This window comes from Pochonia chlamydosporia, chromosome 6 (genome assembly GCF_001653235.2).
Source record: "Pochonia chlamydosporia 170 chromosome 6, whole genome shotgun sequence".
NCBI classification, from domain to species: Eukaryota; Fungi; Ascomycota; class Sordariomycetes; order Hypocreales; family Clavicipitaceae; genus Pochonia; species Pochonia chlamydosporia.
In genome coordinates, this window is record NC_035795.1 from 41,318 (window position 1) to 92,161 (window position 50,844).

Consider the following 50,844-nt stretch of genomic DNA (forward strand, 5'->3'; position numbering starts at 1 on the left):
AGAGGAACTATAGCACGTATAAGAGAGAACTCTATGCTATAGTAGAGTTCTGCCAAAGGCATAAGTACTTCTTTAAAGCAAGACAGCTATTAACTATATTTACTAACTATAAGCCCCTTATAAGTTTTATTACCTCCTTATGTTATAAGGGAATTTATGCTAGATAGGTGATAGAGATAAGGCTTCTTAACATTCAGGTGGAATACATTAAGGGAAAGAGAAATACTATAGCAGATAGGCTATCTTACATAGTATTCCCGTTATAGGACTGTAATAAGGACCTTTATATCTTAGAGTTTAGCGAGGTAAACCTTACCTCTAGTCTTTAGGTCTAGAAGGATAGAGTGGGAGGATATAAGGAGATATTAAAGAAGATAGAGAGAGCTGCCTTATAGGTTCTAGCTATAGCTCTAGGAGTTAAGTTTTAAGCATTATAGACTAGTATAGCACTAGATAATAGCGGGAGGCAGTCTAAATTAGCAGAGATATTAGATTAGAGCTCTTAACTAAGACTAATAGAGGAGGTTATAATAGTAACTAGATATAGTAAAGTAGAGGTTATTTCTGCACTTTAGCCCTACCTAGATAATAACTAGTATAGAGAAGTAGTAGAGTTTATATTAAATAAGAAGGGTATTAAGAAGCAGTATAATTAATACTAGCAGAGAAGACTAGCATCTAAAGCGGCTAAATTTAAACTTTAAGATAATATTCTATTATATAAAGGAAAATTTAGAGACTAGTATTGCCTATTATAGAGCTAGGTTAGCAAAGCATTAGAGGAGGCTCACAATTAGGCTAGACACTTTAGGCCTAACCTCACAAGACGTTAACTTACTAGAGCTATATACTAGCCTAAGATAGGGTTAAATGTGGTTAATTATATCGCAAGGTGTCTATAGTGCGCCTATTATGCACCTAATAAGCAGAAGGCCCTAGATTAACCTGTGATAGTAGATAAGCCCCTTTAGATTATTAGCATAGACTATATTAGGCTATTCCCTATATTAGAGAGAGGATTCTCTTATATATTAGTGCTAGTAGACTACTTTTCTAGGTTTATCTAGCTATACTTATGTAAATCTATGGGAGCTATAAAGGTGGCAAAGCATTTAAGAAGTTAGCTAGATATACTCTTAATCTTACTAGTAGCTTTCTACTTAGACCCTAGATTGGCATTTAGGTTAGATAAACTTGTAATCTTACTAGTAGAATACTTAGTAGCTATAACTATTGCCCCCTTATAGTTACATCAGAGCGTGGGCATAATAGAGGTAATAAATAGAGTCTTTTAGATAGTATTAAATAAGGCGGTTAATCTAAGGGAGACCTAGTGCTAGTTAGTACCCTAGGTAGCATGTATTATAAACAATTAATATATTAGGAACATGGGATTCTCCCTAAGGGAGGTTCTCTATAGACTAGACTAGTTAAGCCTAATCCTATTAAATAACTTAATAGTTAATCCTGCTAGACAGGTAGTAGCTCTCTAGGATAGGATATTAGTGTAGCTATTAAGCTAGGAAACTAGAGCTAATCTAGTAACATGCTAGGTAGCATCCTTATAATAATAATATGCTAAGGTAGAGAAGGATTATTAGGCGCTAGTAGAGGCTAGGCAAGCTTGGCATAATCTAAGGCAGACTAGACTATTTGCCCTAGAGAACCTAGTAATAGTAGTGTAAGAAGGCAAACCCCTAAAACTAAAAGCTAGGTGGTTAGGACTATTTATAGTGTTATACTAAGCTGGGAGAGCATTATATAGACTAGAAAATATAGATAGGTTCTCTCTCCGGTTAAATGCGGCAAATCTAGACTTCTATAAGGACACATTAAAACTATTTAGGCCTAGGAAAGGGTACCTAAGAATAGAGAATAAGAAGGTAATATTAGGACAATAGAAGTTAAGGAGGAAGTAGATAGTATTAGTAAAGACAAAGCAAGAGGTTAGGAGTAGGGCATTATTATTCTTTGTTTTTAGTGTGTATAGTTATTAGGTGCTATTTGCACTTAAGTGTGAGAACTTTCCATTTGCTTCTATTTTTTTTTTCTTTCTACTATTATATTTTCTTTAGTGTAAGCACTATAACTTTTATTTTCCCGTGTCTTTATCTTATTCTTCCCGTGTCTCTATATTATAGAAATTAACTACTTGGCCTTCTTGGTACATATTTCTCCCTTAGGTAAAGAGGTTAGGCGACCTTAATATTGCAATTAGCTCCTAGTTATTACCCACGGCTACTAAGGCTGCTGCTTGTTAATAATAAGTAATAATAATACCCCTATGCCTTCTAAGGCTGTAAACTTTACAATAAACTTTAAGAAGACAGATAGGATAGCTATCCTCCTAAGGGTTAGGTACCAGAGGGAAATAGAGAAACTAATAGCCCTTAAGATTAGGAGACTAAGCTTAGAGGATATTAACGGGAAAATAGATCTATTGCTAGGCTTAAGTGTTATGCAAGAGAGTAATCCTTGCTTGGTAGATAGGCTTGTAAGCCCTCCTTAGCTCTAGCCTAGGTGTTAGAACCCACCTAATAAAGACTAGGTAAAGGGAGGAGACTAGATAACCGTTAGAGCACTAAATTAGGCTCTACATTATAGTATCACGCAAAGCTTGCTTAGAGGTAAAAAACTGGTTTTAGGCGAGTAGAAGAAGTTAATTTAACCCTAGGTAGTACAAACACAAGGTAGGGTACTCTATTTAGGCCTAAAGGCGGTTATTATGAGCGTTAATCTAGTTACTATAGACTTAGTAATAATAGCCTACTTGTATTAGCTAAAGACTACTATACTAGAGAAACTCACATTAGATAAGCCTAAGGGCTATAAACTTTACATACTAGTCTCTAGGGGTTAGGCGGGCTAGAGGACTGTGTTCTTCTCTAATGTGCTTGTGGAGAGCAACCTAGCATTCTTAAAGAAAATGCTAGCATTTATAACTAGAGATTAAAAATATACATCTAAGGAGTTTTTAACTATAGCTGCTAGGACTAGGTATTAGAATTGTGACTTATTTGGCAGAGAGGCATATACTATAGTACAGGCTATTAAGAAAGGATAGCTCTTTATTCTAATAGTACTATACCTAGCTTTACCTACTCTATCCTATAGTGCTTAAGATCTAGATGTAGGAAGACTCTATCTCCCGCTTAAGTGCTTATAGTTCCCCCAATTAACTAGCTAGACTAGAGGTGCTAAAGGATACATCTTAAGCTAGAATTACTTCCTAATGCTTCTCCCTTTAGTGTTCTTATAGGCTAAGGTGCCTTCTATCTTGCTAAATAAGCTTAAAAAGCTAGTAAAGGTATAGAAGCGTAATGCCTTTTATGAGAATCTATCTCTAATAGGCTTTGCGTGGTACTTTAACCTGGTAGATAACTTAGCCTAGTATATTAAACCTGGCACTTTAAAAAGCTTTATGCCTCCTAAGGTCTTGCTAGAGGAATTTCTAATATACCTAGGACTATACTTTAGGGAGACTACTAAGCTCTAGTTTTCTGAGTTTATACACCTATTTTAGGTTATTAGGGCGTAGGCTAATATAGACGTAGAGAGGAGTAGAGAATTTAAAGTGGTAATAGATAAGCTTAATCTTAAGGATATTAAGAGAGCTATAAAAGGCATTACCATATTGCTAGGGACTATATTCCTAGGACTAGAAAGGTTGCTATTCTTTCCCTAGATGCTAGGTAACTCTTCTATCTCTATGCTATTTAAGGACCTAGGCTAATTTAGGCCTACTAAGTTTGTGTTAGGTCTTCTCATAATAGGCACTTAAAGGCAGTATAGCCTACCACCTAGACGTTCTCTAGACTAGGTAGAAATCCTAGTTAAATACCCCTAGAAGATAGCTAGAAAACAGATTATCCTAGCTAGTAGGTATTATAAATAAAGAATAGACCCAAGCAACTATATGCCAACTATAGTGTTTAGGAGAGGTCCTATCCCTGGACTAATTTGGGCTAATCTAAGCTTAAAAAACTATCTGGCTAGAGGCAGCCCTAGTGTTAAACCTAAGATGCAGGCAGAGGAGATTGTAGAGGGGACACCCAAGCCCTCTAGCCTAGAGGAGCAGACGGCTAAAATACCTATTAATAAAGGCAAAGCTCCTATATAACTCTATAACCTGTCGGAGACTAGTTAGATAATAACTCTACTACCTTAGAATAAGCTAGGCAGCATCCTGCATAGAGTTCTAGTGGATAATAATATTAAGCAAGAGATTTAACAAGCAGAAGCATATAGGGTATATAGAGCTAATATTAGGAAACCCTTAAGCGCAAGAGAGCTAGAGATTAGAAGAGCTAAGAATAACATAGAAGTTAATAGACCTACTAGCTAGCAAGAGGGAAGAAGAGTAAGTTTTGCTCCCCTTCTAGACAAAATAGAGAGGACTAAACTGCTAACTGCTACTGCTGCTCTGCATACACTCTTGCCTGCTAGTAAACCGCTTCCTAGGCCTACATTATTAACCGCTAGCCTATTTAGGAATGTATCTAGTATATTAAGCTAGAGTCAGTCAGCTGGTAACCCGTTTTCCAGAGGATCCTTATTAGCTACTAGCCTTTTTGGGAATAGGTCTGGTACGTTAAACCAGAGTTAGTTAGCTTATAACCTATTCTCTAGGGGATTATTACTATATATAAGTTTGTTTAGACCTATATTATTAGATTAGAGCAATAATACTAAGTCTATAGCTACCCTAACTAGGACTAGCTTGTCTGCAAATAACTAAGAACCCTTAATGCAAGCAAGTAATGCCTCTATCTCTATAGGCTTCTCGCAGGGTATAGGAACGTCTTAGACTAGATCTCCTAGTATTAGGAGTTAGGACAAGAGAAAGGCTAGGATATTAGGGACTAGCTCGTTAAGGACCCTATTAACTAACTTAAAGAGACAGAGAACCTCCTCTGGAGCTATTCTAGCAGGCATAAAGATCACTAACTTAACCATAGAAGGAGCAGCTGTAAGCTAGACTGCTCACCTAAGCGTTATAATTAAGGAGCATGCACTTGCAAAGGTAAATTAAACCTTAGCAATAGGGAAGAAGCTAGGGATTATCCCGGAAGGAGTTCCTATTATTATTAGAGGACTAGATAGTATGTATTTTAAAGGGTTTCCTAGCAATTAGAAACTAGATACTATAACGCCTAATAAGGTAAAGGCTATTGTGGCGAAGACACAAGGGACCTTCTTCTAACCTCCTAGAGACCTAGTACCACCACCTAAGGAGACAATTTTGCAGTTGGGTAACCTAACTTACCTGCTAGAGAGACTAGAGCTATGCATAGGTATACTCACTTTTAAGGGATTTAAAGACTTAACTATCACCCTTTAAGGATTTTAAGAGACTATAACTTAGGGAGGCAAAGTAAGGATAAGCTTACTAAGGTGGGAAGTAATACAAACTATAGCCCTATATAAAGCCTACATTTTAGCTATAAAGGAGGTTATTAATATAGGGAGACCTATCTAGACTCTAGGCCCTCTTAAGGGATATACATTTAAATAGCTTTTAGCGGTACTTCTAGGAGTAGAGCTAAACCCTAAGCGTAAGAACGTTATCTAGAAGGGAGCACTCTAGAGCTTTATAGAGGATTAAGATAATAACCTAGCAAACGCGTGTGCTAAGATAGTTAAAGTATTTAATTAATTTAACAATATAGAAATCACCTAAAACGTCTACCATAAATTAATTAAGCCTTACCTTAAAGAGGCTAGGAAGGGAATCTTCCACGTATTGCGCTAGGTAATAGAGTTTATTAATAAGGCAGGGAAACGCACTATGCTAATATTTACATAGAAGGCAGTAGTCTAGGTAGGATAGGAATTACTAAAGAATAAGCAGGCTAAGGTATTTAGGAAGAAGTAAGTAATAGGGGATATATTACTTTGCTGTGACTTAGGGACTATAGGTAGCCTATTAATAATTGTTAATACTTCTAAGGAGTTTAGGACTATTTATTTATTCTAATTAGCTAGGGGCCTCTTATTTCCCTGTGTCTAGCTAGAGCTAGGTGTGCTCCTTCCCAAATTGGGAGGATATAGCTGTAACCTAGACTACATAACTCCTTGCCTACCACAAGGGCTTAGATAAATACATGCACTTTACACACCACAACTTTGAACCTTTCTTTTATTGTCCTTTCGGCCATTTGACTTTCTCAAACGCGGCAACTAAGGGCCTTAAGCCCCACAGACCGTACAAGGGCCGAGATCTCGGCCGGCCGGCCATGGCTTGGTGCGCTACCTACTAATGCGGGTGATGGAAAAGTGGTGGCGTGACACAACAACGAGAAAGACTATTGTTGAAATTCGTAAAGAACTTTTGACCTCAGTGTGGATAGGGAATGCATCTCCAACCACCAACAGACAGTACGTTTCGATTATTTAGATACTGTAAAAGAGTCTGGAACGGTCAGTTCCGTGAAATGAAGAAATAAAGCTTTACAGCGGCCGTTAACCTTATGTGGTGATTGACTCAAGCATAAAGCAAGGCTGCATCACAAGCAACGAGTTCTGCATCCCGTCTTTCTTGCCGTACTTTTTACAGATTCATTCATTCTTTATTCATCTTTGCATCAAAGGCATGCATCTCAAGTCTCTTCTGGTCACGGGATTTCTCCCTCAGCTGCTTTCCGCCAGCGAGATGCGTTCGCGAGGCGTTGTCTGCAGCTTTTCCACGCCTGCAAGCAACAGAGATACTTGTGAATCTTTCGCTAAGACTTGGGGCCTGGATGTAGCCAAGCTAACATCGCTGAACCCCGGTATTCAGTGCCCTGACCTTGTTGTTGGCCAAAACTACTGTGTCGTAGGCGAAGTCTCGACAGTACCAGACAGTACGACTCAGTCATCAACGTCGATCAAGACATCGTCGACGACAACGACATCGACATCGACAAAAACAATATCGTCCTCTCCATACACTCCCACACAGCCTGGCTTGACACCCGACTGTGACAAGTTTTATCTCGTCTCAGCCGGCGACCAGTGTGATGGCATTGAAGCCAAATTCAGCATCAGCTCGGCCCAATTTTATGCTTGGAACCCCTCCATCAACGCCGGTAGGTCACCATGTGTTAGCATTTTGACTATTGGATAGAATATAGTTCAAGTCGTTCTAACAAATCTATGACAGAATGTAGTAACCCGTGGCGTGGCTACTATGTTTGCGTTCATGCCCCGGGTGCTGTCGTGACACCACCCACACCGACAAAGCCGGCAAACGGGTAAGCTACCATCAGGACTAGCACATCAATCATTGATGTGAAGCATAAATACAGAAACGTTAACCCGACTCTTTATTGTTCGCAGTATCAAAACTCCCCAACCAACGCAGCCGCACATAGTCTCGTATTATAGCCGCTTCCAGTAGGTCAAGAGTGGCGACACGTGTGCCGATGTCGTTGCTCGTAGTGGAATTTCTCTGGACGACTTTCTCAAGTGGAATCCAGATGCTGGAAATAACTGTCAAGGGCTGTGGGCAAATGCTTATGCCTGCATCAACATCCTACCAGCCTTTACTCTCGGCACCTACTACCATACCGATTGCACTGGTACTATACACAATGCGGCAGCCATTCAAATGCAGACGGATGGCGCGTGTATTAACACTGATTGCCAGGCAGGGTCTGTTAAAGTCATCCCGCAAGGTGCGTGCCCAGATGGCGAGATACAAATCAGCTACTGGGAGCAACCTGGCTGCACGGGGAAGTGGTTCGGGTATAGCTACACCAGCAGAGACACATGTCACAGGATGTGGACTGATGGCTGGAAATTCAAGTCGTTGCATTTGAGATGTGCCAGCGAAAAGGACGACTGCGTGAGTAAAGGCACTTGTACTTTTGACCCGGAGCCAGCAAACAATGTATGCTAGAGTACTTGACAGATTTGTAAGTCTAACTTGGGACACGGGAGGGCACGCTGATTAGGAAAATGGTCTATGTGGAATAACTAAGATACTTTAAGGGCCCGGCAGATTATGCGGGAACAAAGCCAGTTCATTAATTGAAGAATTTCTGTCCTTCTTTCAACCATAGGCCTTCTTGAGTGAAGGAACACGATGGGCCACGCGACTTATTATAGGCTACCCCAGATTTGCGTTGGCCTGTCGGCTTCAGCCCATTATTTCACCTTCCCTTGTATTATTACTTTCTTGGCATTTACTGTTAAGGAGGTACTCGTAATTACTATTAATTTGCTTAACATCACATAAAACTTCAATTTCTGCGCGTTGCGCAGCTGCGGCGGCGGGCGATGGCGACTGCCACCTCCAGCCCGCCCTGTGAGCCGGATTGGCTCGATCTCGGCATCTACACGCCTAAGAATTTAGCTCGGGGCGCCCGCGCAGCCGTCCTTCGAGACAGTTCACCCGTAGAGGTCACCGACATTGTGTCAGCTATCACGATTTCAAGATGGGGCAAGTCGTTGCTTTTTACAATGCCGCGACGCGGCATTGTATCATCAAAGACTCCTGGTCTTAGGTTTGTATCAGACATGGTTACCTGTTACAGCTTCGCCGCTTCGGCGAAGCTGCTCACAAGATAAATAGCTACGTTCATTCCTTCCTTTCATTTGTTCTTCAGATAATTCTCATTCAATTCATCGAAGGCGCCTTTGCCAGTTCCTTCCTGTCTCTAGTCCAACTGCTTCCACTTCATTCTCCGTTCACGTGATGTGTGCCAGTAACTGTCCGATACAGAACGAGCACTGCTTCCACTAGTTACCAAGGCTGGCATCACCAAGGTTCATAAGGCAGGTTGATACGAAACGCCTCATGGCAGACTTCAAGCCACGCTTTCACCACGACGAACTGTGCATGTGCACTAGTTGTCAAAGCCATAATTTGGTTTGTAGCAACCTCCAGGTCTAACTTAATAAACAGTCTAACGGCGAACCGGGGGCGGGTATACAGTTCGATGGCCAGTGAAGCCTGTGCTTCTTGATTCCATGGGAAGATCTCTTAACCGCAGAATTCGGGCTTTGGAGAAGGTGGACAAGTGACATTTTCATGATATTTGCCTATACTGTAGGATTGATCGTCCTTGCGACTCCGAAGAGTAGATCCAAATATCACTAATTTCTACTGCACCAACGCCTCGCCCAAATCGTCCAAAAGTTGGTGACGGTTGGAGTGAATCTAATACTCGATACTCTGGCCATTACTCTGACCCTGACCCTGACCCTGACCTGGAGACCTATCGAAAGTATTCTGAACAATAAACCCTGACCCTTATACCCCACACTCTTACAAAATTGAAACCCATTTGCTTTGACTACTCGTAGGCTGATATCGTACATATCTACCGAAACTCGTTGCAGTATACTTTCCATCCAGCTTCCGGAAGGCGGCTCATAGACCGCTGGGTCGCCGGACGGGGTGAGCTAAACTGTCTATAAATCCTGTCATAGTAGTCTTCGCCCGGCTCTCCTGGCAAGTCCTCCCGTGGTAGCGCCAGCGGACTTGATCTCTAGAGGCGGTTTTCCTGCCCCAAAGTAGGCTTTCACCAAACTTTGTACAACTTGCTATGGCTATCTCTTCTACCACCATCTCTCCGCAGCTTATCCAGCGTGGGATCGGCTCAGAGTCACAACCGCAGAGTCCATTCTCAAGTGATGGAAATATCATAAGAACCCCAGATGGACTCAGCGGCCGTCTGGCAGCTAGCCTTCTCTAGTGTGTCCAATAGTATTTGCGATATGGCAATACGTATTACCATATATTGATATTACCACATGATATGATATGGTGGCCGTATGATATCGGCATCCGGGATATGACCAGATATTGCCGTATTAATACTGGAATATAGTAATTCCTATGGCTTAACAAGCACAACAGAGGTCAAATATCTGCCCCTTTAAGGCACTATAGGTTAGCCTAAAGACTTTTTTTTAGCTTGCGCTTTAAGGTTCCTTCCTAAGCAGCCCATACAGGGAACCTGTGGCAAGCGAGATTGGCTTAATTCTTAGGGGCTTATTTAAACTCCCCTCACCTTTTCTTATTTCTGTATCTATTTATATTCGCTTAGTCTGTTATTAATATGCTTACTAAGACTATTATAATATATTAACATAATATTATTATAACCTTCTAATATGCTTTTGTGGCTTAGGAGCAAGCTATTAGATAACCTTAATTTCACCATATTATGATTCTATACTGTTCTCTCCTTCTATAACCGCCTTGGCCGCTATAAAAAGGCGCTACTCTAAAGTGTGGCACTATATACTTATTAGCTACAATAAGGTTACTCTTAATGCAAAGGGGAAGTTAATATAGCGCTATAAGTACTGCGCAAAGGAGTATCTTAAGTCTAGTAAAATAACTATTATTTTAACCTATCTAAAGAACTAGCATAATATTAATATATCTTCTACCTAAGAAACCCAAACTATATTAATGCAAGCCACAATTGTTAACGCATTTAAAAAGGCCTATTAAACCACCGATTATAAACGCTGCTATCTATCCACGATTGCAACTCACAATATAGTGCCTGCTGTCCTCAAACAACTATACGTACGGTGGATCACGACCTACAGCGTCTCTTTTTGTATGGCAAAGCAAGCAGAATTTAGGGCCTTACTTTGCTTCCTAAATCTAGCAATTAACAACTAGCTGCTAAACTCTTCTTTAACTATACACAGTTAGACCTTACAGACATATAAGACCTAGAAACTTTAAGTTAAACGTAAGATCTAGTTAGCTCTCTTAAAAGTATACTTTACAGTTAATCTTTAGACTTCGCCTAATACTCTTGTGATTCTTAGCATTATTGCATACTATACATCTAAATCTAGCTAGTTAGAATACTCTATTCTAGCTTTAAGCGAACTTAATAGCAAGCACTTAGGCCTAAATATGGCAGACTATATTATGGAAATTATTGATAATAATAAAATTGCCTCTAAAGTAGGCTATTTTATGATAGATAATACAAATAATAACGGTATAATAATAAAGGCTCTTTCTACGCGTACGTACGTTATATAGCTAGCTTACGCATTATATAGCGGGGGTTTACAGACCACAATATATTTACAGCCTGTAACCCATGCTAAGTGGCCTGTAAATAGTACTTTTTAACTAGTATTAGATTGTCTATAATGCGAAATACTACTGCCTGCGCTGTAATAGCTATATTATAAACCTAGCCGCTTAGTTCTTTCTCTTTTAGACTAACAATAAATCTCTTACAGATAAGAATAATATAAGCACCTTAATAACGCCTATAGTACTTAAGATAGAGTAATAGTAACGTAGGGGCGTCTTAGGAAACTACATAATATTGTGGCATATATCTAGTAGAGCCTATAATGCTTAGCTAATTTTAGAGAGCTTAGTAGCAGCTATAACCTTAAACAGGATAACTCTACTTGCTAGAACTCTTAGTATATAATAATCTATACTGCAATAAAGCTTAAGACTATAATTAACCTCTTTTGCTACTAATATTAAGAGAATAGCAATAACCTATTATTAGAAAAGGACTAGCAAGAATTACAAAAGCTCTAGAACTTCCTATTATTCTTCTATAATGCTATAATAGGGATAGAAGGTTATAATGTAACTATTAATAGAGTATTACTAATAATAGACTTTCTTCTTAAGTAGTTTAAGAGTATAAAGGAAAAATATGCAAATAACCCGTTTATAAGTTCTTATTATAACTCTAGCTAGGCTAAGCTAGATAAGTATTACAACTTAACAAACAGATTGCCAGTCTATATTATAGCACTAGTATTATCTCTACAGTAGAAGTAGGACTATATTAATAATAATTAGCTATTAGACTAACGTGAGTGCATAGCAAGTGCGCTAATATAGCAAGTGTGCTACCTTTAAATACCTTCTTGTGAAGATTCTACAAAAAAATAACTATAATATAAGAAATTAATTAATCTTTACTATTATTCTCTTTATTAGATATTTCTATATTAATCTAATAAGTTTAAGCATTATAACTAGTCTTATTATATATACTATATTACTATCTCTTTATCTTATTCTAAGGCTTATAACCTCTAGTTTTATAATCTTCTTGCTATATTTACTCTTTTATATTATTTTAATCCTAAAGAGCTTATCTCTTAGTAATAATTATACTACTATCTTAATATAAATATATTTTTTTAGCTTTATACTACTTACTTAGTAGTATATTTACCTCTTAAAGTTAGTTAACTTTAGCCTTTAAGAGAGCTATCTTATATATTATTTTATATATACTCTTTATAAATTAATCTATAGCATCTAAAATTAATATTAGTAAGCTTTCCTAATAGTAATTAATTTATCTTTTAATATAATTAGTCTATAAAGTTATCTTAGTTAGATTATTTAGGGTCTTTAGAATCTATAGGTTTAGTAGCTTAAGTATAGCTTTAATTAATATTAAAGTTTATAGCCTTATATCTAAATATAATAAGATACTATTTTAATTAAATAGAATAAGTTTTATACCTCTAAAAGCTTCTTAGATATTTTCTTTAGTTATTATAGCCTTAAAAGTAGTATAAAATATAGGAAAGAAGTTAGCTTATATAATATATATAATATATACTCTTATAAGTCCTTTAATTTCTTTACTATATACCTTTTTTAGTAGCCTAAAATAGCTAATATCTAATAGCTAAAGAATATAAGATAAATAAGATAGTATATAAAGCATAATAATCTTATATTCTTTATAAAATACCTTAAATTTAGTTAAATAGTAACTTTTATATCTATCTAGAATAAGAAGTTAATATATACTATAAGTTTAGAGTTTAGTATACTTTTTAAAGTACTAGATCTAATTTATAGCTTTCTTATTTATAGTCTAGCTATTATAAGTTATAAAGATAACCTAATCCTTTAGTAGTATATTATCTTTATACTAGTTTCTAAGGTAAAATTACTCTATAGCTATAATAAATAGTAGGATAGCTTTATCTTAGAAATTAATAGACTAGAGTACTAAAACCTATTTTCTATTACCTAATTAAGCTAAACTTAGCTTGCTATATTTATTTAAGCTTATAATTATTATTATAATTAAGATTATACCTATTATAAAGCTAGTCTTATTAAAGTTATAGAAATTATCTTTATATATACTATATTTTATAACTATATTATATATAAGCTTAAACTAAGGCTTAATTATCTTTAGATCTTTATATAAGGCCTTCTAATAGTTATATTAATATATAAAATATATAGTAAGTTCTTTATAGTGCTTAATAAAGTTTAAAGCCTATTATAATCCTATAGAAAGTATATTATAATTAGTAAGTAGATAATTTGCTATATCTTTTATACTAGTAAGCTAAAAAGGGAAAAATTATAAATCTAAGTTAAGAATATATTAAATAATTATTAATTCTTTTAGATCTAACGTGGGTGTATAGTGAGTGCCACAGCATAGTAAATGCCACACCCTACTTAGCTTTAATAACATTTTACCTCTACTTGTAATTTATTCTATTTCTAGGCATGACGACTAAAAGCAATAAGAATCGCATTATTCTTGCCCTTTAGGCCATTAAAAGGGATCCTACTTTAAGCATACAAAGCGTTGCTAAAATCTACACTGTTAATTTTAGCACGTTAGCACGCCGAAAGCGCGGTTAATTGTCTCGACGCGATATATTGCCTCCTTGTCGGAAACTTACAAATCTAGAAGAATCCACAATTATTTAATATATTATCGATCTAGATGCGCGATTATTTCCTCTCTAGCTTAGTAGTGTGTAAGATATGGCAAATTAACTGCTCGCTAATCGCGACGCGCCTCCCGTGGGATCACAATAGGCTTTAAACTTTATTAAGCGCTACTAAGAGCTTATCACGCGTTTTACGCGTAGATATAACTATTAGAGAGCCTTATGCAAAGATCTAAAGATAATTAAGCCTTAGTTTAAGCTTATACATAATACAGTCACAAAATATAGCATATAAGATAAGGATTTCTATAACTTTAATAAGACTAGCTTTATAATAGGTATAATCTTAATTATAATAGTTATAATAAGCTTAGATAGATATAGGAGACTAACTTTAGCCTAGCTAGGTAATAGAAAATAGGTTTTAGTACTCTAGTCTATTAATTCCTAAGGTAAAGCTATCCTGCTATTTATTATAGCTATAGGGTAGTTTTACCTTAGAAACTAGTATAAAGATAGTATACTACTAAAGGATTAGGTTATCTCTATAACTTATAATAGCTAGACTATAAATAAGAAAGCTATAAATTAGATCTAGTACTTTAAAAAGTATACTAAACCCTAAACTTATAGTATATATTAACTTCTTATTCTAGATAGATATAAAAGTTACTATTTAACTAAATTTAAGGTATTTTATAAAGAATATAAGATTATTATACTTTATATACTATCTTATTTATCTTATATTCTTTAGCTATTAGATATTAGCTATTTTAGGCTACTAAAGAAAGCATATAGTAAAGAAATTAAAGGACTTATAAGAGTATATATTATATATATTATATAAGCTAACTTCTTTCCTATATTTTATACTGCTTTTAAGGCTATAATAACTAAAGAAAATATCTAAGAAGCTTTTAAAGGTATAAAACTTATTCTATTTAATTAAAATAGTATCTTATTATATCTAGATATAAGGCTATAGACTCTAATACTAGTTAAGGCTATACTTAAGCTACTAAACCTATAGGTTCTAAAAACTCTAAATAATCTAACTAAGATAACTTTATAGACTAATTATATTAAAAGATAAATTAGTTACTATTAGGAAAGCTTACTAATATTAATTTTAGATACTATAGATTAATTTATAAAGAGTATATATAAAATAATATATAAGATAGCTCTCTTAAAGGCTAAAATTAACTAACTTTAAGAGGTAAATATACTACTAAGTAAGCAGTATAAAGCTAAAAAAATATATTTATATTAAGGTAGTAGTATAACTATTACTAAGAGATAAGCTCTTTAGGATTAAAATAATATAAAAGAGTAAATATAGTAAGAAGATTATAAAACTAGAGATTATAAGCCTTAGAATAAGATAAAGAAATAGTAATATAGTATATATAGTAAGACTAATTATAATGCTTAAACTTATTAGATTAATATAGAAATATCTAATAAAGAGAATAGCAGTAAAGATTAATTAATTTCTTATATTATGGTTATTTTTTTGTATAATCTTTATAGGGAGGTATTTAAATGTAGCGCACTTGCTATATTAGCGCACTTGCTATGCACTCACGTTATAGCTAAAGTAGAACTTAATACTAGCTTTAGGTTTTACTGTGTGCTTGTAAAGGTCTGGGCTTAAGCCCAGTCTAGTCTTTAGTGCGCGCAACTAAGGGAGCCTGTATAGTGCTAGATTGAACAGTCACAAGGGACTAGTTCAATTCGTACTCTTTTGCCGTAATGGCTAAAGGGCCTGGAGCAACCGGTATGTCTGCGGCTAGCACCCGCGATGGCCCAATCGGGCTAGACCATAACAATTAAACTAGTCACCTAAGGTCACAAGTTTAAGACGCGGTAATAGCTGGGATTGCACGCAGTCAGCTTGGGCTTATAGGGCTTGCGGCTGGTGTAAGCCCTAGGGGGTTAGAGGTACAGGCCAAAGGTTGCAGAGAGGGAAGAGACCTATGTAGAGGTCTGGGCTTAAGCCCAGTCTAGTCTTTAGTGCGCGCAACCAAGAGAGCCTGTATAGTGCTAGATTAAACAGTCACAAGGGACTAGTTTAATTTGTACTCTTTTGCCGTAATGGCTAAAGGGCCCGGAGCAACCGGTATGTCTGCGGCTAGCACCCGCGATAGCCCAATCGGGCTAGACCATAATAGTGCTAGCATACTTAATATACTGGGTAGTAATAAGTCTACTATATAAGAGCTCTACCCTTCTTAAGTATATATTATGCTTATAGACACAATACACACGTAATATAAATATAGAGGTATAATTATTATAAACGCTTAACTTCTCTATTTATACTAATTATCTAATATAAATAGCCTCTAGTTAAGCAGCTAATCCTAACCCTTTAGTAGAGTAACCCTAAACTATAACTAATTAGATGTAGCGCCTAGCATATAAGAGCTAGGGTAAAAAGCTTAGACTACTTAACTATGTTTGCACTAAATCTTTCGATCTAATAACCTTTAAATAAAGACGAGGGATCTACTTACGCACGTCTCCTTGGACACCAGGATGGCAGCCGTGTCGTGCGACTCCACATCAGCTGTATACTCATCTAAGCAACCTAAGTCTTTGCCAGTCCACACGTCGGTAACCTTGTAGCTTTTACCACCTAGGCCAGGAATCTCGGACCACTTGGCCGTCTTCTTTACCGTCTTGTCAAGCGTGTTCAGCATCAGTACCAAAAAGCCGTCCTTGGACTCGCCAGACCAGTAGTCGACCGGGTGCACATCGTCCGACGTCGTCTTCCATGGCCTGCCATCTTCCCGCTTGTACGGTTTTGCGGGAGCGCCAAACACGTCGTCCTGGTTGAAGGCAAGGAGATACTTGTTCTTGAGCAAGTCAAGGCGTTCACTTTTGAGCCGGCTTATGTCGGTCCCGATGATCAGGGGCGACTTCATGGCTGCCCATAAGGCAAAGTGCGAGCGCTCCTCTGCAGGCGAAAGACTCCAACCATTGAAAACGTTGCCAATCTCGAGGCTGTCGGCGTCGTTGTGGCCCCAGAAGTTAACGTGGTCCATAAGTTTCGAGTTCGTGTTGAGGATGTACATGATGGAATATTTGTCTCTGCCGTTATTTGACCCCGACCAGCGCGGTCTGATATCGTCGGTAACACGCCAGCTAATTCCAATATCATTGCCCCATGTCACGACATTTTCCTTGCCCCAGATGCAAATGTTAAGCAAAATCGGGCGTGTCTGACTTGCCAGCGCGTCCCGCATGCGGGAGTAGCGATCGCGGCCACTCCGGCCCGCTGAATGGCAGTTGTCGCTGTTCTCCGGTTAGTCTTGGTCTGGTGCTGTCATTTCGCTAAGCAGATGGTGAGTTTTAAGGCCTACTATTTGAGGTCTGCCTCACGTATAAGCCATTAGTTTCCCGCCGGACAATTGACAACGAACGGTTTCTAGACTTACAGTCAATTTCCCATGAAGCCCAGTCACCGGCATCTGTCTTCTCATGATCCAAACTGCCAGGGTCGCCACCACACATTGCGGTTCCCGCGTCTGGCCAGTTCTTAGTTACCCATCGCATGTTTGCGATTGAGCACATACGTACCACTATAAATCCCTATTTTCATTTTCAAATCATGAATCTTCTTGGCCAGGCCGTCAATCCCGTCAGGGAACCGAGTCCTGTCCGGCACAATATGGCCTTTAACACGTTTGTTCATAGCCCAGCTGTCGTCAACTAGAGAAGGTGTGAGAATTCACCGCGTCGAGTTACAGCCCTCTTGGCTAGTGTAATTTGATCCTTACTGTTGACGTAGGTGTAGCCAGCAGCCTTCAGACCCGTGTCATTCATTGCCTGGGCTGCGCCAAAAATCTTTGCCTCACTGATATCGTGCTGGTATGCATTCCATGAGCTCCAGCCCAGAACCGGCAGTTTGCCCTGTGAGTCTGTTAGTGCGAGCTACAGTGCGGGAATATGTTTCCTTGCCTCAGTGGTCTTTGCACTCATATCCAAGGCGCGAGCGCCTACCAGCAAGGCCAGCGTACATATAGCCTGCCTGCTCCAACTCATTTTGGATTGCATCTCTGTGCTGGTTCGAGTCGATGATCTTGAGAGCTGAATGGACTGGTCTGTAGATCTTCTTGACTTAAAAGAGGAGGGATGTGGCCCTTTTATACTTCATAGTCTTCAAAGCATCTTCAGGATCTGACTCCACTCTGCTCATAATGTCGCATCGTCCCCTTAGCATACTTGGAGTCACCCTCAACTCACATCCGCCAAAACGAGGCGCTTTGACACGGATACAGGACGATAGCTCGACATTGGGGCCAACGGCCATTCCTTTATTGATGCGCATTAAATCTATGGCTAATCAGAAAGAGCAAGTGGGTATATAGACTGGGGGATGCAAGGAGGGCGTGAATTATCCCCTGGTGCTTCGCATTAGTCGGAGCAACATAGCAGGGTTGCCCGGTGCAGCGTCCAAAATGGATGCTTGGAGAATGGCTCGTGCCGGGAATAGCAGTCAAGACTGAGCTACGTAATATGCCTTGATGCCGTAGGTCGCATGGTCCGGCCTTCATTGCGGGGAAGCACATCTTGACCAGGGGGAAACCCGGTCGAAATGAACTTCTGAAGTCTTCTGGCAATGATAAGACCTCAAGTATTAATATAATATTTTACAGGTAAATTGTATTTATCATGTGAAGGATTCATTGGACAGCTGTGTGACGTCTTGAGAGAGAGAGACGTCGTGAGAGAAAGAGAGGGAGAGAAGAGATCGTCTGCCTTAACTCGCTACGGTTTGTCGTGTGTTTAGTTTGTTGTTTGAGGCTGGCTTGGGGTCACACCTCCAAGTGTTCAGAATCCTATCTATGGCCGTTGAGGCGACACCAGCAGTACATGACACGGGATTAGTACTGTACTGTTTTCATCGCTTAGATTGCTACTGTACTGTATAGGCGAAACAATTACTGTATTAACAGATAGGTGGACACTTGAATCATTTAACCCTGCGTAAGGGCCATCAACGAATGAAACGCACAAATCAAAGTTTCCACAAACGCCAATGCCGGCATAGGGGCTGTTTTGGGGAACCGCACATGGGACAATAGAATGCCGCTCGCTCATGCTCATCAGCTAAAAAAGCCACAATATTCTGTTCTGGGGAAATAAGCTGGCTTTCAAGCGAGATTGTGGGGAAAAGTTGACTTTAGCCCAGGAGCCACCTTGGGTTTCCCCTCCTGGCGAAAAATTAAACCACCTCTCAGCTCCGCGTTCCCGGAGACATTCATTGGCAATCTCCATCTCGCCCCCACAACCGCAACGGCCACCACGTGGTGGCACCCGGCTGGGCGGAGGGGTATCTACCAATGTTCGTCGCCGAAGTGTTCTAACCTTCTTCAGAAGCGAACCAATAAGTAATAGGCGGATGTACCGCAGCCAATGGCGCGGTAAGAGATGACATCAATCTGGCCTAATGCAGGGGGGCTAGCCCCGCAGCCCCATGGGAAAGGACCATGGGGAGGGACTGGAATCTGGACCCATGACGTGACAAGGGAGCCGCCCAGCCCTATCGACCACCGTGGAAGCAAGGGATAGCTTGCAGAAGGCAATTGCTATGCGCGCCCCACTTTGCTACGGACCCCGCGTGGCTGATCAGTTATTCAGCCACACCTGCGCAAGGTCGTTCGTCCCCACCAACGGAAGCAAAGTTACCACAAATTCGTCGCGACATATCGCAGGATGGCTATAGAAGATGATAAAAATAACTGATTGAATTAAACTACCTGACTGACTATCTGTCTGACTGTCTGACTGACTGATGGAAAGAAGGGGAAAATAGCCTTCTTTTATAGACCAATTTAAGGGATTTTTCCGACATTGGAAGGGAAAGCTAAAGGAAGGAAGGTTTAACAAAAGCATTGAATATTAAACCTTATTTCCGTTGGAAAGGAAGGTCTTTTGGAAGGAAGGTTAGAAAAAGCAAGTAATATTGAACCTTCTCTCGTTGACACGACATTATGCCCTGTTAAAACTAACTGCTCGACATAACCTTTTACAAGCAGGAACGTCGCTGGAATTGACAATTGAGGAAGTTGAGGTGAAGACGCCAAACGTCCACTCTAACGAGGGCTATCCCAATTAACTGCGAAAATGTTACGTTTTAGCGCGCCCTACTTCTACTTCCCAATACATCCATAAGCCGCCCGTCACCTTCCCCAGTATTAATACTTTCTTGGCACGCAGATGTTAAGAAAGTAGCCTGTAATACATCTTTTTACTTAATAAGTGCGCATTTTTTGCTGTTAATTCTGCGCTTTGCATAGCCGTAGAATAGCTCTAATAGCTATAATTGCTATAAGCCCAAGTAGCACCGTAAGTGTGTTTAACCTTAGGGAGTAGACTCTAGCTAATCTAAATATTAGAGCCTAAAATGCCCTTCTAAGAAACTCTATAGCTACTGCAAAAGCTAAAATACTGTGCCTCTGCAAAAGCTCTTAACGTCTGCCCCAAATAATATTGCCTTTCCCAGCCATAGCTATAGCTAAGAAAGAGGCATAGCGCGCTAATTAGGCAAGCCCTTATAACCTAGATCTCTCACAGGAGCACCCTCTAGTAGCAATTAGTAAGATAGCTAGCTAGCTTGCGCGAGAAATAGCCAAGATATATAAGACTAAAATTGCTATATTTAAGGCCTTTTATGCTGCATTTAATAAGACTGCTACATAGTTTACTTCTCGACCTGCCTTTTATTTCGCGTAAGAATTCTCACAAGGATTTCTTTAGACCTAGGAAAATATACTCTATAGCGTAATAATAGGACTAACTATTGCAAAGCTCTTATATGCATCTATTGCCTTCTCTAGCCTTTCTGCCTAAATGCACTTGTCAACGGAATATAACCTGTACTATCTCTCTGCATCAGCGGAGCGTTCCCTTTTGCTGAATGACCTAGCGGTTATTTTTCTTTGATAGCACTTGCTCTCTTTTTCTATGACTCTAGTAACAAGGAATAAGCCGCAGTAATTCCTAACCTTTAGCTAGAACTAGCCTATCCCTATAGCCCTGCCAATGGATAATCTCTTAGTTTTTATATAATTAGAGACTAACTCTCCTTCTTAGACTCGCGAGAGCTATACTATCTAGACCCACGTTGCCAGCCGTCTTAGCATTAACCTCGGCTAGGTGCCGCAAGCATCTTAGACTAAGTCTAGATAGGCTATTTGTGCTGCTAATATACCTACTTATAACTTAATTATCTAATAATAGTCTAAATAGATTAATAACTTAGAAGCTATAAAGGCTAAAGCAAGCTAGAAGTATACTTATATAGTGTAAAAGGTAGAGCCTTTTAGAGTAAAAAGGAGGTTTAGTTATGCGCGGGAATAAGATGGAAATAGGGTTAGTATACGGATATAATACGGATATAACCTTAGTTAAAAGTAGCTTAGAATAATAGCTTATTAGATAAGCAATTATCATAGAATATAATTCGGAAATAGCATGGGAGTAAAATATTATGTGGACGGGATTGCTCACACTTGGGGGCCTAACAAGGGAGCTAGAAAAAGGGGACTTAGTGTTTTTATTTAATCTTATAGCTAGCACACAAATAAAAGGGAGGTTCTTTCCCCTTTAGCTAGAAACTTAATTAATAGACTTAACCGCGATTTTCTTAACTAGAGCTATTTACTTAGTGTATTTAATGCTTATTTACTAAATCTCTTATTAACTAAAAGCACTTTTCTTTGCTAATAGCTATACCTTATAGAGGTATACTACTAGATAATATTACTAAGGTCTTCTAGAAAGACTAAAAGCAATTAAAGATTAAAATACTATTTAATCTAGGTAATTAGAAGGATTCTAACTAATTAGACTAAAGGAAAGTAATAATCTAGACTAAATTGCTAATAGGCTACGTGTAAGTGCGGTATTACGCGAGCTACTCTGAGCTCTTAGGTGTGTTCGTTTTGGGCCAACAAAATATATTATGTAAAAAATTAAGGATTAAGCTCTTCTCAATCTAGAGAGAGGGAATTCCTTCTTTATATAGTAGAATATTGCTTATTAGTAAGCTATTACTAATAAGAATAGGGTTTATATAGTCTTAAAGTTAAGCGCCTTAGTGGGTTAAGTGCCTTTGTGGTAGACTTTGCTTGTAATAGTGGTATTCTCTTCTCATAGAAGCTCTTTCTCTTATACTTAGTAACTAGTCTTGCTAGATATAAGAAATAAAACCTATTTTAAGGTATCTTATAAGGCAATATATATCTCATTAGAATCAGAAAATTCTGAATATTCTAATAGAGGTTACTATAGAGCTTTATACCTAAAGTTAATATTTAACTTAGTAGTATAAAACTCTATAGCCCCTTAGGCTATATTTCTTGTCTTCTGTAAACTTTACCTTTATCTATGAAAGATAAAGGGCTTATCTATCCGAGATAAGGCAGAAGTCATATTTAAAGTATACCTTCTATCTAGGTATATAAAGCCTAGATAGATTCTTTCCTTTTAGATAGTAACTTAAGCTCTTATTTTCTCTCAAGCTTACATAATCAAAAGACCCACTTTTCTTATTATATAAGCAAGAATATCGGTTACCTAATTCTAGTTATCCGCTGCATTATTTTCTCGAGTTATACCTGATTATATCCGGTTATTATTACCGACTATATCCGATAACACGATATTAATCTCGATTCGTTTACAAACCTCTTACACAAGGCTATATATTAAGACTATATAGTAGACCAATTACATGTAAGGCATTAAAGCAAACTACTATAATAATCTTAAGTATAGAAGCTAAGCTAGTTATAGCGTTAGAAGCAGCCAAGGAAATAATAGCTATAGAATAACTATTAAACTCTTTATAAATTAAGTTAGATAAGCCTTTATAGCTAGAAATTAATAATAAGCAAATAATTAGGCTATTAGTTAAAGAGTTAGTAAAGTTAACCACTTAGCTTTATTATGTGGATATTTACTAGCACTAGCTATGCTAGTAAGTTTAAAATAGTTAACTTTAAGTATAGTAAGTAGAGTTAAAGGATATAGTAGCAAACAGAATAATAAAGGCATTAACTAAGGTTTAGCATACTAAATTCCTATAGCAATTATAAATAGAAGATATTTAAAGCTAAATTATTATTAAAGCTAAATTATTATTAAAGCTAAATTATTATTAAAGGTAAATTAGAAGAAGCTTAAAGTAAGGTGTAAGAGAGACTTTAAAACTCTAATAATAAATTAGACCTTAAGTTAAAGCTAGGTATAAAGGGGGGCAAAAAGAGTGCTAACCCTAGTGGGCCTAGCTATGAATTATGCTAACACTAAAGCTTAATAAAGGCAATAAATTAGTATAGATAAGCACTTAGAAAGAAACTTATCTAAGGGGGTATATTGGATAAAACTGCCTCTATTGCTAGAATAAGCAAACTTGGTGTAAATGCTAGCTATTATAGCATTAGCTATAAGAACTAAGAATAGCCAGAAAAAGCAATTATTTACTTTAGATAAATAGGAAGTTTTCTAGTATTAAAAGATAGCTATAGACTCTATCTATAGCATAAATAATAAGAATAATAATTTTTAAAAAGAGCTTAGTTAACGATAAGTCTCATAACGTGACAGAAGCAGGTTAACAGGGAAAATCGTGCAATTTCCCGGCTATGAGTCCCTGACCAGTCCGGCACCTAACAGGCAAACACTAAATTAAACCACATGAGTCAAAGTGGCCAATTGGTTCGCATAATTACAGTAACAGGTCATGCGAACACTTAAAAGCTCGAGCCAAGGACGAGGCTTTGTAACCGCTTGAAGCTTCTTCACAATGCAGTCCGCGCCAATAAGAACACCATTATCGTGTTCCGCAACGACGTGACGCGTTATTCCGGTATAGAAATCATCCATGTAAATAGCGAAGCGAAATCATGCGCTCCAATCAAGTCTTCACAAGCAGTTTAATACCACGTGGCCGTTGGCAGTCGTTGCGCATGATTCAAGTTTAATTGCTGCCCAATAAGGTAATGGCCATGCCACATTTGCGGCTCGTGCTATTCGTGCGCCCAAAAATCGCTATTTGTGCGCCCCTCATACTCCCATCACAAAGAGGTTTACTTAAATTATATTTATCTATAATATTTACTAGAAGATAAATAGAAAAAAAATTATACAAAAAAACAGAGTTATATTTATTTATAATATTATCTTTTACTTAATTTTTAGAAATTATCTTAGAGTAAATTCTTATTTTTAAAAAAGAGACTTACTGTTGCTTGTACCAGGAAGCAAGCATCCCTGCTAGCTTCTGATTGGCTAGCCCCTGGCTAAGGCCCACTTATCTAGCTGCTATCACCACCACCGCTAGCGGTGGTGGCGATAGCTAGAACAAGCGTCAATCAACCAGTTACAAGTACCCCAATCCCGTGATAATTATCACCCGAATAGAAGCCTTGCGCTTCCAACACTTACTTTTATATAGTAAAATTTCTCTTTACTTTTTATTGGCTAAAGCAGACTAGATTAGGCAGTTAGTGGGCGCAGGCGCACAAATAGCGATTCTTGGGCGCACGAATAGCACAAGCCACATTTGCCGCTCCAGTTAACGGCAAACAAGTGCCGCTCACGTATGCGTGGCTTGTGGAGCAGATCGCCAGGGTCCAGGCGGACATTTGCTCGCCAGCTAAATTAAAATAGTCACGATAATTCTGGTCGCGGCGTACCCTTCCCCATGGCCGAAAGCAACTCACAAAATAACTAATATAGCTCGCAATATTCCTCACTTAGAGTGCTGTATAAGCGAGCCAATCAGCAATAGATAGGTATATATGAACTATATCCTCGCTATGTGACGCCAACCCATAGGATAAGGTGATAATACCGTGATATAGGTGTTAGGTAGTATTTGCCGCGTGCAGTACTGTCATAGTCTGCAGTATAACCAAACCAGTTAGCGATAGATGGGTGCACATTCGCATTACTTCCCCCGCTGCGTATCGGCAGATAGTATTTACTGGATTACCCTATGGGGCCAAATCCTTGGAACGGCGCGTTTTCGACTTCCTAAAATGTACAGTACTGTGGCGCTCTGTGCTGTTGGATATGGCTGCTTCTGTTGATGCCGTACCTATTGCACAGTACCTACTGTACCGGGTAGAACAAGACGATTTGGTGTAATTACTGGCTGTCGTCTCCAGCCGCGCTACATGCCGGACTTCCCTTGGATTGTCTGATTCGTTAGGTAGGATGCAGGATCCATTTCGTAATGTAACGGTCTAGCAAGCGCAGTACCGGTACTACCACGCACTAACAACCTAATTTAGATGCACGACACGGTGTTGAGTCAACGGCAGAGACTGACAACTAGGTACTAAATGGGATTGGTGCGGCCCCAAATTAAGCACCGCTGAATTAGCCAACCGAAGAACGCTCGACAAAAAAGCAAACTCTATAGCTTCTAGACTTTTCTAGAACTCTTCTGGAATTCTTTATCCGTTGTTGCACCTTCCGGTTGGTTGGATCCAACTAATCCATGCTGTGAAAGTTTCCAATTAATCCAATCTAGGGTTAAGTGGGTTGAGTTGGTTGGAAGGACACCCTGTCCTTAGCTATAGAGATATCATTTAATAACTACCTTTTCTTTGCTATATAAATATAAACTTGTTAGAACGGTATAGTACAGTAATAGCAGCTAGACTATAATTGGCCTAAGTTTACTGTACATAAATAGCTCTCTGTTATAGATATTTCGACAATAATTTCTAGACCCTGGGATTTTTACGGTAAGTTTCCCGCACTAATAGCGGCATGCGAGGATCGTCTGGGATTCGCAGGTGGAGAGTAAGTGCCAGTTATGCCGGAATAGCTTGTTAAGGTTAAATTATAGAGGCGCTTGCCAGCCACGTGGGCGTCATGGGGATGAGCTAGAATCTGGACGCATGACATGACCGATGCGCACTATGCATATTAATACCACAAATCCTATACAGTAACTGCGGGTTTGAGGGCACCGGTAGTTTAATTGCGGGGTGACACATATCCACGGGAGATTGCCGTCAGCTGTCAGGCCAGAATGCTCCCATATTTCGTTGACTGCTTCTGAAGCGAACGAATCAGCGGTAGGCGCATGACCCCAGGCAACAGGCTTACCACAGTGAGAGATGACTTCGACCAGGAAATGCAGGGGAGCTTGCAGTTACGGGGGTCCGACCCCATGGGGATGAACTAGAATCTGGACCCATGAACTTGGGGCTAATCGCGCCATTGGCGCCATTTTAGTCGCCCAGCCGTATGCGCACCACCCTTGGGAGCCGAGGATGGCTTCTAGAACGTAATGGTGCAGTAAACCCATTGCCTGGGGGTACATCTGCTGATTGCTAATTCGTTCGCTTATGACGCAGGTCAGAGCGCTGCCAAGAAATAAATGAATTTGGATCCTGGCGATTAACAAGCATGAGCGGCACTTGTTCAGTGACCGGAGCGGCAAATGCCGGTCATGCAAAAGATGGCATAGCCACTATCACTTCACTATTGGGCGACAATTAAACTTGAATCATGCCCATACTTCCACTGGTTCCTCAAGGATGCATTAATTCCGCCATATACCATTGCGCGCTAACAGCCATGTGGTGGTTAGTTGCTTGTGAAGACTTGATTGGTGCGAATGATTCAGATTCGCTATTCTTCTGTCAGCCACTTTTGCATACGAAGGGTCCACGCACAAGCAGAGTACGACTTCAAGGCAGCCAACAGCAAGCAAAGCTGGCAAGACCGTTTGATAGATAGACACGCTACAAAGTATAAGAACATCTGTATCCCCTGCTTTACCTTATTCTGGTACCACTGGTCAGAACTCACAGCATCTCCAGTCTAACTCTACCAGATCTTTCCACAAACATGCTGTCAAACTACCTCGGCCACTCTCTTGTTGCAGTTTTCCTGGTTCGGGTCGCCGACGCCAGTTTCTTCCAGGACCAAAATTCCAAATTCCCCGACAGTACGGTTGGGAGAACACCAGCCCTCGGCTGGAATAGCTGGGTATGAGAAGCTAGTTCCCCTCAAGTTAATCACATGTTTACATTGATCCAGAATACATTCAAATGCGCTGGGGCCACTGCTACAAACGCTCTTGCTGTGGCCGACGGATTTGTAGAACTGGGCCTCAAGGACGTCGGATATACCTACGTGAACATCGATGACTGCTGGTCGGCCAAGAGTCGTACAGCTGGCCAGCTCGTCCCTGACCCTGACAAGTGGCCCAACGGTATCAAGGCAGTTGTCGATAAGATTCACGAGAAGGGCTTGAAGTTTGGGCTGTACGGTGACTCGGGTACTAAAACCTGTGCAGGATACCCTGGCTCTAAGGGGTTCGAATTTGAAGACGCTCAGACTCTGGCAAGCTGGGGCGTAGATTATTGGAAATACGACAACTGTTACACCCCTTGCACTTCTTCGCAGGCTTCCTGCGGGGGGGGACGACCGATTGGTAACTCAAGAGAATGGTACGAGCCGATGCGAAATGCGTTCCTCAATATCTCACGTCCTATCTTATTTTCCGTTTGCCAGTGGGGACGCGACAATGTCTGGACGTGGGGTGCGAACTACGGCAATTCGTGGAGAATGTCTAGCGACATCAGTCCTACCTGGGATTCAGTCGCCAAAATTGCCCGTATGGCCGGGAGCATCTCCCAGTATGCAGGTCCCGGAGGATTCAATGATCTTGACATGTTGGTGAGTCAAACACCAATCCACTCAGCCGAGCAGGCTGCTTGGGAAGAAAGCCTGACATTTGAGCGCAGGAAATCGGCAATGGCGAACTTACCGTCGCCGAACAGCGGGCTCACTTCGGCATCTGGGCCATTGCCAAGTCACCCCTTATCCTCGGCTGCGACCTTTCTAAAATTTCTCCAAAATCCTTGGCTATCATCAAGAACAAGGTCTGATCTATAGTATCAAAGCAATACATCACAGCCACTGACCATTCCCACAGGGTATCATTTCCATCAACCAAGACCCGCTCGGCAAAGCTGCCGGGTACTTTATTCCCACCGGAAAGAGGCCTCCTCGGTCGGGTGAACTGTACCCATATTGGTCTGGTCTTCTCAGTGACGGTGTCGTCATCGGTCTTGTGGCAGCTAATGGCGCCGAGACTTTGTCCGTTAATTTTACAGACGTCCCGGGTCTTGGGGCAGGGGCCTATGACTGGATTGAGTATTACAGTGGAAAGACTGGCACGAGCACTAGCGTGTCATTCAGCTTAGACAGCCATGATATGGCCGTTGTTAAAGTCAACACCGCTAGGGTTATAACGGACCAGACATGCCAACACAATAATGATGCTGGTAGGTGGAAAAGTGAACTAAAACCCAGTGACCGACTTAGAGAGCTCTGCTCTAGCGGCGGCGGTTGCTATCGAGCCGAAAAAGGCTACATGTGTGTTACTGGTGACCTTAATCAGTGCGACCGCGCCGTTAATTCCGCCAGGGAGTGGGAGAGCCAGCACGGAGATTGGTGGCTTTGGTCTATAGTTAGTTGTGGTGGTCTTAGAGTTACCATCACGGAATAAGTATAATAGTATTGTGAGCTACACTGATACTATAGACCTAGCCCTGCTAGGTTTAGAGTTTTAGCGTTAACGCTAGATTAGCTGCTATTGTTGGATTAATTTCGCTTAAGTTGCTTTGCAACTTAAATATGCAAGCTTGAGCTTGCCTTTCTCTATTCCTTAGCTTGCGGTAGATAACTTACTATGCTTTAATATCTATACTAGCTAAAGTTCTTAACTAAAGAGATAAACCTTTTTGTCTGTCCATTCTTCTTTCTATTGCTCTACTGTGCAAGAGGTACTATATAATTCATTAAACTACACACACTCTCCTCCTATATCTATAGAGGTATCTACCTTATAGATAGATAGCTATATACAGAATTTATAATTTTACATTAATTAATCTTCCAAAAATTCCCGCAGCGCTGTAGCGCTGCCGTGGCAATAATAGTGTAACAGGCTGAGCTCGTTACAATATACCTCTTCTCTCCAGTGGTTATAGTGAGGGAACAGTCTACTTACTACCCTTCGGAGTCTTCTGGAATCCTACCAAATTCTTCTTCGTATCGTGCTAGCGCCTACTGCACCAACGCGTCGCCCAAATCGTCCAAAAGTTGGTGACGGTTGGAGTTTTCTCCACTTTTCCACTTCCCATCAACAACCGGGGTCTTGCCTCATTTGGCAGCTTATTTCCCATAATCATGTACTTTTCGTCCGTGCACGCGTCTCCCGCGTCTGTCTTGCGGGAAAGGGGGTCTTCATGTCTGGGGGAGCACCTCGTTATCCTTGAATTTATTGTGGATATGTGGATTCGTAGTGTTTCTTGTTCTCGGACTTAGGGTGCTAAAAATCGTTGAGAAACCGTTATGTTTTTTTTTGATTGAAGTTGTTCTAAGGTACGGGGTCCCATCCCGCAGATGTTTTAAAGTACACAGGTGATTTACTAACACCGTAGTTTCATGTGGCTCATCAAAGATCATGCATTATATGCGACACGCACCTTCCCCCTCCTCAGATTTCACTCTGTGTCAGATGACATCTGAATATCACCTTGATTAATATTCTCCTGTGAAGCGTCCTCTGGATCAATCTGGAAAGAGATATCAACCAGACCCAATTGCCAAGGCTCGAAACCACTACACCCATCTACATTTGGGCTAAGTCGAGTGGATGTGCTATATATCAGGCCTCTACTTAGTGGATATTATATATATCTAAGTTGAGTGGATAGATATATATATGTATATATAAGTGCAGTTTGGAGACTGTTTACCGAATTACGCCTATTTGGCCTTACTTTCACATTTTGTCACTAACTCTCCCCCCGCCTGCTGCGGTACTAAAATTACCTCTCTAGCTAACGCTGTTCTCGCTGTCCAATAGCTACTTTAACTTGGCAAGTGCCAGTTTATTATCGTTTAGAGTCGCGTAAACTCTATCCAGCTAAGTCTTAACATGCGAGTAAAGCAATAGATCTAGGTCCTTAATAAGACCTACATAATACCAAGAACGTAAAACCTAATATATAGCGATAATCTTAGCATTAAGGTCTATACGCAATGCCAAGACTATCTTGCTAGCTGCTAAAAATAGCCTCTCACATTTGGCTAATATTAGCTAAATCGTTATAAAGTCTAAAGCTATCCTGGATAACCTGGGATATCTGCCGTTCTTTGTGATCCAGTAACGGATTAAATCACGAATATTGCTATTACCTACCTTACGATCTATCTGCCACGCCTGGTACTTGTCGCCTATTATAGCTGTTGCATAGGCCGGTATTAAGCTTAGCAGACAACTGTTCTTCTTAAACGGGTTAAAAAACCAAGACCGTTTTGCTGGTAGCTTGTTGTTACTCCTGCTGCTGGTAGTTCTAACTTTAAGGTAAGCGTAATTAGATAACTAGACATTAGAAACTATCTCTTTTGCTTTTTTTACCTAACTAGGCTTATGTAACCACGTCTCATTAAAATAGTCCCAGTAATAGGCTAGGTGGAGCGCTATAGCTATATAGTATATCAGCGTCTTATCTAGCTATTGGTAATATTTATCTAGCTTATCCCAAGCAAGGTTAATTCCAATGCGCAAGTACTCTGCATTGGGAAAACCAGCAGCAAGCTCTTTATACTCTTCTAGTGTGTTAGAAGTAACTTATACCTAAGCACCACGTCCCAGACATTGCCGTAGAAACCGGTCTAGCCCTGCTTGCGCTTACGGATGTGCCTGTCGCTCTCTAGCGTCTTTACCACGGTTTAAAAGATAGTTAGAATAGCCTCCAAATGGTAGAGAACCTCCCAGTCTTTATTAGCTAGTTAGTTCTCGTCTCGGAGGATGTGTGGCTTTTTTGATAACTTAGCTTGCATCACTTGCTTAGTCTTTCTAGACAGATTTTCGTCTTCCCACTGTGCTTTATACCTGACTAGCAGTAGTTTAATGGATGTTTTTAACCGCAGAGCCCTGCGGATCATGTAGAGCTATAATAGCTAGCGCGTGTCGTTATTGATAATTAGCTTAAGCGGTTTCTTTGACCGAAGCTTTAGAGTGGTAGCTCGATTAATTTCTTCCTGTTTAAAGGGCCAAATTTAGCATAGAGCGAATAGCGTTTGGTCAAGCCGCCTACCCTCTAGACCTCCTTGAATAAGTACATTAACCGATGGGTAATGCGCACATCTACAACAATATTATGTAACTTTCTAACAGGCCCTTTTTAGCGCTATTGAGCGTATTTAGCGTTAGATAACGCCTCTACACCTAATAACTGCTGCTCAAATGCGTTGGTGTTTCTGCCAAATAAAAGTGCCTTAGCTAACAAGTTATTGGTGTAGCCTATACAATGTCCACAGCGTAGCTAGCTATTAAACCCAAGCTTAGCGCCAATAACCTCTATCGCTATATTATTATTCTCAGCATTATTAAGGGTAAAATAGCTAATTTTCTCTTGACTCACACTAAGAGCATATAGGACATTAAGAACCTCCTTGCTAATCGTTAAGCTAAAGTGGCAATAAGCCTTTAGAACCCCAATTATGATTTTGCATAGCTGATCTTTCTTATCTCTAAAAAAGCAGGCAATCCCATATAAGGCGAGCTTATTTCGAGACGTCTAGCTATTAATTGATATATAGAGTAGTCTAGAGAAGTTTCTTAGCGCTTCTATAACTTGCTGCTTTTAGCGGTTATATTCTTAAATAATCTTATATTAAATAGCACTATCGCTTAGGTTAGCGCATTAGATTAAAACGGATAGACTTAAATAGTTAAAGATTTCTCAGAGGACGGGGTTCTCAACAAAGGAGAAGGATTGGTTGCTACTCACGATAAATTCCACCAGCATTCGCTGAAAGTGCTATTTATCAAACCGTGAGATAAAGCAATTCGCGATGGTCTATTCCCTAGGCTTCTCGACGTTTAGTTTTAAAGCAGAGGCAATAGTTAGCTGCTTTGATTCTAGTGCGCCTTCTGATTTTAGCTGTGCCCTGCTTCTTTTCTCACGTGCTGGTGCTGGTATTTTGTGCTCACGCCACAGATGATTTGCCGCGTTCTAAAGGCCTAATAAAGCAAAACTAGCGATACTGGGCCAATTCATGAGGATGCATTGCTTACAGACCCATTTCTGTATACCATGCCGTTAAATATTGTAGCTAAAGCCCTAAAGCTATAAGCTAGTATCACGAGCACGTTCGGACTAAGTCTAGCCTTTAAAATAGCAAAACAGACGGTCTTTAAGCAGCTTCTATTGCTCTAACTGGACTGGCATATCGAACGGCATACATAGTAAAAAAATTAATTTTTTTTGGCAAACTAAGCAGCAGAAGGTTTAAAGACACTCTTTCCCATGCTGACAGTGTAAGATAAATTATAGAACGATTAGCGTTACTAACTAGGGTCCCTAAGGTGTCTCCATTTAAGATTATTTTGTGTAAAATTACGCACGGTAGACCATTAAAATACCGCGTTAGAGAATATCCTTATATCTACCCTAAATCCACCTAAATACATTAATTATATCTATTTTAAGCAACTCTCCTCCTACATCTATAGGGGTACCTACCTTGTAGACAGACAGTAACGTAGAGAAATAAACATCTTTACATTAAGTAAACTTGCAAAGATATTCTAAGCGCTGCTGTGCTACTGTGGCTATAGTTATCTCCTAACTAGCCACGCTAGAGCATAGCGCTAGGGCTTAGCTTAACTAGCAGTACCTAGATAGCTTTAACCTTAGAGCTCGCTAATAGCTTTAGAAAATAGGCCTTCTAGTAACCCTATAGCTATTTTAACCTAGCAGCAGCCTAACCTACAGTCTAATAGCATATAATAGGGACAAAGGAAATTGCTGCAACGGACAACTAGATAAGAGCACCTAATATGTAACGAGCACTGTAATAGTAGTAGATAAAGCTAGGTAGCAGCAATAGGGTACGTTGTATTCAAGACTTAAGCTTACCCTCGCACATCTAGATGTGCGAGGTGCTAGCTAAATGGCGGCAATTATGTGTTGACACGTGAGTGGTAGCAAAGCGGGGTCTGTACGCTCGCGCACCTTACAACTATCCCCCCCCCACTATGGCCGGTCGCCGGACGGCCTCACAGTCGGTTCGCCAGCTGTCAGGTTGTGAATCGCCTCACAACATCAACATGACTGTCTGTTGTTGTGAAAACATTGGTGCGCGTGACCCAAGGTACCGTCGCGTAGCAACCAATATTGTGTATATATTGCTGCCCCTTCGCCCACTCTTTGCTCGTCTTTCCTTCCTGCTACACCATCTTTTCCATCACCATTCCCTGCCCCAGATTACCATTCAAACTTATTTTCACGAGCAAATCGCCACCCAATCGCCGCCGAAATGACTTTCATTACCATGGAAAAGCACTTCTGCATGCACTGCCTGCGAACCGCGATCAACGAATTCCGCGCCGGAGGGATAAGCACCCCTAAAGTGCTAGAGATTTGCTGTCGATTTGATACCGAGATCGACTCCAAGAAAGGGCTAAGCAAGAGATGCCAGCAGTGTGTTGCGCGTGCCGATACCTGTGAAGCGGTAAGTCGCTACGTCTTTGCCACGCTTTCTCCTTTCCTTCGCTGACGTTTGTATACAGCCTGTGGCTGGAATAGCGGGAGACGTGCAGGATTTCCTCCGGCTCCTGGAGTTTTTACGCAGCTTAATCATGGCGATGGTCCCCGAAGAGGAGCAACCGGACGACCCAGAGGATAACGATGGGTTTTGGGTGTTCGCGCCCGCAACTCGCCTCCGTTTTGCCCGGCTTTCGCTGGACCTTGCCCGTGGTTTCAACCACGCTAAGACCGCCCATCGGGTCGCCCATGGGCTGACTGGTTCCGCCAAAGCGCGTTTGGTGCGTGGTTACCTAGTGCAATCGCCTGTGTATCGCCAGCTAATGTCCCTGTTTAGCCCGCGACTACTACTTACAAGCAGTATATTGTTGCTTGACAGCAACTCATGGTTGCTGCGGTTTCTCCTCCTCGTTTTAACTCAGTATGTGCGGGCTCTTCGTTCTCGTTTTGCCATGATTTCGCCTGCTGATTTCCTTCCAGGAGGCCTATAGCAGCACCCTAGATGCCTAGAAGGCTACCCAGGTGTTGCGTTTGCGTCCCTCGGACCCCGGATACCGCCCCTGGGCGGTGGCGATTCACCGTCTTTTTCATAGCATTAAGGAGGTGATTGCCGCCGACGAGTACAATGCCGACTTCCCAGATGCTCTAGGGGCTTTTCCGATTCCTATCCCCTAGATTTAACGGGGTTTTCGCTTGTTTTTCGCTAGGTAGATAGCGGTAGTTCCGCAGAAATAGAGTTTTGGTGGCGCGACGCCTTTTGCATGATTTTTCCGTCTCCTTTGGCCAGTGTCATTGTGACGTTTTGCCGCCTTTTCTACTGCCTTTTCCCCGTCTGTATGCTGCTATGGCGAGAGGCGCGTGCATGTCTTTAGCAGGCACCCACTAATTGTATTCCGAAGGCCATCCCTTCCATTTCACCAGGTATAGGGTACCTTCTTAAGAGGTTCTCTGATCTCTGACCTCCTCCACCTTATACTTATTATTGTTATCGTCTAAGTTAGGCATGGGGAGTAGCTTCTCTCCTGCTTCTCGCCGGTGTTTCCAGGGTTCTAACGCGCTTATAGGGAACACATTATAGAGGCAGCTATACTAGCTAGGCAGAGCTAGTCGGTATGCTTATTTGCCAATAGCTTTAAGGACCTAAAATAGGCCGACATAACGAGGAATTAGCTTCCTTTTCTCTTTCTTAAACCGGAGGTTCTTTGTAGTAAGCCCTACTAAGTCTCCTCTGTTTAGAGTGAGAGGTTAGTGCTGCTTATTATAGTATTTTGCCTGTGTTTCCACAGCCTTTTGCCAGTGTTGCTTTAGTCTTCCACGGACTTCTTGGAGTCTCTAAACATAGTCCCTAGCGCTAGGCACCTCTACCCTATAGCTCTCGGCCTTAAGAGCAAGGCAAAACTCTAGCGTGTAACCCATTAAGGCATAGTGAGGTATATAGCCAGTTATGCTACTAGTAGCATTATTGCAAGCATATTGTGCTTGTAGCAGTAATAGTGGCCAGATAACCTGGTTTTCGCCTATAAAGCACCGTAGATAATGCTCAATTATCTGGTTTATTCGCTCTGTCTGCCTGTTAGTTTGGGGGTAAAAAGCTGTTAATAGCCTGCGTTTTATCTTAGATATATAGCAGAGGTCTCCCTAGAACTTGCTAGTAAAGACTAGCCCTCTGTCTAATATGATCCCCTCTGGGGCTCTAAAGCGAAGTTCTACTTCCTTGTGGAATAGCTCTGTAAGGTCTGCAGCGTTAATAGTAGTAGATATAGGTAGGAAGAGGGAATACTTAGTATATTGGTCCACTATCACTAGGATTGCGTTAACCTCTTGGTTATTATAATAGCTTGCAGGCAATCCTGTGATAAAATCCATTGAGATTTTAACCTAGGGTCGCCGGGGTATTAGTAGGGATTTAAGGGATCTGTATGGGCGATGCCGTCTAGCAATAACCCCTTGGCAGGTAGCGCAGCTAGCGATATAGTCCCTAACTTTAGCCCTTATTCCAAGCTAATAGAAATGCCTCTGCAGCAGGTTAATAGTTCTTTCTATTCTAAAGTAACCTGCTAGCGGATTATCATGATATAGCCGCAATAGCTCTTGCCTAAGGCTAGGTTCCCGTGGGATAATAGCCCTATTATTATATAATATTAGGCTACTTATAGTATAAGTATAGGCACCACTCTTTCTCCTGCTATTCCCTGTGGAATCTACACTAGCCTGCCTTTGCAGTTTAGCGTCTTCCTTTTGGGCCTTAAGTAGTATTTCTATTAGTAGCCTAGCCAGTTCATTATCATAGGTAGGTTGCAGCCTAAGAGCTTGTTAAACCTTCTCTACTGTGACTGTCTGTATAGACCCTACTTTCTCCCTAATTTAGTTATTAATTTGGAGCGTAGTCGCTGTATCTTTAGCCGTCACACAAGCTATAAGAGCTGTATTTCCCTAAGTAGCGGGCACTAGAACTTCTTTACTAGCTTTAACTAAGATAGAGCTAGTAGCTCCTAGCGTTTCGCTATGTCTTCTTTAATGCATTGGTATAGTTTCTACTACCTAAGTAGGTGCTATTTTCCTCTTAAGGTCTGGCAATAGCTCCCTATTTGTCATAGGTTCGCTAGTATAATCTGGCCTCCTAGATAGCCTATTAGCAGGGTTAGACTTCCCAGCCTGATGTTTAATGATAAAACTAAAAGGCGTTAGGAATATGCACTAGCGTGCTTGTCTCCTATTTAACCTTAGCTAACGCATAAAAGTCTAAAGGTTCTAGTGGTCTAATAGAACCTTAACTGGGTTAGCTACCCCTTCAACATAATATCGCTAGTGCTTAAATGACTCTACTATAGCAAGTAGTTCTTAGTCTAGCGTCCCATAGTTCCTTTCTGTGTCTGTAAATTTCCGAGACTAGAAGGCTATTAGGTGATATTGCCCCCGAATATCCGGCTGTAAGAGGATGCCTGCCATAGCAAAATTAGAGGCATCTGTTTCTATGCGTATAGGGAGTTCTGGATTATAATGTCAGAGGAGAGGCGCCTCCTTAAAGGCAGCCTTTAGGCGAGTAAACGCCTGTTTCTCCTTGCTTCCTAGTATAATAGGCCCTAGCTTAGTCCCCTGTTAGCTACCCTTCATAAGGGCGTTTAATGGTGCCGCAATACCAGAGTATCCCTGTATAAACCGCCTGTAAAAGTTACAGAATCCTAGGAAGACCTATACCTCTTAATAAGTGGTAGGCTCCTTCCATTATAGGATAGTATTAACTCGCTGAGAGTCTATAGATATCCCGTTAATTAAGAGGATAAACCCTAGGAACTCTACTAAGTCCTAGTAGAAGGAGCATTTTAAGGGTTTAGCAAATAACTCTGCTGCTCTTATTCTCTCTAGTACTTATTGTATGTGTTTGGTATAATCTTCCCTAGTCTTAGAAAAGATAAGGATATCGTCCAGATATACTACACAAATGGTGTCAACTAGCCCCCTTAGAGCCTGGTGGATGTAGCTTTAGAAGGTAGCTAGGGCATTAGTTAACCCAAAGGGCATTACTAGATATTCGTAATGGCTATAGCAAGTCCTAAAAGCGGTCTTCCACTTATCCCCTTCCTTAATGCGAATTTAATAGTAGGCATCTTTAATATTAATCTTAGAGAAGAATTTAGCTCCTTAGCACCTATCTAGGATCTCTAAAATTAGGGGTAATACATAGCGATTCTTTTCTGTTATCTTATTAAGTCCCCTATAGTTAACACACAGTCAGAGCGTTCCGTCTTTCTTCGGCACGAATAGGATTAGGGCCCCTGCTGGGCTCTTAGATAGTCTTATCCGTCCCTTCGCTAGGTTATCCTCAAGGTATTGCCGCAATTCCGTTAGCTCTCCCTAAGAGAGAGGGTAGATGGGACCGTATGGTGGCGTTGTGCTGGATATTAGGTCAATACTATGATCAGATTCCTTGTGAGAGGGCAGAATGCTTGCTTGCGCATCTGTAAACACGTCCGTGAATGCTCTTAGCTCCGCTAGGATATCCCCTGGATTTCCTAGCCCTTTTGCTAGGTCCTCGTCCTCTATAGGTAATAAATCCTCGCTTGGGATCGCAGATATAGAGTACACAAAAGCTGTATCTCGGGCTTCCCTAGCGAATTGCCGGGCATTAAGTAGCTTAAAACGGTCTCTATGAGTCTCATACTACCATTCTTAGCTGTATGTGGATAGGTGTATCCTATGAGCGGCTAGTGTGTGCATCCCAATTAGTAGGGGACTTCCCCAGGGATTTAGGTCTCTATCGATAGCAACACATAGTATAGAGAACTGCTTCTCCTGCCCCTGCAAGTCTATTACAGTAAGGGGGACTTTATACACGCCGTACTAGGGAACCGCAAGGTCGCCAATTGCGTGTATAATAGGGGCGGTTATAGTTGCCTTAGGGAGTTAGTATTCTTTTGCAAATTAGATGCTTATAAGGTCTATAGCGGCACAGCTATTAAGGTTTGCGTATGTATTAATAGCTTTTCGGCCGTGTATAATTACCTTGCCCTTAAAGCAGCACCCCATAGGTACTTCCTTTTAGGTAGCAGAAGCAAGGGCGACTACTTCTGCTGCTAGCTGTTTCCCAGAGCGTTTTGCGAGTCTTTTAGTGGCTTATCGCAGGCTAAGCGTAAGTGTCCCTCGCTTTCGCAGTTATAGCACCAAGGTTTCCAGGGAGGCCTAATATTATTTGGGCTAGAAGGCTGGTATTTTGGTGGCGGTGTGGAGGGGAAGGAGGAGCGATTTCCTGGCGAGTTGCTAGGTTGGTACTTGCTAGCCTTAAAGCTCCCTTCCCTATTAGGGGCTTCCTCTTGCTTTTGCTTGTTCTTCCCTGGCATTGCTTCCCAGAATCGCTAGGCTAGTTGCACAACCTCTTCTCGGGCTAGGCTAGTTATTAAGGCGTATAGGTTAATATGGTCTTGTAGCTTAGGGTGTAGCTTTGCGAAGAAGGTAAGCGCCTGGGCCTTTTCGCTAGGTCTTTCTAGGTGTTTCTCTAGTGAATTAAGGTAGATGCTAAAGTCCATAGGGCTTTGCCCGCTAAGCTGTTGGGCCTTTTTAAGCTGTATTGCTATCTGGGCTTCCCTATTTGCGGCGTCCTTTAGCAGGGTAAGTGTCCAAGCCTGGAATTTATCCCAGTTATCTTTAATCTCCCCCCGCTTATTATCCGGTTTATCGTCAAGGTATTGGTCCCATCTTGCCCTACACGTGGAGGTTATATGGTCGAGGGCAAAGAGGATCTTTTGATAGTCGCGACGGTACTTGCGTTTTGCCCTATTAAAGGCACGGGTTAGGTTATTTATCCAGATCTTATGCTTTTGCGGGTTGGTTGGGTGAGAGAGAGCTGTAATATTCTTAACCTTGATCTCCTGGCTACTACTACCTAAGGAGTCCTAGGAGTCTCGCCGACGCCTTGTCATAGTATTGCTAGATAAGCGGCTGCCTGTGCGATTTATAAGTTAGAGCAGTTGGTCCTCCCTTTCTCGTAATTTCTGTAGTTCCTCTAGCTGTGCAATTCGCGCGCGAATAGCTGCCTGCTCTGCCTTAATTAGGAGGGGAACTGCTGTCTCTTGGTAGGAGGTTGCGGTATTTTCTGCACTTGAGGCTGTTTGGGTGCTCGCCGTAGGTACAGGAGTATTTCGCGTGCTTCTAGTTCCCATATTGCTTCTAGGTAGCTTAAAAGGAAGCTTAAGAATTGTAACGAGCACTGTAATAGTAGTAGATAAAGCTAGGTAGCAGCAATAGGGTACGTTGTATTTAAGACTTAAGCTTACCCTCGCACATCTAGATGTGCGAGGTGCTAGCTAAATGGCGGCAATTATGTGTTAACACGTGAGTGGTAGCAAAGCGGGGTCTGTGCGCTCGCGCACCTTACATAATACAGGATAACTAATAGGTTTATAGCCCTTACAAAAGAGGATAACGCTATATAAACGCTAACCCTAGTTTTTAATCTAGAAGCTAAGACAGAAGAAATTATTAATATATAGTAGGAGAGACTTAATATACACGCTAAGGTTCTTAGAACCTACACAGAAGCAATAATAGCCTGCACGCGAAAATTTACTACAGGTTATAAACTATATATTGCTAATAAGTTTTAGAATACCCTTCTCTAATATTAGAACTAGTTTGTACGCGCAGAAGAATTACTTATACTAGAAAATAAGAATACCCCCGCCCTAAGCTTACTCACAGGGATAAGCAATACTATACTACTAATACCAGCCGCTAGAGAAAACACTAGAACTAATAAGTTAGTAAGCTTTACTAATATCGCGGAAAATGCCTTACGCTAGGCACTAGAGGATATGCACGTGCAACCCTACTGCCGCTAAAATATAACTATTGCAAATTACACTAATTATAGGGTCCTTCTCTGCTTAAAGAGTAGCTTCTCTTTCTTTAAGAAGGGCCTATAAATCCGCCTTATACTAAAGGACAAGCTTGCTATTATATCCTAGAACATCCAAGATATTAAGCTAATAAATATAGGATAGGCAATTATAGCTTAGAATAAGAAGATTTAGCAGCTTATTCTAGAGAAGTAGAATAAATAGGGCCTATATATTAACCTAGATATTATAGAGAAATAAATCCTATAGCATACCTACCTGATTAAGAACTTTCCTAAGACTATCTACTCTTAGGATAGTACCCTTCTAGACTTTAAGATAATAATTAAAGAAGAGATTAAAGCCTAAATAGAGCAAAAGCTAGAATAATAGTATATCTTATAAAAGCCTAATAATAAGGATCTAACTAAAGTAATACTAGTTATCTTATTCCTTAAGCTGCTAAATAGTAACTTCTAGCTACTTAGACAGGAAAGCTACTCCTTTAAACTTACTAAACCAAAGAAACTATCTTAGTGTACCTACTATTAGAACTTTCACCTGCTAACTTGCTGTATTGCTATAAAAGTCTATATATGCTATAGCGTTAAGAATAATACGCATAGCGCTAACAGGTATAATAATCTAATAAAATGCGTAAACTACTATAGCATACATAAAGCTAACTATAAGAACTGCTATGCCTACCTATAGAAACTTTATAGTAACTTCTAGAAACTCTTAAAGACTTAGCTTATTTACGCTAGGCATCTAGGATAAGAAGAATTTAAATAAAAGAATAATATACAGCAAGCTAATAGTAACTAACCCCCCCTTGCTAAGGAGGAGGGTAAGGAAGACGCTAGCACCCTACAGGATGCCAAGATAGGCAGCACAGAGCTAGTCTAAATAACCTAGGTCCTAGAAACATACTTAGCAAATATTATAGATCACAAAGAGAGAGAAGTAGGTACCCTAGAAGAGAGGGAAAATAAAAAGGATAATAAAGAAACAGAAGAAGAAGTAGCAGGAGAGGAGGAAGCAGATAAAGAAGAAGAGGAGGAGGAGGGTAAAGAGGAAGCAGAGAAACAAGAGATTAAAGAAGCACTACCTCCACTAATACAGTTATACCTAATAGGAGCTAACACAAGACAGAACTAACACTCTAATCCTAAATACTATTTCTATATCACTAGGAAGGGTATATTGCACGCAGTTACCAAGCAAAATTCTATAACTAGCACCAGCACAACTAGAGACTAGTACTTTACTATTAAAAAGCAGTTTTAACTATAACCCTAAACTAATAATATAGAGCTACTAAGCAAAGCTACTGCCTAGGAACTACTAAGTAAAACTACCTCCTAAGAAATTATTAAAGTACGTACACCTAGGCGAACTTTAGCCACTTACTTGCTGCCTAGCAGCTCTCTACTAGCTGCTAGAAGATAAGACTAGTTACCAAGCAAAATACAATGCATTACTACACACAGGCGTAAATAAGAATCGCGCAAAATAGAAACCCCCTAAAGACTACGCTAAAAATATTCCAAGCAAATGTGAATAAAGGCAAGGGAGCCTACTATATAGCTCTCTAACTTGCCTTTTAGGAGGGCTATAATATAGTACTTATATAGGAACTAAATACATCTTATAACGCACAAAAAGGCCTCTATAAAACATAATACTATCCTAGCTTTCTCTGTTTTAGCCCCGTAGACAGTTAGACTAATAATTTAATACAGCTATAAGTACTAACCTACATATAGATAGATAGGAATATCTAAGCCAAATAACTTCTCCTAGCATATTACTAAGACCTTCTCTAGGTCTAAGTAAATAGAACTATAATCCTTAATATTTACAACCAGCTAGAGAAAGAGACTTTGCTAAGTCTTATTAAGTTATAGACCCCTCTAAACTAATGCATAGTTGCAGGGGATATAAACGCCTTTTATCCGTTATAGCAGGCAGATTAGAGAGTATCATAGGATAGTATAAGGATCTTTAATTGGACTTAAGAATATAACCTAATCCTTTTAAATAACCTAGAAATGTTAACTATAATGCTAAGGCTAAACAAAAGATCTAGTATAATTAACCTAATATTCTCTAATATTATAACTTCTACTGTAACTATAGAAGAATATCTTATGACTAGATTGCTGTATTATACTGTTAGAATAGAGATCCTAGACAATAAAAGCAGCCCTAGAACCACAGGAAAAGTCTATATTACTCTACTAGAGGAGATTAAGGCTTTTGCTAAACATATAGCTAGCGCGGCTGCCTTGCTACTAACGTGCATCTAATCTAAAAGAGACATTAATAATGCTACTAAATAGCTTCTATAAGTTCTCTAAGACGCAGTAAAGGCCTGCAGACAGGTAAGCAAAGGGAGAAGAGCTTAATAGAATCCGTGGTAGAGTAGAGAGTGCAAAGAAGCACACAAGAATCTTTACGCTACCTAATATACTACAGAAAGCTAACATAGACAGGAAGTTTAGCAAGCTAGGGTCTACCTTAAGCGCACTATCCGTTATATAAAGCAAGACTTCTAGCGTAATATTATTACAGAAATTACTAACCTAGCTAATATTTACCGGGTTACCTATTAGATAAAGCTAAGGCAATAGCTATAACCTCCCCTAATCTAACTTAATAGTATAGTCTATATAACTAACTTATAACGCGCTAATATTCTACGCAAGGAGAAGCTTAAAAGACAGGACGCATTAGATAATATCCTAGATCTATAGATGCCTACTATATCTCTAACCTAATATATCCCTTTCTTAGCATATATCCCTATTAGTAAAGCCTAGGATGCGCTACTTAAAACTAGAAATACTACTCCTAGAATAGATAGTATTACAATAAAAATGCTCTAAGCAATCTAGCTAAGCATCTTATAGGTAACTATACTTCTTTATAACGCATGCCTTACTCTAGGATACTACCTAACTCCCTTTAAAATAGCAGAGGTAGCAATAATCCTAAAACTTAATAAGAGAGATCTTAGTAATATTTCTACGTAGCGCTCTATCTCCCTTCTTTCCTGCCTGTCTAAAGGCCTAAAATAAGTAATTAGTTAGCATCTTGCCTACCTAGCTATTAAGTATAAGGTTCTCTATCTAAACTAGGCTAGAGCACTCCTAAAACAAAGCGCCACAGACATAGTTACTGCACTTATCTATAATATTAAATGTGCTCTAGGTAATAGCAAGGTTGCCACACTTATTATAATAGATATTAAAGGGGCCTTTAATGCTATTCTCTCTAAGAGGCTAGTCCTATAACTCTAATAATAAGAATAGCTAGATTTCCTAGTTTGGTAGATCTACCACTTTATCTCCTACCGTAAAGCTCTAGTTAGATTCTAAGATGCTAAAATAGAACCTACAAAACTGCCCTATAGCCTCCCTTAAGGCTTGCTAATATTACTAATTCTCTATCTCCTAGCTACCACCCCTATCTACTCCCTTCTAGAAGCAATAGAGAGGTATAGCTACGCAGATAATATAGTAATGCTCTTCATAGGAGACAGTCTAAAGGAGGCTACTGTAAAAGCAAACGCGGCAATTGCTATAATAGAAGCATAGGAGTAATAAGAGGCCTTTTCCTTTAACCTAGACAAGATAGAGGTTATACACTTCTCTAGAAAAAGAAATAGAAGCTCCCTAATAGTCTATTACTAAGGCTAGAAGGTTAAGGCACAGAAGGCAATACGTTAGCTAGGAGTCTAGCTTAACTATAAGCTTACTTTTAACACGCACATTAAGAAATAGTTACATAAAGCAAGTAAGGTTATCTTACAGCTATAGTTTATTAATAATACAGTATGTAGAACGTTAGCAGCAGTAGCTAGGAGAGCAGTATATATAGTAGCTCTACCTATACTCCTCTACAGGCTAGACATATAGTTCCCTAGCTTCCCTTTAGAGTTAATATATAGGAGAGCAAGAATAATAACTAAAACTTAACTCTTAAAGCTCTAAGTAATCCTAAATAAGGCCTGCCATATAGTGCTACCTATTTAGAAGACTACCCTATAAGTTATCCTTTAGAAGGAGGTAGGAGTCCCGCCAGCAAACGTTATACTTAAGCAATATTAAGCGCGCATAGCGCTAAGATACGCCATGCTAGATGCTACCTACCTAGTTGCTAGAAGGCTAAGATAAGCACAGCATAAAGTTAACCAGAATATCTACCTAACAGTATATAGCTAAACCCTATAGAGGCACAATTAACTCCTCTAGATAGCAGCATATGCAGGAGAGGTTAAATAACTAAGGCTTATCCTACGCCGCTTTAATAATAACATCCTAACTAAAGCTACAGGGAAAAGACTACCAAAAGAAACCGCTATGCTAAAATTCTAGCACTAGCTCTAGGACAAACCCGTAGGATATATTATCTTTAGCAATAGCTCTAAGACAGAAGGAGATACCGCAGGGTATAGATTTATAGTATTTTATAACGGACGCCTTGTTAACTGGGGCTCTAGCTAACTTAGCTGCAGAGAAGTCTTTAACGCAGAAATCCACAGTGCGGTATAAGGCCTCTAATACGCTATACTTACTAATTTCGCTAATAAACTAATTATAGTCTATATAGACAATACTTCTATTATTAACTGCATAGGAGCAATAGCGCTAGATTTCTTATAGGCCTATTTTAGGGCCTTTTAGAAGGTAGGAGACAAATATCTATATTAGATATCTATTAAGTGGTGCCTAGGACATAGTAATATCTTTGGAAATAAGCTAGCAGACCTTCTTGCTAAGTAAGGAGCTAATCTCCCTATCCCAGAACATATTCCCTTAGTCTTATACTGCAGGAGATAGGTTAAGGGTTAAATAGCTATAGAGTACTAATAATAGTAGTAAGGAGTAGAGAGAGCAGGTTACTTATTGCTTAGCCTGCCTGCTAAGCTATAAAAGCTCCCTAAACTCGCTCTCCCACGCTATTTATTAGGATATCTACTTGCTGCCTAATTACACCATAGTAACTTTGCGGACTACTACAAGAGATTCCACCCAGGCTAGGCAACCCTAGAGTGCCCCTATAAGCGCTAAAAGTCGCTTACCTATCTTTTCTACTGCAGGAAAGTCCCTTACTATCTCTAGGCTTAGCTAACCTCTAATCCTAAAGCAGCAATAGGATAGTTTCTTGGTAGATCCTATAAGGTTTACCTGCGCATTATAGACTTCTATTACATAAAGATTAATAAGCACTACTAAACTAAGTAGGCTATATAAGCCTAGCGCGCTCTATACTAGTATCTAGCCTAAGTAGTTAATGCTACTTATTTATAACCTATATTTTCTTTATTAAGGCATTTGCTACAGATATTAGGGCTCTCCTCAGTCCCCATGAAAAGACCAGGCGCAATTAACCGCAAGGAAATACATTAGTAGACGGGAAACCTTAGCAGGCATTAAGATCCTGCAGACAGGTATTAATACTAACAGAGAAATAGCTATTAGGCAAATATCTGCTGCAGTTAGAGGAATTTACATAAAGGACTATTTAGGGGCTTACCGTGAAAGCATAGACGCAATAACTCTGCCGGTTACATTCTGTAGGGCTTACAGGGCAGGTGGATTTATGTAATCACCATTAAAGACTAGCTAGCACGCCTAATGCCTACACCAGAGCGCTAACAGGCGATACCAAATTCAATTCAATTTAATTCTATATCCATTTTAAGCACAAATATAATGGATATTATATAAGCTAAGCGCTAAGGAGATGGATTTATTAGAGATGGACCATTTATATGTGGTCCACGTGGCTATCCAGTGTAGTGGGTTCGAGCCTTGGGCAATAAGGGCCGTCCAGACATGTAGCTATCTGTGTGGCCCAGCGGCCATAGAGACTGTCAGGTATAAATACGGTGTAAGATGCTCGCCTGTCTACCGACCGTTAAAATTGAGACTTGATGGGGGAAGGACGATATTTGAATGTTGTAACCTCTAACTGAAACCCGCGGGATGTACAAGAGCTTCCACTCCCTTGTCGCTGGCTCGAGCCCTAACCTTGGTTGGTGATGTTGCAGATCAGGCAAGCTGAATAAAGTGGCACAAAAAGAATAGCCGTATGTGCAAAATGGACCTCTATAGAGTGAGATCAGGTGAGCCGAATAAAGCTTAGAAATTGAGTCGCATACTTGTGAGCTATTAACTTCCTGCCGACGTGATGGAATTAGGGGCACACGATAAGTGCTTGAGGGTCGCAATTCACACATTAAAAAAAAATGAGGTCGCAAATAAAAACTACATCAGATGACCTCATTCAGCCACTGGCCTGATCTCGGTCCGGCCGCCGCGAAAACACGTCCTCGGGCAGATCTGTGGGTTTCAAATAATGGCGTCCTGGGTCCATGGACATCCATACTGGCTGGTGATCAGAAACTTCTCATTGGCGCGCAAGTCGGAACATTACAAGCTTCTAAATGTGGACATGGAGGCCCAGCTTGGTTCGGCAGGTAATAGGGAAGTTTGACTCTGGGAGTCGCAATTACAAGAACCCGCAACTGCAGTCACCGTAGCGAATGGCCCTCTTCAATGTTCTCGCATTTTTTATGGATTACGCTGCTGCAATTGATTCCATCGGCGTCAAATGATCACTTGGAAGGCTTTTCCCCAGACTCGCCCCAATCAGAGCATTGAAGCAACGTTATAAGTGGGCGACTTGACGCTATGAGTCCATGCGAGTTCAATATCGGAAGGTTGACGGCGTCGGGTCGTTGTGCCGAGATGCGTACCCGTAAGAAGAGAGCATCGAGACTTACAAACTGTGTATCCATATATCCGTGCTATGTCTACCTGGGTACTAAATACGACTTGGTGATACGTTCTGCTTGCTGGTCTCTGATTCTCTGGAGCTATTAGTGTCAGAGGCTTGACTGGAGATTGTGCAGAAGGCAGGCACCTTAGTGTTGTCTAAACGGCCAAGTACCGCTGCCCTCTTGTTAGCTCCCAGACCCGAAATGGGTTACTCAGGTATTTTGCGAGCCGGAGTTCACGACGTACAAAACTTAACTTGCGACTAATCTTTCCAACTATCCAAGGTGCCTCGGCCGCTTCAACTGTCGGCTGTTCCAGGCTCCATAATGGCATAAGTAGCATGGTCTTCAGTTCCATTAGAAGCCATGCAGCCTTACGTTAGTGCATATATTCTGAGGACATATTTGTAGTCAAACTTCTATCCGTCTTGATAGCTATAGACCTTGCCACTACAGATTAGCCATTATACCTGCACGCTTTAATCGTGGATATGCCTTTTTAAGGGCACAAGGGACTTTTCCGAAGCGTTACCATAATCCAAACACAGATCGTCGCAAACTTTCGTGAAATACGTGCTAGAAGTCCGTTTAAACACGTCGCACCTTCCACAGCTTTATTTCTGAACAGGCATAATCGTCTCAGCAAAACCGGCGGCGGTGTTCTCGTGGTGCCGAAAGATTATGTCAACTGATACTAAGGTAAAATAGGACAACACTGGCCATTGCCGCAAACCGCGACAAGTATCGCCGGTTTTGGCTGCCGGGACCGTCAGACCTTCTCTAACATCTTAGTACTACTGCCACGCGCATAACAGCTGGACTTCGGTGTACGACATAGTGTTGTCGACTCTGCCCCCGAGGTATTGCGGGGGCTAACAACCAGGTACAAATTGTGACTGGTGCGGCTGTAAAGTAAGCAAAAGCTCCATTAGCCAAGTCAAGGCTTCTAGACTTTTCTGGAGCAGTTCTCCCATTGAGGCGGTTGGTAAGTATGGCATTGATCCACCAAGCCATCAGCCGTAGGTGATAATGCTTTTCGTTAGCCTGGCCACAGTCTTACTGGGGCAGATGCGCACCACTCACGAGTAACCACATCCTGGACGGAATTCTGGAAACGAATGCTGACATGAACCTAATTGACACCTTGACATTGATCGCATACCTTGTTTGAACATAGTTATGCACTTTCAGCCTTACGCGATATGGTGCGGCAAATCTAGGGACTCACGGGGCATGACTTCCGCCGGGCATGGAATTGCGCCAGTAATACACATATAAAGGGGAAGCACTTCTTTTCTCGTCTTTCTGTCTGTCTCACATCCCCATAGTCTTTGATTGATACGACCTTCTTAAAAACACTGAGCGAGAAGTCAGGTTCCAGCTGACCCTCCATAGTCATAACTGCTACGCCATGACAGACCTTGCGGGCAAACCAGACGCCGAAAGGATAGCGCCCCTCAATCTACATGTCGCGCAAGATGTTGAGCACATCGAAGCGCCGGTCACATGGAAAGCCTACCTGCTCTGCGCGTTCGCCTCCGTCGGTGGCATATTTTTTGGCTACGATATTGGGTACATTAATGGTGTTCTTGGTTCCAGCATTTTCATCAATGCAGTTATGGGACCGGGGCACAAAGAGCTCTCGGAAAACTACTCGTCTCTGATCGTTTCTATTCTTTCGTGTGGGACCTTCTTTGGCGCCTTGATTGCTGGAGATTTAGCAGATTGGTTCGGTCGCAAGTGGACTGTTATTATGGGCTGCGGTGTTTATATGATTGGAGTTATTGTTCAGATGATAACTAGTCCCAATTCTTCTCTGGGGCCAATTGTTTCTGGGCGCCTTATCGCTGGTCTTGGAGTTGGATTCGAATCGGCTATCGTTATCCTGTACATGTCAGAAATTGTTCGTATCACCTCTTAATTGCATCGCCATGCCAATCAAATCATGCTAACAACTGGCGTGTCTAGTGTCCTCGCAAAGTCCGTGGCGCCCTTGTAGCAGGCTACCAATTTTGCATAACGATTGGCATTATGCTAGCATCTATCGTGGTATACGCAACTAAAGATCTTACTACAACCGCTGTTTACCGTATACCCATCGCTATCCAGTTTCTATGGGCATTAATCCTCGGTTGCGGTTTATTATTTCTTCCTGACTCGCCCCGATATTTCGTTAAGAAGGGGCAGTTACAGCAGGCGATTGACTCGCTTTCTCGTATTCGAGGCCAGCCCAAGTCATCAGAATATATCCTGAGCGAACTTGCCGAAATTGTTGCCAACGAGGAATATGAGCGTGCTCTTATCCCCGATACTGCTTGGCTAGGGAGCTGGGCTAGCTGCTTTAAAGGTGGACTGTGGAAGCCTAATTCTAACCTCCGCCGGACTATTCTGGGCACGTCTCTTCAAATGATGCAGCAATGGTATGTCACCCAAAACAGTACGAATTAATCATCCATAAGCTATTAGTTCTAACTCTACTATTCCAGGACTGGCATTAACTTTATCTTCTATTACTCGACCCCATTCCTCCAGTCCACTGGCGCTATTAGCAACACCTTCCTCATTTCCCTTATCTTCACTCTTATTAATGTCTTCTCTACACCCTTGTCGTTCTGGACTGTTGAACGGTTTGGCCGCCGCAAAATTCTTCTCGTTGGCGCCACGGGGATGCTCATTTGCCAGTTCCTCGTTGCGGCAATCGGAGTGTCCGTTGGGTTTAATCATACCCACCCGGACCCTAGTAAGCCTGGTAAAGATATCGCAAATAACATTCCTGCTGTTAACGCACAAATTGCCCTAATTGCTGTTTTTATCTTCTGGTTTGCATCTACCTGGGGCCCAGGGGCCTGGATCGTTATCGGAGAAATCTTCCCCCTTCCAATTCGATCTCGTGGCGTTGGCATGTCTACTGCGTCTAACTGGCTTTGGAATACTATCATTGCGGTCATAACCCCTTACATGGTTGGTAAAGATAAGGGCAACTTGAAATCGTCGGTCTTCTTTATTTGGGGCGGTCTGTGTACATGTGCCTTGGTTTACACCTACTTCTTAGTCCCTGAGACGAAGGGTCTGTCCCTGGAGCAGGTGGATAAGATGATGGAGGAGACTACACCCCGTCACTCTGCTAAGTGGAAGCCTACTACGACCTTTGCTAGTACGGTCGGTACTAGTGAAATCCTTGAGCAAAAGATTACCAATCTTGCCGAATGAAACGGGGACAGCCACGTGAAGTGTTGAAGTAACAAATGTTTCTCTTCTGTTGACGTTGATTGGTTCTGCACAACAGAACAATCTACCTCGAGGCGCATTCTGCAGCGATAAGGCGTCATTAAATTCCATTTTGGGGTAGAGTTGTTTATATCCTCTAGAAAGGATACCTTAAATAACAAGTTATATTAATAACGATTTAGCTGTCCAAAGCTATGGACAAGGATGCAGCAAGACGGTATCCCTTGGCTACAAGTACCACATTTGTTTCGCTCTGCTATCCGAACACTCTGCCATGAAGAAAGCAGTATTCCAAAATATGTAACGTTGTATAATCCTGTTCAACAGCTAAGGGAGCCAACCTACCGAGGACAATCATCATAAAATGAATATATCCAGCGGTAGCCGATGCGTTAATAAAATATACGTAGCTAAGAACTTCAAACCGTGAAAAGGTTCAAGAACGAATTAGCGGGCTTAGATAAAGCGATGCTCATGCATTGGAATTAATGACACGCTTGCGGTGACGATGGCCGCGCAGTGCGGCAGAATCTGGTAAATGGTTCAACCCACCGTCGGCGATAATCTAGTATCATTACGACAGGTTCTCAACGGCTGAGAACTTTTTTGGTGTTGGTAATAGGGCCACCAGCCACCTGCTATGTTCTTTTCCATATATCTAGCTCCATTAAGTAGTATCCTCGCACGAACCTGGAAACCCTACAGGGGAGGGAAGGTTGTGTCGGACCTCAGTTTTTGGTGAGTCGAGGTGAGCCATGCTTAATGTTAACTACCGTCGCCCCTTATGCGCGATTAAGGTTGGTCGGAATCGAGCCAATGGTTGGAAAGTTAACCTTGTGACATGTCGGGGTGTTAGAAATACAATGGCACTGCAGTATCACCGCGATTATTCTGTATTGAGAAGTCAATCAAGCTTATTCTTATTCTTTTTCTTGTTCCTTCTTATTTCTAGTTTTTCAGTCGTTTAGTATACAAAGCCAAGGGCTTCTATGTAGCTACCTTGAAAAAGAGATAACACCCAAAGTAATAGACGACGTAATTTCTAAAGCCGGAAATACGGGCTGCCAGAAGTTATTAAAACCGAGGCGACCAACGGGTCAACAAAGGACACGACTGCAGTTGACACAGCCAAAGAGATTCTAGACATCCGCTACTTCAAGTCCGGCCTATCAGCGAGCTCAGGAATACGACCCGTTAAGCAGATTAGCGAGTTCGGAGAGTCTGA

General features: G+C 40.8%; 5 protein-coding genes across 5 annotated transcripts; 4 read left to right on the forward strand and 1 right to left on the reverse strand.

Moving 5' to 3' along the window:
* Positions 1-6,592: 6,592 nt before the first annotated feature.
* VFPPC_09628 (LysM domain-containing protein) lies at positions 6,593-7,879 on the forward strand (the record flags this gene model as incomplete). The annotated part of the gene is made up of 3 exons (XM_018288134.1): positions 6,593-7,067; positions 7,142-7,232; positions 7,420-7,879. The coding sequence occupies 3 exons, from the start codon at positions 6,593-6,595 to the stop codon at positions 7,877-7,879; spliced, it is 1,026 nt and encodes a 341-aa protein (XP_018141296.1).
* An 8,272-nt stretch (positions 7,880-16,151) lies between these two features.
* Positions 16,152-17,709, reverse strand: VFPPC_09629 (alpha-galactosidase; the record flags this gene model as incomplete). Its single annotated transcript, XM_018288135.1, has 6 exons — positions 16,152-16,959; positions 17,028-17,037; positions 17,103-17,192; positions 17,245-17,376; positions 17,445-17,577; positions 17,668-17,709. 6 exons carry the CDS (start codon positions 17,707-17,709, stop codon positions 16,152-16,154), a joined length of 1,215 nt encoding a protein of 404 aa, XP_018141295.1.
* An 8,835-nt stretch (positions 17,710-26,544) lies between these two features.
* Positions 26,545-28,213, forward strand: VFPPC_09630 (alpha-galactosidase; the record flags this gene model as incomplete). Its single annotated transcript, XM_018288136.1, has 4 exons — positions 26,545-26,685; positions 26,737-27,378; positions 27,447-27,584; positions 27,638-28,213. 4 exons carry the CDS (start codon positions 26,545-26,547, stop codon positions 28,211-28,213), a joined length of 1,497 nt encoding a protein of 498 aa, XP_018141294.1.
* Positions 28,214-33,042: 4,829 nt separating this feature from the next.
* Positions 33,043-33,944, forward strand: VFPPC_09631 (hypothetical protein; the record flags this gene model as incomplete). Its single annotated transcript, XM_022428667.1, has 3 exons — positions 33,043-33,237; positions 33,296-33,690; positions 33,863-33,944. 3 exons carry the CDS (start codon positions 33,043-33,045, stop codon positions 33,942-33,944), a joined length of 672 nt encoding a protein of 223 aa, XP_022284244.1.
* Positions 33,945-47,802: 13,858 nt separating this feature from the next.
* Positions 47,803-49,601, forward strand: VFPPC_16507 (sugar porter (SP) family MFS transporter; the record flags this gene model as incomplete). The annotated part of the gene is made up of 3 exons (XM_018294260.1): positions 47,803-48,294; positions 48,360-48,811; positions 48,878-49,601. The coding sequence occupies 3 exons, from the start codon at positions 47,803-47,805 to the stop codon at positions 49,599-49,601; spliced, it is 1,668 nt and encodes a 555-aa protein (XP_018141292.1).
* Positions 49,602-50,844: the final 1,243 nt, after the last annotated feature.